Here is a 72,089-nt window from a genome sequence, read left to right as displayed (position 1 = left end):
GGACTGCTTTTGTTTTGCTAGTCCCGCTTTGTTAGCCTGTTTTTCTGGGACATCTCTTTGAAGTCCTCTGGGATCTCACATAATGGCTCTCTTGTGTCAGATCCCCTATGCCATAGGTTCTGTGTTTCCCATGTCTTGTTATACTCCTTGAGGGTCTTTTGTTGTTTTGTTTTTGAGATAGGATCTTTCTCTGTTGCCAAGGCTAGAGTGCAGTGTCATCATCCTAACTCACTCCACCCTCAACCCCCTGGGCTCAAGCAATCTTCCTGTCTCAGCCTCCCAGGTAGCTGGGACTACAGGCATATGACACCACACCTGGCTAATTTTTTTTTTTTTTTGCAGAGATGGAGTCTTTCTGTGTTGATCAAGCTGGTCTCAAGCTTCTTTACTCAAGCAATTCTCCTACCTTGGCTTCTCAAAGTACAGGAATTAGAGGATTGAGCCACCTCACCTAGTCATAATCCCTAGTTTTACTGGAGCACATTCCCCCAGGAAAAGGCACATGGGCAGACATTCTTGGAGATCTAGCCTGTCTGAAAATCCCTCCCATTTGATAGAACATAAAATTCTAGCTTGAAATTAAATTTCATCATCTGAAGACATTTCTCTATTGTGTTCTCAATTTAGTGTTGTCCTTGAATCTGTTGCCATTGTGTGATACATTATATGTAACCAATTTGTCATCTTTACCCCTTTCCTTCTCTGAAAGAATTTTAGTGCATTCTCTATATCTGGGATTAATGCAATTTTGTAATATGGTTTGGGGGATTTTTTTCATTTTATTGGGTCCACTAAGTTTGCAGACCATCTCTTCTAGAGAGTTTTGTTTCCTTACTATTTTTTCTGTTCCTTCTTTTTTCTTATATCCTTATTCAAATGTTGGGCCTCTTTGACCAATATTTCTGCATTGATCTTTAATTATCCCTCCACTGCTTTCCAGTTTGTTTTTTTGTTCTACTTCCTGGGGATTCTTTGACTGTATACTCTAACACTTCTATTAAAAGTCTTTGCGCACTGCCTGGGGAATGGACACGCTTGAAGTTCTGACTGGGGGGGATGGGGTGGGAGGAGGGGATGGGTGCACACCTACATGATGAGTGTGATATGCACTGTCTAGGGAATGGACACAATTGAAGCTCAGACTCGGGGAGATGGGGAGGCATGGGCAATGTATATAGCCTGATCTTTTGTGCCCCCATAATGAGCTGAAAAACAAACAAAAAAATAAAAAATAAATTAATTAATTAAAAAAAAGTTTTGTTTTTTTGAGAGCATTTTAAGAAATTTTTTAAAGTTTTTATTTTCTACTGAATTTTTACCACTTCTATAAATTCCTTTTTCCTGTTGTTTTGATCTCTCTTGTTGGAGCCTTCTCTCAAATGTGTGGTGGTGGTCTCTATATTTTTCTAATTGGAAACACCATGCAGGAGCAGGACTTTTGTTACCTGATGGCTTTCACTGTGAGGATTTGAAGGACAAGCCGGCTTTTTTTTTTTTTCAGCTTATGATGGGGGTACAAAAGTTCAGGTTATATATATTGCCCATGTCCTGCCCATCCCCCCGAGTCAGAACATTCAAGCGTGTCCATTCCCGTCAGTGCGCAATGCACTCATCACGTAGGTATTAGCTGAGAGTCTTTTCTCTGGGACAGTTCAGTCTCTTCAGAGAAAGAGCTCTTCATTTTCTACCCGGGAAGTGCAAACTTGGCTACTTGTACATTTTTCAGTGAATGGACTTTTCCCATTTTCCAAATTTCAGCCCTAGTATCTCTGAGACTGGTACCTCTGAGCCCAGAAACACTCAGGTTTATAGCTCCAGGAATACACATCTAAATTCCATATAAGATGGGGGCACAGGTGGAGGAGGGGCTCTAAGCACAGATTTTGAACTGACTTTGTTGGCTTTTGTTTTGTTTCACCTACCTCCCACAGTGCCATGTGCCTTCTGAATTCTGAGACTGCCTTGAGTTCAATGAGGCTGTTCCAGTCACTCTCTGGGTGCATCATAGTTGTGCTTCCATACCAGTTACCACTCCTTTGTCATCTTTTTATCTTTCAATATGAAAAATAATCTGCTATCAATCCTTTTTCCTGGTCTTGTATACAACCTTTATTTGATGCCTTTAATTCTAATGAATTTCAGGAGGGAGAGGAAATAAATTCATGGTCTACCCATTAAACCCAAATTTAGAAGCTATACCTAAAGTATAAATCTATACTATCAGCAGGGTGTTAAAGTCTCCAGCTACTATAGTATTGTTATCTATCATTTGGTTCAGATCAAGTAGGGTTTGCTTTATGAATCTGGGTGCACCTAAATTGGGTGCATATATATTAAGTATAGTTATGTCTTCTTGCTGAATTGTACCCTTCACCAGTATATAGTAACTATCTTTGTTTTTCATTACTTTTTTTAATTTAAAAACTAAGTTATTGGAGATTAAAACCGCCACACCAGCTTTCTTTTGGCTTCCATTTGCTTGAAATATCGATTTTCACCCTTTTGTTTTCAGTCTAAATGCATCTTTGCATGTACATATACACTATATAATGCTGAAGGATATAGTTCAATAAGAAGACATAACTATACTTAATATGTATGCACCCAACTTAGGTGCACACAGATTCATAAAGCAAACCCTACTTGATCTAAACCAAATGATAAACAGCAACACCACAATAGCTGGAGACTTCAAAACCCAGCTGACAGTACAGGACAGACCCTCAAAACAGAAAATAAACAAAGAAATAATGGACTTAAATACAATACTAGAACAAATGGGTCTGACTGACATCTACAGGAAATTCTACTCAAAATCCACTGAATATATATTCTTCTCATCAGCTCATGGGACATTCTCTAAGATTGACCATATCCTAGGACATAAAGCATGTCTTAAAAAATTCTAAAAAATAGAAATTATACCATGAATCTTCCCAGATCACAGAGGAATAAAGGTAGACATTAACCCTAACAGAAATTCTCATTTCTACTCAAAGTCATGGAAGTTAAACAACCTTCTCCTGAATGATTATTTTATAAATGAAGAAATCAAAATGGAAATCAAAAGATTCTTTGAATTAAATGACAAAGGAGACACAACTTATCAAAATCAGTGGGACATAGCTAAACCAGTCCTGAGAGGAAAATTCATTTCCATAAATGCCTATATCAAAAAGACAGAAAACTTATAAATAGATAACCTAATGAATAGACTCAAAGAGCTGGAGAAAGAAGAACAGACCGGCCCCAAACCCAGCAGAAGGAGAGAAGTTATTAAGATCAAATCAGAACAAAATGAAAAGGACAACAAAAAAACCATAAGGGAGATTAATAAAACAAAAAGTTTGTTCTTTGAAAAGACAAACAAAATAGACACACCTCTGGCTAGACAACTCAAGAGCAACAACCCTATCAAAAAGTGGGCAAAGGACATAAATAGAAATTTTTCAAAAGAAGATATAAGAATGGCTAACACACATATGAAAAAATGCTCAGCCTCTCTAATCATCAGGGAAATGCAAATCAAAACCACAAGGAGATATCACTTAATCCAGTGAGAACAGCCTTTATCAAAAAGTCCCAAAACAATACATGTTGGCATGGATACAGAGAAACAGGAACACTCGTGCACTGCTGGTGGGACTGCAAACTAGTGCAACCCCTGTGGAAAACAATATGGAGATACCTTAAACAGATTCAAGTAGACCTACCATTCGATCCAGCAATCTGATTACTCGGCATCTACCCCAAAGAACAAAAGACATTCTATGACAAAGATACCTGCACCCGAAGGTTTATAGTAGCACAATTCACAATTGCAAAGATGTGGAAACAACCCAAATGCCCATCAATTCATGAGTGGATCAGTAAAATGTGGTACATGTATACCATGGAGTATTACTCAGCTATAAGAAATAACGGTGATATACAATGTGTTTTGTTCTCCTGCAGGGAGTTGGAACCCTTTTCTATTAAGTGAAGTATCCCAAGAATGGAAAAATAAGCACCACATGTACTCACCAGCAAATTGGTTTCCCTGATCATCACCTAAGTGCACATTTGGGAATAACACTAATTGAGTATCGGACAGAGGTGGTGGGTGGGGGGAGGGGATGGGTGTATACCTACTTGATGAGTGCGATGCGCACTGTCTGGGGAATGGACACACTTGAAGCTCTGACTCAGGGGGATGGGGAGCATGGGCAATATATATAACCTGAACTTTTGTACCCCCATAATAAGCTGAAATAAAAAAAAGAAAAAGAAAAAAAAAGAAAGTATAAATCTAAATTTAAATTCAATATAAGTAATAATATTAGTTCAGGCAATTTTTAGTTATTCCTATAATAATCATATTACACTTTTCTACTAAGCCCTCATTTAGTAATTGAATTTCAACTCTTCACCCTGCCATATGGTCCCATCACTGTGCAACATACATGGAGCTGTTTTCAAGAGTGCACAGTGTTAGATATCGTTAAGTGAATGAGAAGTCATCAAATCTTTAAAAAAAAAAATGCAAAGTCTGTCTTATAAATAAAGGAAGAGAAAAAGTTTAGTTCACTTTTATTTTTTTAATTGGTTTAAAGTCAGAGAGAGTAGGCACAATGGAAAAAGTCAGTGGGTGGGACAGGATTTCAGCAGGTACTCGATCTTTTATGGTAAGGTTTGGATTGTGACTACTAGGTATTATTTTCTAGTCTTTGCTATTCAACTTTTTAAATCCATTAAGCACCCTCTTTCCTTTCCTGTTAAAGACTATAAAATTCTATATTTTGGTATTTGTGCTGACTGAAGAAAAATGCAATTCTCTGTCCCTGTCTATTTTGTGACTACCTGAAACAATATCTATGAACACTGAATTGTTGGTAGAGTTTTTGCTGTTTAATTTTTTTAAGTCTTTTTTAATTCTTTTTTCAGCATATTGTGGGGGTACAAAAGTTTAGGTTATGTATATTGCCCTTGCACCCCCCACCCGGAATCAGAGCTTCAAACGTGTCCTTCCCCTCCCCGGACAGTGCGCACTGCACACATTATGTGTGCATACACCCATCCCCTCCCCCATCCACATCTGCCTAAATTTGTTTTTAGTATTTGCATTCTATATCCTTAAGTTTGTTAGTATAGATTGTTGCAATTGTAAGATGACAATGGTAAAGCTTTAGCCATAAAGGGCAATTGTCAAGTTTTAAAGCAGGATGAGGAGAATATTACCTGTTAGAAGCTATAATTGCTTTGCTCGGAAACTTAATTCTGCCACCCTCTAATCTCAAGAGACAAAGAGATGCTCTTGATATTGAAACGTTTGAGTAGCTGAAACTACACACACTTGCTGTATGTCTCTTGCTGTGTACTTGTTAGCAGAGAGTTTTTACATGTATCTTTTTCTGATCATCTTGAAATTTGGGAATGGCCTGGTTGTGGGAAAAAAATCAAGCAAGTAGAAATGGCCATTTTCCTGGAATGAATAATTCCTCTGTCTTCAAGCCAGAGTTTAGAGTAAGGCTGGACTGATGGGGAAGTGTTTAATATTTCTTTGGCTGGATCTAGCCAATAGAATATAAGTTGCTGATTCACTAAAAGCCACATCTAATTCAAAGTTTTAAAGGTTTTAGCATTAATATTTTCAGGGACAAACCATGTACACTCATGACAGAAAATCTTAAGGGAAAAATATTGGAGAAATCATCATGTCAAGTTCTACAATCTAGTCTGCATTTTGGTCCAATTTCTCTCTGTTCTGTTTATTCTCATGTATATGTTTTTCATAACAACTAACTTTTGTTATGGTGTAGGGTATGCCATATAGCACCTAAGAGTAGTGACCTTAAAAGATACTTTCTACCACTTGGAATGAAAGTATTTGAATGAGTTAGTATTCATTTTTCATGTTGAATTTGTTTCTTGAGATTATAAAAGTATACATATTAACACAGAGAGTTAATGTGTACATAGTAACTGAATAGGTTAAGAAACACAAAAGAGTTAGATAGAATTAAAACATTTCTATCTTAAAGGAGAATTCGGCCCTCCAAATAGTAATACTTCTCAAAAATATAAGTCTGGGACTTTTTATTAATAAGGAATAAGTGATTTTGCAGTAGAAACAACTGAAACAAACGAAAGGGTGTTAGATGGTGTGGATATTTCTTATTGTCGGTTACTGGCAAGTTTTAAATGCTGTGTACTTTTAAATGCAACAAGTAGATCTTCTCCCTGCCCTGTCTCTCATGTATTTGTGGGGGCTACTGATAGGAGAATGTGACAACATGTTAAAAACTATCATATTAATAGGAGGAAAGAAGGCTCATCTGAATTAGTTTTTTTAAATGCATTAAAATCATTGGTACTGTGTGGTTTTAAAGAATGCTGCTGTTTCTTCCAACTATTCAGTCACTGATATTGTTTTGCTAATTTCATTTTTTAAGGAAGAGAGCTGTCTTAACATTGTTTAGGATATTTCATTATTTGACTGTTGCATTCTGTGCAACTAAGTGGATACTTATAAAGTGTTTTAAATATAGTTTATTTTCTACAGGGCTCAAAAAGTTTATTCTAACCTCTGATATCATTACAGATAAATTCTCACTAATTTGTGTCTGTAGCAAGATTTATCTTCCAAATTGTAACTGATTTAAATAATAATTTGTCAAACACTTGTTCGCACTAATTTGTCCCAAATTCTGTGCTCAGCAGCTGGAGGTAGAAGGAGTAAGAGTCCCACTTACCATGCAGAAGCTTGGTTTTTTATGAGGGAGCTGTCCTGCAAGCAACTGTTACCATGTAACAAGTGGTGAAATAAACAAAGGGAAGAGTTTTGTGGTGTGGAGGCTGGCAAAGGTATCCTGGAAGGTAGGTGGGTCCAGTTTGCTGGGAAAGGAGGAAGGAAAAGGCATTCCAGCCAGAGAGCAGCAAGAGTGAGGCAGGAAAGTGCCATGACGTATGTCAAATAGCTCATAGAATAAAATTAATAAAATTTTGAAATGAGTGGAAGCTCTTCTCTAAAGTTCTAATTTGAGTAATATAATGGCAATCTTATTTAAACATGAAGTGAAAGTTAAACTAAAAAAGTTGTTTTTGTCCTTCATTCTTTGGCTATGAGAGTCTTAAAGTAATAATTTTATCTTCCATTAAGATAACAGCCCCAGGGAGACCTACAGTCCCCTCATTTGTTGGTGATTGAGCAACCCTGGCACAAAGGGCCTGTGTCTCTAAAACATTTCTTTCATCACACTGTCTCCTGAACTAATACATTTAGTGTGAGCAAATTAGTAAACTTTATGTTAGGCTTTAATTTACTGCAATAAATTTCTCTTATCCCAATATCATTGAAGGCATTACATTTTAGTGTAATAAATAAATACTAAAAATCTCAGTTTTTTATTGCTTAAGAAAAAAACACTGAAATCTTTTTTTTTTATTTCAGCATATTATGGGGGTACAAAAGTTTACGCTATGTATATTGCCCATGCCCCCCCCCCACCCCTGAGTCAGGGCTTCAAGTGTGTCCATTCCCCTGGACAGTGCGCATCGCACTCATTATGTAGGTATACACCCATCCCCTCCCCTAACCCCATATCTGCCTGACACCCAATTGGTGTTATTCCCAAATGTGCACTTAGGTGATTATCAGGGAAAACAATTTTCTGGTGAGTACATGTGGTGCTTATTTTTCCATTCTTGGGATACTTCACTTAGTAGAATGGGTTCCAACTCTATCCAGGAGAACATAAGAGATTTTATATCACCGTTATTTCTTATAGCTGAGTAATACTCCATGGTATACATGTACCACATTTTACTAATCCACTCATGTAGTGATGGGCATTTGGGTTGTGCCCACATCTATGCGATTGTGAATTGTGCTGCTATAAACATTTGGGTGAAGGTGTCTTTTTTATAGAATGTCTTTTGTTCTTTTGAGTACATGCCCAATAATGCGATTGCTGGATCAAATAGTAGATCTACTTGAATCTGTTTAAGGTATCTCCATATTGCTTTCCACAGAGATTGCACTAGTTTTCAGTCCCACCAGCAGTGTATGAGTGTTCCTGTCTTTCCGCATTCACGCCAACATTTATTGTTTGGGGACTTTTTGATAAAGGCCATTCTCACTGGAGTTAAGTGATATCTCATTGTGGTTTTGATTTGCATTTCCCTGATGATTAGAGATGTTAAGCATTTTTTCATATGTTTGTTGGCCATTCTTCAATCTTCTTTTGAAAAAATTGTGTTCATGTCCTTTGCCCACTTTTTGATAGGGCTGTTTGATTTTTTTTTTGCTGATTTTCCTGAGTTCTGAATAGATGCTAGTTATCAGTCCTTTGTCGGATGTGTAGCATGCGAATATTTTTTTCCCATTCTGTAGATTGTCTGTTTGCTCTCGTGACTGTCTCTTTGGCTGTGCAGAAGCTTTTTAATTTAATCAGGTCCCATTTATTTTTGTTGTTGCTTTGATTGCCTTTTGGGTCTTCCTCATAAATTCCTTGCCTAGGCCAATATCTATAAGAGTATTTCCCACATTTTCTTCTAGAATTCCAATAGTTTCACTCCTAAGGTTTAAGTCTGTTATCCACCGTGATTTGATTTTTGTGAGAGGTGAAAGCTATGGGTCCTGTTTCAGTCTTCTACATATGGCTATCCAGTTTTCCCAGCACCATTTATTGAATAAGGATTCTTTTCCACAAGTATGTTTTTGTCTGCTTTGTCAAAGCTTAGATGGCTACATGAGGATGGTTTTATATCTGGATTTTCTGTTCTGTTCCACTGGTCTGTGTCCCTGCACTTATGCCTGAACTTTTATGTTAAACTTTTAAAATTATTTATAAATGTAACTCAAAATAGATTCTTGCTGGATTTGACTATAGGTATTATATCAAAGGTAGCATTTTATCACCCATTCTTCAAACATTGTCTGTGGAAGTTAAGAGCGTTCAATGGGTTTCCTATAGAGCCACACATAGATACCACACAGGTAGTTTATAAAGTATAAGAAATGTCTTTTTTTTTTTTTTTTAGACAGAGTCTCACTCTGTTGTCCGGGCTAGCGTGAGTGCCGTGGCATCAGTCTAGCTCACAGCAACCTCAAACTCCTGGGCTTAAGTGATCCTACTGCCTCAGCCTCCCGAGTAGCTGGGACTACAGGCATGCGCCACCATGCCCGGCTAATTTTTTGTATATATATATTTTAGTTGTCCATATAATTTCTTTCTATTTTTAGTAGAGACAGGGTCTCACTCTTGCTCAGGCTGGTCTTGAACTCCTGACCTCGAGCGATCCACCCGCCTCGGCCTCCCAGAGTGCTAGCATTACAGGCGTGAGCCACCGCGCCCGGCCAAGAAATGTCTTAATGCTTCATCACTTGACATTTTCTTTACTTTTTTATTGATACATAATAATTGTACATATTCATGGAGTACATGTTATATTTTGATACAAGCATATAACATATAATGATCAAATCAGGGTAATTGGGACATGATTCACCTGAAACATTTATCATTGCTTTCTGTTGCGAACATTTGAAGACTTGTAGCTATTTTGAAATATAATAAATTATTGTTAACTATAGTTGCCCTATTGCACTATTGAACACTAGAACTTTTTCCTTATATTTAACAGTATTATCCATTAACCAACACCTCTTCATTACTCCTTCCCACCACCCTTACCAAGACCATTCTATTCACTACACCATTCTATTCACTACCTCCATGAGATCAATTATTTTTAGGTCCCATATAGGAGTGTAAAAATGAAATATTTGTCTTTCTGTGCCTGGCTTATTTCACTTAAAATAATGTCCTCCAGATACATCCATGTTTCTGCAAATGACAAAATTTCCTTCTTTTCATGGCTAAATAACACTCCATTGTGTACATACACATCTTTCATAGCCATTCATCCCTTGATAAACACTTAAGCTGATTCCACATTTTAGCCATTGTGAATACTGCTGCAATAAACACCGAAGTGCAAATATCTCTGGTTACATTTTATGTCTTTGCCTCACCCAAGCGAGGTTTAGAGGCATGCCCTTCTGCTCTACAATACTCACCATGTTCATGCCCATTAGTTGTGAGTTTACCTCCCCTAACCCCCTACTCCCTGGAGAATATTACTACCATTATCACTTGACATTTTAACCAAAGAAAAAACCACACTTTTATAGGTTTAACTTACTGTGACATTTTCTTCTGTTTTTTTTTTTTTTTTCCCTTCAGGTATCTCCAGGGCAGCTTATTAGAAAGGGTAATCTGAACTTTTGTACCCCCATAATAAGCTGAAATTAAAAAAAAAAATAAATAAATAAATAAAAAATAAAAGTAAATTAAAAAAATAAAAAAAAAAGAAAGGACAGCTCATGCTCAATGGTGTTTCCAGAAAACAATGCAGTCAACCAGCCTAACCATAGAACAGTAAAATAGTGAGTACAACTAGGTTGCCAAGGGCAGATGACAGACCCCCTTATACTAAAAGCACCCCAGCCATCCTCAGTCATTTCAGCCATTTGGCTGTCCTTTTTCAGGGGTCAGTTTGAGAAATTGATATCAATTATATATTAATTTCAAGGGCCTAAGTATGAATTTTCAATTTCTGTTTTAATCTTAGACTGCGTAGAGGAAGGGAAAGCCAGTTACCAAATAAGCAATTCCAGAAAATGTGTAGCTCTTTATGTGATGCATTTACCTTACGATAATGTTGAGCATAATGAAAAGGAGAGGTGGTATTTATTGGAAGTTTCTGAAGAAAAAATATTTCTTTATGAGTTATCAGCCTGAAGTAATGCATACTACTTTGGAAACTATTCTTGGAAGAAGGAACAGCTTGTCTTACATTGGCAGCCAAATGTATCTGCATTGAAATATACCTAATCAAGCATGAGCACCTTTGAGGTACACAATCACAGATATACTTTGAAAATACCCTAAGATGAACCATTCAAGTTTATTGAAAAGGCATTAACAACAAAAATAAGCCCCATTGGGTTGTCCTTTGAACATTATTAACACGTTGGATTACAAGTGTTGATTTTCAGAACACAGTTTGGAAAATGCTACTTTAGAATATCAATGTCCTTATCCCCATTTTTACAGTTAAAAATATAACTAGCTTATAAACTTAATTTTGTTTCTAATGTACTAGTTTTTTGCTAATTAAATTTTGTGTAACTGCTACATTTAATTAAAAATTGCAAGTTTACACTCATAATAATGTCACTTTCCTCTTTCACTTATAACAATAGTCATGATCAAATTGTGTTTCAGATAAACCGGATCCTGACTCTGCCCAAAGTCGTGGGTTTTGGTACCTTATTAAGCAATCACTAAATGCTTCTGTTCAGACAAGGCCCTAAATCTATGAGTAAAACACCACTGTACTTTGGCTAGAGTCCCAGCGTTTTTTGAATTCAGATGATTCTGATGTTTCCATATGTAATACAAAAGTAGTTTCAAAGATTAACCTTGCTCACACAAGTACATTTTATGCTTTTTTCCTCCCTAACTTAGTCTAATTTTTAGAAGTCTCCCTTTGGAAGTACAGTAAGTTTTAATTTGCTGTCATTAAGTTTTAGAAATGATCATATGACATATTCACTGTTGGTGAAAGAAAGGTTTCTTGAGAAAATTAATAGGGAACATTGGCTTTTAGATTTTGAAAAACGTGTGAGGGGGTAGTATTGCTTGTTCTCAGTGGGAGAGGTGAGCCATTAGAATCACTTATGCAACATTTTTCAAAATACGTATCTGCAAATATGCATCTTCTCACCTCCACCTTCCCTCCATGTCTAGGCACTCACAAGCCCTTTAGGAAAATGGGAAAGAATGTGAGGCAGAATTACATGAACAAAAGCATCCCAGGTGATTCTGATCTCAACCCTAAAGCAATCATTCCCAAGCTTTTCTGTACATTGGCATCACCTGGGAACATTAAAATAATTCTGATGCCCAAGTCATATCCGATGCCAACTAAGTTACAATGCCTCGAGTTGAAAGTCAGGCTGTTTTTAAAGTTCTTCAGATAATTTCTGTGTGCAGTAAAGGAGGGACAATGCTGCTTACTTTGCATGTAGGAGGATGCACTGTTTCTATCGGTGGGACTTCGGGCAGGTCAGATTTAAGCCTTGGTTTCCTTACCTGTAAAATGAGTTGAGTTAAATGTCATGGGAGGTTGGGTGGTCCTTTCGATCTTATAACTTCAAATTCTGTGATTTTGAAATCAATTTGGAGACAAAACTGTTGGAAGCATTATATTAACAAAAGTGTCCATCTTATATGCTAATAATGTTACAGGCTTTTTAAAAAGTGCTAATAGTATATAGACCTACTTTTAAACATCTGATTTGCCTTCCCTCAATTATTCTGAGCCTCATTTTAGACATTGGAGACAAATGGAAACATATAACTTACCAAAGAGAACCCTTTGTTTTCTAACACACAACATCTGTGGATAACAGAAATACAGTAACAGAGTGAGTTGTCTCTGTTCATCAATATTTCATTTAAAATATTTGGGAAATAGCTACCCTTAATATTATCCTGTGCAGTATTATGCTGCACTGTTAACACTGCTTGTTTCGGGATAGCTATATCTGTCATTGATTTTGCACTTATATTTTCACACTTATATTTACTAACAAATTTTTCAATAATTATTGCAAAAGCGACATTAAATGATTTTATTTGGTATAAAGCTCTTTCATTATTTACTTTTAGAGCTAAAATGGAAAACAGGAAGGTAAGTGATAGTGAACTAAATCAACTGAAATTCAAGGCCTAACAAATTAAAGAAACAAAATTGCTATGTGACTTAATTTAAGCATGTGTACAAATAGATATAACTTTCACAGGATGAAAGATTCTATGGGTAGAAGAGCAAATGACAGGGAAAATAAGTAATAATTAATATATTACAATAATCAACAGAAACCTGTCTTCTAACAGCATATTGCCTAGCATGTTGGCTCTCCTATTTTTGCTAAAAGCCAAAGAATTAAAACAAACGGGAAAATGCCCACACAGTACTGTTCTAAAGTAGAGAATTGTAGAGCCCCTGGGAATGTCCCCCTACCACCTTTTAAAAATTGTCTTCAGACATAACAAATGATAAAATCTGTTGTTAAAAATATTGTTTTTCCTCCACAGTGTGACTTTAGTAATATATTACCACATAAATAACAGGTGAACTTTTTTAACCTGTCTTGTTTTTCCAGCTAATTACTTTGCATGATATCAAGTTTAGTAGTAGGTCATAACTATAGACATAGGCTGTAGTGTTCTTACTAGAGTACTGAAGCAAACCATTTGCAGCTTTTTTGGTCCTTAAGATTCTTTTAGCACTTAAATTATTGAGGATCACAAAGAGTATTTTTTCATGTCAATTATATTGGTATTTACTGTATTAGAAATTAAAATTGAGAATTAAAAAAATGTGCTTAGTTTAGTTTTCTCAACCTTGGGATCCTTGATATTTTGAGCTAGATAATTTGTTGTGGAATGTGTCCTGTATATTGTAGAATGTTTAGAAGCACCACTAGGGGCCAGCAGTAACTTCCCCCAGGTTGTGACAACACAAAATGTCCCCTGGGGGACAAAATCACCCATGACTGACAACCACATTGTTAACATAAATAATATTTTTCACAAAAATAACTTTTCTTCTGCAACAAAAAAATTGGTTAAAAGTGTGTTTTATTTACATTTTTGCAAATCTCTAGTGTCTGGCTTACTAGAAGACAGCTGGATTCTCATTCCTGTCTTTGCAATTTGTTTTGAAGAGACAATAAGATGATGACATAGCCTCATGCAAATATATAGTTGGGAAAAAGGTGTATTTTTAAAGCTTTCAGATAATTGTGGGTTTTTTTCTTAATAGTATAACAGAACTCCACATGTCTTAGTTCCTTAGTTACAATGGAGTTTTACATATCAATGCATTTGTGACATTAATACTCATTAATCTATATTGCATAATAAATGAATATTTTCCTCTCAGTTGGAGGAAAGATTTGCTTTTGTTATTATCGGCACCAATCTTATAAAAACATTAAGTATTGAAAAGCAGTCAGGTTCACAGTAGAAGGTATAAGTTTTCCTTCTACTGTAATCTTAGTACTATTTTTTTGCTTAGAAGTTTGAGTTTTATTATTGGCAACAAATGCTTATTATTTTCCTTGAAGCGTAAGTCTCACCTTGTTCATTTCAGAGAATAAAAGTCACTTGTACTTTCAAACAAAATGGTGTTCTCTGAAAAAAGTGGCTTGTTCAGCTCAGAATTTAATCACAAGCACTTTTGCTTAACACAGCCATGCTGCAGCATGCAGGAGTGCTTTAAGTGAACATTTCACTTATTCCGAATATTAAAAAGGTCAAGATTTAATAACATCATTAACTTTTACTAATTCATAAAGGACATTCTTAAATAAAACAGGCTTTTTTTTTTTCTGCAAGGCGGAGTGAAGAATAGAATGACTAGTGTAACTCGGTACCACTGCCTTGATTCATGCTGAGAAACCAACAGCTTTACCCATGTATACTTTTATACAGTCATTGCAAATGTCAGTGAATAAGCAGGCAATGTCTTGTCATTCTTATAAGAACAGTTTTGACCTTATGGGCCTCCTGGAAAAGGGTTTAGGGGATCTCCAGAAGTTGGCACACCACAATCGGAGAATCACTGGTTTAAGTGAGTGCTTTAAAATAATGCTCATATGTTAGTTTTATGAACTTTTAAAGTTCATCAAAGATGGTTCTCTTAAAATAAAAGAAGCATTTGAGTTTTTAACGCAGACTACTTAAAAGAAGTAAGAAATCCATGATAAGAAGATAATAGAACTAAAGTGAGGAAAAACCTGGGCTATCTGAATCTCATAATCAGATTCAATAAAGTTCTAAAGACTTTATTGCCCAACACCACTGCTTTGTAAAATGCTCTTGGTGTTCCAGTGCAAGGTTAGAGATGTGAAAATATATTTGGTTTATTACCATTACCTGTCAGGGAGGGTCAATACTTAAGGGCAACTCTGGCAGGTCACTGTAGAAGACTCCAGAGAGCAGGACTTGATGTGCTGAGTAAAAAGAGGTCAGGAACCCTCTGGAGGCCAGAAGCCAGGAGGAGAATTTGCAAAGCTGTTTGCTTTGTTGAAGGTTAGGCATCTCCCTCCACTCCCCCTCACTCCCAGCAGATATTTTACTAAGATAGTAACAATTCCTGGATTAACTTGTAAGTGAACATTTTTATTTTATAGAGATGCAAATAGATATTTTTCATGAGAAGTCACAGCCACTCACAGTATTACTTTTTTGAGGCTATATGTTTCTCTCCTAGAGTTGTGTGTTTATACCATACTAAAATCAAAATCATCAATCTTTAAGTCTTCTTCCCCGACTCATGCGGTATATAATCATCTTATAAAAGGAGTGCTGTAAAAAGGATATGCTAGAGTAAGAACTGACTTGTAGGTTCCTTTAATTATGGAGCCAAGTGAGTAAATGTACCATCCAAATTCAATAAAATGTATCTTTTTAAAAGATAATTTTCAATATCATTAAACAATATAAATATTTATCACTAGTCCTGACATGAATTACATCTATAAAAAGAATTAGAAAATAATTTATCTATTAAAATGAAGAAAACTAAAAATTCACTTTCTCAGGCACATAGTGGCCACTTTTGTGTGCTCAGTAGACACATGTGCCTAGTGACAATTGTACTGGACACTGCAGGCTTAGAGCCTGGTGTTTACAGGAAACTAAAAATGTTTTCTTGAAATTTTATTGCAGATAAGCATGACATATGATCAATATAAGACTTTGAGCCTAAAAATACCTTAAATTTCCATAGGTTCTGTCAGGAGGAAGTAGAAAGGAACATAAAAATTTTCTGAGCATGCTCAGTACCAATTTCTTGGGCATGTCTAATGCCAGTTTCCAATGAATGGTGATGAGCATTGAATCATTATAGTATTTAAGTTCTCAGTGTTTATATTTAAAAGCCTAAAAGACATGTCACCCAACCAAAATCATTCTACAGGATACAAGGGCAGAAATGTGAAAACTGATGTATTAAGAGTACTTAAATTTTTTTCTTCAATAGATTCTTATATTGCATCTTTTCTTCTTTCTGTGAGGAAATGTTCTGGAGGAATACTTCAAGCATGATCCTGAACACAAACTTATTTACACATATGTTCGTATTTTTTCAGTGACACAAAGCTAACAGCTCCAGGATCATCGATAGCTTTTGTAAGATATTTCTTATTTATAAAGCATCTTTAGAAATAAAAGTAGATTCCTGAAATTAACATCTGAATTTTAAGAAAAAAATCTACCAAAGGAAAGGAAATACATGCATACGAGTTTAATAATCATTATGGTTTAAGATGTTGCCATTGTTTTTCTCATCACAAAACAATTGCTAGTAAGTACAGCAAGATAAATACCACGGAGTATTACTCAGCTATAAGAAATAATGGTGATATAGAATCCATTTTGTTCTCCTGGAGAGAGTTGGAACCCATTCTATGTAGTGAAGTATCCCAAGAATGGAAAAATAATCACCACATGCACTCACCAGCAAATTGGTTTCCCTGATCATCACCTAAGTGCACATTTGGGAATAACACCAATTGGGTATCGGACAGAGGTGGGGGGTGGGGAGAGGGGATGGGTGTATGCCTACATGATGAGAGCAATGTGCACTGTCTGGGGAATGGACACACTTGAAGCTCTGACTCAGGGGGATGGGGGGGCAAGGGCAATATATATAACCTTAGCTTTTGTACCCCATAATAAGCTGAAATAAAAAAAATAAAAAGTACAGCAAGAGAGATTTCTGGATTCTCCCCCAACAACCTATTGCCCAAATGAACCTGCAGTGCACACACACACACACACACGCACACACAGCATGCTGCGGGGATGGCGAGCAGTAATAAAACCATCTGCTCCATAGGCAGAGACCGAGTAGAGTGTAGGTCTAAGCTGAGTCACAGACTATATTCCCCAGGCTATTCAGATGTGTGTTGTGACTGAGAACTCCTTCCTTAAAGTCTTTGTTCCTTGGATCATGGGTGTTAATCTTTTCCTGATGACTTCTTGTGCCTGCTCAGGAAGTTGCCCAGGAATATGGTACAAGTAGAACTTGGACAAAGACTTTGCTAGTTAGCTTGCTAAACTATAGCTGTGTCCTGACAGTTGCATCATTTATGCAGAATTCCTGTGTTAAGTCTTCATCATTTGGAATGACAAATCCTATTCAAGTACTTGGGATTGTTTTTCTCCTCCCCACAGCAAACCTGTAAAGAGAAGTCAAACTGCATGACCCAGAGGGACAGAATACTTAGGTCAGTGCCTAATCCTGTAGCATCCAGCAAGGGTTTAGGAGAGGAGGCTTCTGTTGTGCACTTGAATAGAAACCCCTCAGTGGGCACTGGATCAGACACAGGCCTTTCCATGAAGCTGGGTTGAGAGACGGGGAAGTTCATTGCAAACAGGGGAAGCTTGATGTGCCTATGAGATAGCAGAGGGGCCCTGTGTAGTCATCATTTAGATATATGAGGCTGGAGCAGGAATCTGAGCTAGCAGTAAGGAATGAAGTGTAAGAGTAGCTGTTTACATGTAGAGAAAGTCTATATAATAAAAGTGGACAGAGTATAGATTTCTAAGAACTATCATAATTTAAGGGACAAGTCCCCAGAGGGGCAGCTAGAGTGGGAGGAGGAAAACTAGGAAAGAATGACAAAAGGAGACAAGATAAGAGAGGCTATGGTCATAATGCTAATGCTGCCAAGAAGTTGCTAAGTGATGAGGTAGAGGAGAGCACAGGTGGAACAAAGTTCTTGCCTTTATGAGCTGATGATCTAGTGAGGAAGACATTAAGTATTTTTTCAGGTATACAAATATCCCAGGTGGTGGGAAATACCAAGAAGACAAAGCAGGGAACATGATACAGTGATTGGAGGTGCTCATTATCTTAGGTAGAATCATCAGAAAGAGCCTCTCTTGAGAGGCCACATTTGAACAGTGACCTGACCAAAGCGAGGAAGGTAAGGAGCTCCAGCATTACACTCAGTGGAAAAAGTGCCAAGAGTCTGAGACAAGAATGTGTTCCATGTGTGTTCAAGGAACAAACAGCAAGGTGGCCAGTGGGGTCTGAGTGAGGAATCAGGGAAAGAAGGAGGAGAGGAGGTCACATGGGCAATGCTGTAGCTCAGTGGTCCCCAAACGTTTTGGCACCAGGGACCATTTTCATGGAAGACCATTTTCCCATGGACTGTGGGGGTGGGGGCATGATGGTATTGGGATGATTCAAATGCATTACATTTATTGTGTACTTTATTTCTATTATTATTACATTGTAATATATAATGAAATAATTATACAATTCACTATAGGTTGGGAACTCCTGCCGTAGCTCACAGGGCCTTGTGGCTTTCAGGGCATGGGAAGAAGTTCGGTTTTTATTCCAGTTTGATGGGTAAATTTTGGTAGATCTTGAGCAGGGGAGTGCAGTGCCTTAATTTAAGAGGTTATGCTGACTGCTCAGGGGAGAGTAGACCATAGTTGGGAGTCAGAATGTAGGCAGAGAAGAGGGTTAGGAAGAAAGTCTGGTGATAAAACTGAGCAGTGACAAATGGTGGCTCAGAATGAAAAGCGGACAGACTCCTGATGGAGGAATTGCTCACAGGTTGGAGCAGGGTAACTCATGTAGGTATTTGCCCCAGCAACTAGTCAATGGCAATGCCCTTTCCATTATTAGGGAAGACTTGGAAAGTTGTGTGTTTGGAAAAAGCTCTGCTTTAGAAGTGTGAAGACACGAGGGACCTTGGCAAGAGGAGTCTCAGGAGAGTGACAGTGACAGGGGGCAGATGGAGTGGGTTAAGAAGAGACAGGAGATGAGAAGCTGGCACCAGAGCATGATTCTGTGAGCAAATGAGTGGAACATCTCGGGAGTTGTGGGGAATGGGATGGGGACAAAGGGTACATATTCATCTTGGGGAAAATCTCTGGCAGAGAGGGGGAAAGTCTTCAAAGAGAGGTAATTGTTGGAACAGTGATCTGCAGAAGTGGGATGGGATTGACTGCATTGATAGGAGAGTTAGCTTCAGTGAAAAAAAATACATCTCTGGGCTGTTTTCAACATGATCATGATGAATGACTGTTTTTGTGAGTTGAATTCAGTTTGCTAATATTTTGTTGTGAATTTTGGCACCTATGTTTATCAGGGACATTGGCCTGTCATTGTACTTGTTTTGTCTATGTCTAATTTTGGTATAAGGTAATACTAGCCTCATAGGATGAGTTGGAATGTATTCCTCTTCCTTGATTTTTTGAAATAGTTACAATAGGATAGTATTAATTTTTAAAAATCTTTTGTAGAATTCAGCAGTGAAGCCATCATGTTCTGGGCTTTTCTTTGATGGAAAATTTTTTATCACTGCTTCTACAAGTATATTAAATACTTGTTAAATAGACATTAAAATATATTTAATATATTATCATAAATACATGTATATTTTAATATATTAAATACATTTATTTAATCAATATAAAACATAAATATACCATTTGACCCAGCAATCCCATTACTGGGCATATATCCAAAGGAAAAAAGGTCATTCTGTAACAAAGACACATGTACCCGAATGTTTATAGCAGCACAATTCACAATAGCAAAGATGTGGAAACAACCCAAATGCCCATCAATACATGATTGGATTAGTAAGCTGTGGTATATGTATACCATGGAATATTACTCAGCTATAAGGAATAATGAAGATACGACATCTCTATGGTTCTCCTGGAAAGAGTTGGAACCCATTCTATTAAGTGAAGTATCCCAAGAATGGAAAAACAAGCATCACATGTACTCACCAGAAAATTGGTTTCCCTGAACATCACCTAAATACACATCTTGGAACGATACCAATCGGATATCAGACTGAGGTGGGGGGTAGGGGAGGGGATGGGTGTATGCCTACACAATGAGTGCATTGCGCACCGTTTGGGGAATGGTAACACTTGAAGGTGCTGACACGGGAAGGGGGGCTGGGGGGGAGGGACATATACCTACCTACATGATGGGTACAATGCGCACTACCTGGGGAACGGACACGCCTGGAGCTCTGACTTGGGGGGAAAGGTGGTACATGGGCAACGTATGTAACCTGCAATTCTGTATCCCCCATAACAAGAAGATGAAATAAAAAAAAAAAAAAAAGAAAAGAAAGGCAGGACACCCTTCAAGTTTCCCCCTCATCACAAGTGTCAGCTTCCCCTTTGATCCTCTCTCTACTATGCTGTGATGCAGCATGACAGCCCTCACCAGAAGCCAGGGCCATGCCTTTATACTTCTCAGCCTGTGGAACTGTGAGCTCAATAAACCTCTTTTATTCATAAAAAAAAAACAACATAAATATATATTTTTATTGCACCCTTGAACAATCCAATCTTTTTGAATGTACATGGAAATTTTACCAAAATTGAGCATATGATGAATGGCAGAGTAAGCCTTAAAAAATTCCAAATGATTTAAATTGATTAGAGTGTACTTTCTTTACCTTAATATAATTTACCACGAAAATCAGTAACAAAAATACTAGAAATGCCAAATTTCTTTGAACTTAAGCTAATTCTTTTAAAGCTGTTAATATATTACAGACAATATCATAATTTAAATAAGAAAATATGTGCATCAAGTAGTTCAAGAAACTCCAAGAGAATAAACACATATTCATACCAACGCACATGATCATCAAATTGTTGAAAGTCAGAATTTTGAAAGCAGCTAGACAGAAGATAATCATCCTATACAAATTATTCTCAATAAAATTAACAGCATATTTCTCATCAGAAACAAGGTCAGAAGGGATTGAATATCATTTGTAAAGTGCTGAAAGAAAAAAATATATATCAATATAGAATTTTATATCCAACAAAGCTATCCTTTTTCATAAATGAAAAAAAAGCTATTGAGATATTCAAAGATGGATAAAACTTAGGATGCTCTTTGCTAGTAGACCTGCCCTACAAGGAATGCTGAAGGGAGTCCTCTGACCAGAAATGAAAGGACACTAGACAGAAACTCAAAGTAATATGACGAACAGAGAAATAAACTGCAAGGTAAATATAATAGCTTATACTATTGAATTTTGGCTTATAACTAGTCTTTTTTTTTCATTTCCTATATTATTTAAAAGACAAACATGAATATTTATAAATTCATGTTAATAGGCACACCGTGAATGACAATGTCACTTGTGCGACAATAACCTAAGGTGGATGTGTAAGAAGCAGAGCTTTTGCATGCTACCAATGCTAAGTTGGTATCTAACCAACCTAGATTTTTTAAATCACATTTTGTCTTTATGTAACTAATAAACATTCCTAAAATTGCCTGAATTTACCATTATGAGCCATTTCATTCCACCAGGAATTTACAGGTATTTTTTTCCTCTCTTAAAAAAGTTAAATACCAAAATTACTACATTTAAATAAATAACATTATGATAATGACACTAAAAATTCAAAATACGGCTAACATCCTCTTTCTATTTGCACTGCTGCTCTGTCCTAACCCCTAGAACACTCTGGAAAGGTCTGGAAAGGAGAATGTTTTTTTCCTAAGGAGTCTGGGCTGAGGCTACGGGTGGGGGGAGGTTGGAACTTCTCATTATCTCACTTGTTTCCTTTCCTCTCCTTTTCAATTTTGGTAGGAGATGAGTCAGCCTTAGTTCTGAATTCAGTTCTGAAAGGTCAGGGAAGTCTCTTACTGCAAACCAGAAAACAACCTAAATGTTTCCAGTGCTTAATCACAGGGTGCTTGCTTAGACCCTAGAATTAACATTCAGCTCCCGCTCCATTGGCATGGCTGCTCCCGCCTGCAGTGGGGACAAGTGCAATATAACTGAGAAGACAGCTGGTCAGATGATGCCTTGAGCTGGCGACTAAACCTGCAATAACACACTATGGAGAAATCTGTGATCTTTGTTTGAAAATGCTTGTGATAAGAGACTGAGTTTCCCCCAAAATGTAGTGGTAATGGCTCTGTTGTTTTAAATACACAATACTTAGGAGACTGGCTTTACTTAGAATGGAAAATTTTGCCAGGGACAAAGTTAACACAAAGAAACAAACAACAAAAAACAGCAAGAAAGAGAACAGTTAAGTGCAGCTCGGATGAGACCGGGCAGTTCTTTCCCAGCACCAGCTTGTCCCTGAATTCTCACGGTCACATGCAGCCTCAGCATTAGTCTTCTGTCCTATGCACTGAAATGGAGGTGGATTAAATTCATCAAGCAACTGCTCTAACGTGGAAAATCTGCAAGTGTCATAAACTAGCTCCATCTGAACAAGATAAAGAAATCATTCCATAGGCTGAAAACAACAAAAACACAAAACTACTTTGTTTCTTTTCCCCAAATGAAATCCACAGGAAAGGTCCTGTATGATTTACAAAATTTCCAGAGTAGAAATGCAGTGATGTGAAATGTCACAGACCTCATTATTGTGTAAAGAAAGTGCAATTCGAAATATTCTAATTGCACATGTGAAAAACAAAATACTGTCTTGCCTGCCAGTACCAGCGGTGAGTACTGCGAGGGCCGTGGTGGGGGGCGGATGGGAGGGTGGTCCTGCCTGGTCTATGCAGGCGGCCGAGTCCCTGGAGGTCCGCTGGCACCTGCCCCTGACCCCTGAGCACGCTGCAATATCCTCACAGGGAGATGCCTGGTCCTCCAGGAAGGGCCATGGTTTTTCACTGGTAGTTAAAAGCTTCGCTCAAAGGCAGCAGCCCAGGGAGCGCTCAGCAGGAGAGACACTGTCTCAAGTACCAGGTTTTGTTGTGTGTGGTTTTTGTTCAAGTGTGACTTCTGTCTGTAAATTAAGGAGTTTTCAGGCCACCTGGGTTTTGTATTTTCAGTACTGAGAGGTGAAGTCCAAACGCAGGGCCTTTACCCACTGAGAGAGAGCACACTCCTAGTATTGGTGAGAGGCAATGTCCCCTTTTGGCACCACAACACTGATATTTTAAAGTAAGAAAAACTTTCCCAGTCGCTAGTTTTAGACACCCTTTTCCTCACAGCTGCCCATGACGTGTCCACACTCAGGGTGATGACAATGCTCTGGCCATCTTCTGTTTTGATTCGCTTCAGCCCTGGCTGCCCAGGCTGATGGCTGTCCTGGCAGATGCTGATGCGGGGGTCTCCAGCACGTGTAAAGGACTCCTCGTGGCATTGTTCACCTGGCAGTGGACCGCAGTGGGGATTGGTACCACAAGAGTCCCGTTTTGCGTTACAGTTTTTACTGGTAGCTGGTGTTGACCTAGAGGTGTCTGTTGTACTGATAATGAAGATCCTCATCAATCTAACACTAACCTATTACCTGGCTTCTGTAATCATGCTCACCTGTTGCATCAGTCACCTGAGACCCCACCCCTCGGACCACCCCAACCTAATAAAAGTGGAAAACACCCAGTATACAGATTCAGAACTTGGTGATAACTCCCATCTGAGCCCGCCATTAAATAAACCTTCATTCTCTGTGTGCAGCTTGGTTTGTCCTTGGAACCACACACTGTAACAGTTGCTATAACACTACTACAGTGACCATCTGGACAGAGGTGGTCTGTGACATCTGAATGATCTGGCTGGCAGCACCTAATGTGCCATGGCTAATTGCAGCAACAGGTTCTACTTTTACTTCCCTGTGATTTCTATTCTCTTGCAGCTGGGCACTAGCAAAGGCCAACACAGCTGTCTGAGTGACTATGGCTTGTCCTGAGACAGTGTAGGTGTTCGCTGGGGCCAGTCAAGCCACGCTGGTGACTGACACTGCTGGTATCTAGTGGAAGACGTGAACTGTCTGCACGAAGGGTGGCTGGAAGGTCACTAGGTCACCACCTTGCTGTGGTACTAGGGTGGCAGCAGTGTAGGCAGCAGTCTTAGCCACCTGTAGTAGCTGCCACTGAATGGTGATCAAGACCAGCTGGCTGGACAGAGGTGACTCTGGTGAGCTTTGGGCAACCCAGGCTTCTTGGATGATGGCAGGTCTGGGGTGTGAGTTGCCAGGCTCAGGCTCCCGATGGGCTGGCAAGGCTTCCCTCCACAGGCTCTCAGGGCTCTGGGGCCACTGCAGTGAGCAGACACTACTCCAGCAAGACTGGGAGAGGCTCCTAGAAGAGAGTGGTCACAGAGAGGTTCTAAAGCAAGGTACACTCCTAGGCTGCCTTTTCCTAAAAGCCTGCTCTGTTAATTTGCTTTCAGAGGCAGGATCTCTACCTTCCAGAATGAGCCTTTGCCTGGTTCTTCCTGGGAATGTGGTACTTGGATGAAATAACAATTCAGACAGAGATTGTCGGGAACTGAATTCTGCCACTCCTTGTCAGTCTTGTAGTATGGATAATTTTTAGTGATGTGCATATAAATTCCATTTAGGATGTGTTGTTTACCAGGAGCCATTTTAATTGCTTGTACTATTGTGCATAGGAATAAGGTGGCTTTGAATCATTCTTTGGGCTTCCTCCACCAGAAGCTTCCTTTTCATTTTCTGGGTGCGAGTTTTCAGCCACTAAATTGAGGTCAGAGGGCATCAATGGGCCCATTTTGAAACCTGAAGACTCCACTTCCTGGGGGCTGGATGGGCAGGAGTTGGCAGCACTGATAGTTCCCACTGTGGAGGGAAGAGGGATGATGAGGTGGGCCATGGTGTTTGGAATGTTGATGGTCAGAGGTGAGAGGTGCAGCTGCACAGCCTTCGCTGGGGACTCAGGCGCCTCTTGCTTCTTCCTCTTCTGGCCAGATAGGGAAGGGAAAGTTGGTTTGAAGTCTGTGCTTGAAAACCTGGTGCATGAAGCTTGGAAGCTGCAACAGCGGCACCCGGTGCCTCTGGAACACCTGTCCACAAACACGCTGTTCTGGCCAAGGCAATGCAACTAGAAATCACCACTTTAGGCCTGGGCTGTGCAGGCGGTGGGTCCCAGGCTGTCCAGTCATGGCCAGCACTGCCGCTTGGGGTTGTCAAGATCTGGAGGTGGCACTGGGAGATGAAGCTCGAGTGGCCCATGCTCACATCCACTGAGCCTTGTGATGAGATGCACTTGATGGTCGCCGAGTGCTTGGTAATTAGGTACTCAAACTGGCAGCCCTCCAGCTGCACCACTTCCCCACATCCTGGCCAGGACCACCACCCCTGGCCCCGCCGCCCATGACGGGGTGCTGCTGAAGCCACTGCCATCGGCCTGAGTGAGAGCCCACCGCCACTCACTGGGAGCTAGGAGCCAGAGCAGAGGCCTCTGGTTTGCCATGGGGAAAGCCAATTAGCAGTGGCTAGTGGCCTCAATCTCGATTTTGTAAATTTATAATGTTAAATTCAAGCACATATATACTACTAAGAAATTTCAACAGAATACAAATAAAGCCAATGAGAAGGAAATCAAAATAGTACCCTACAAAACTTTATTGAATGCAAAGAAGAAATTGATGGAGGGAATAAAGAAAAAAAAGGTAAGAGGTACACAGGAAACAAATAGTAAAATAGCATAGATAAGTTTCTCCTTATCAGTAATTAATTAAGTGTAAACATATGAAAGTCTACAATGAAAAGGAAGAAACTGAAGGAATATATTTTAAACAACAAACAACAAAATGATCCAAGTATGTGTTATCTACAAAAGCTATATTTTATATTCAAAGATATATATATATGTATATATGTTGAAAGTGAAAGGATAGAAAAACATATTCCATGCAACATTAGGTGTCTATGTTATTATCAGACAAAATAAACTCTAAGTCAAAACCTTTTATAAAAGATACAGGCCATTATTTATTGAAAAAACAATTGATTCATCAAAAAGATACAATTACAAACATTTATGCACCAGGCAACAGAACGCCAAAATATATGAGACAAGTATTGACAAAATGGAGAGGAGAAATCATTCTACAATACAGGTTGGAAACTTTAATACCCCATTTTCTTTAATGGATAGATGATCTGGACAGAAGATCAGTAAGGAAAGGAAGATTTGAAAAGTGCTATAAACCAGCCAAATAGAGGAGACATAAAGAAATTCCTCCACCGACCATAATGCACATTTCTATCAAGCGCAGATGGAAAATTCTCCAGGTTAGACCACATATTAGAGCAGAAAATAAGTGATAAGAAATGTAAAAAGATGGAAGTTATAACAAGTATCTTCTCTGATCACAATAGAATGAAGCCAGTCATCAAAAACAAAAGGAAAAATGCAAACTTTGTAAGTAGGAAATTAAACAGCACAGTCATAAGCAATCAATGAAACAAAGAAGATAATATAGAAGAAATTGGAAAATACTGAGAGGGAAATAAAAATGAAAACACAATATAACAGAACATAGATTCAGTGAATGCAGTGCTTAGAGGGATGGTTAAAGCAGTGAATGCCTATATGAAACAAGAACAAATGTCTTAAATAAACCTATATTACAATAGAAGGACTTAGAAAAATAAAGGCAAATGACACCCAAGCCTAATAGAACAAAGGACTAATAAATATTACAGAGAAGACAAATAAAATTGAGAGGAGAAAAACATTAGAGAAAATGAACAAAACTAAAAGTTAGTTCTCCGATAGGATTAACAAAATTGATAAATATGTAGGTACACTGACCAAGAATATAGAAGAGAGGATATGAATATTTACAATCATAAATGAAAGTGGAGACACTAATAAATACCTTACAGAAATAAAATGGATTATAGAAGAATGTTATCAGCAGTTGCACAAAGAGATAACCTGAATGAAATGAACAAACTTCTATAAACACATACATTACTGAAAGTGACTGATGATGAAACAGAAAATAGGAACAAACCTATAAAATATAAAGAGGCTGAATCAGAAAAAGAAATCAATCAAATATATTAAAGCAACTCCCAACAAAGAAAAACAGTACCAGATGGCTTTCCTGGTTAAGTCTACCAAATATTTCAGAATTTTTAAAAATACTCCTCAGACTCTTACAAAAAATAGAAGAGGTAAGGTCACTTCCAAATATATTCTGTGGAGCCAGAATTGCCCTGATCTGAAATACAGATAAAGACACCAAAAGAAAATTAGAGATCAATATTCCTTATGGTCATAGATGCAAAAGAGCCTGAACAAAATACTAGCTAATTGAATCAAACAGTATATTTAAAGGATAATACACAAAAAGCAAGTGGAATTATTTCAGGAATGCAAGATTAATTCAATATAAGAAAATAAATTAATTTAATCACACAATAATAGAATTGAGTAGGAAAACACACACAGCAAATCAGCAAATGCAGAAAAAACATTTAAATAACAACAAAATCTCTTAGCCAGTATGGTTGCACATACCTGTAGTCCCTGCTACTCAGGTGGCTGAGGCAGGAGGATTACTTGGGTCTAGGGGAGTTGAAGGCTGCAGTGCTCTCTACGTTGTGCCTGTGAAGCCACTGCACTCCAGCCAGGGCAACATAGTGAGAACTTCTCTCTAAAAATTAAAAAAAAAAAAAAAAACACTTTTTCTTTTTTTTTATTGACACCTGGCAAATCTACTTTGAATCCATTCTGTTATATGAAGAGGTGTGTGTATGTATATGTGTGTGTATATATACACATTTTTTATTATTATTATTATTATTTCAGCATATTGTGGGGGTAGAAAAGTTTAGGTTATGTATGTTGCCCTTGCCTCTCCCCCTCCCCGAGTCAGAGCTTCAAACGTGTCCATCCCCTAGACAGTGCACATCGCACTTATTATGTTTGTATACATCCATCCCCTCCCCCACCCACATCTGCCCGACACCGGATCGATGTTATTCCTGAATGTGTGCTTAGGTAATGATCAGTGAAACCAATTTGATGGTGAGTACATGTGGTGCTTATTTCTCCATTCTTGGAATACTTCACTTAGTAGAATGGGTTCCAACTCTATCCAGGAAAATACAAGAAGTGCTATATCACCATTGTTTCTTATCGCTGAGTAGTACTCCATGGTAGACAAAAAAAAACCGTTTTTGATCAAAGCAGTCAACAAACTAGAAATTGGAAAAAGAGCATTTATTAAAAAAATTAACAAGTCAGTGGGTAAAGGCTAAAATTTCTCCACACCAGCTAAGATTGGGAACAAGAGAAGGATGCTCACTTTTCTCCACTTTATTCAACATTGCACTAGAAGACATAATCAGGTAAATTAGGCAGGAAAAATAATAAAACCCATTCAAATTGAGAAAGAAAAAGTAAAATTCTTGCTATTTACATATGGCATGATACTGCCTTTAGAAAAACTCAAATAATCCATAAAAATTTATCAGAGCTAATGCACAATTCAGTAGAATTGGAGGACACAAAATTAGCACACAAAGATCCATGATGTTTCTGTATACCAGCAATAATCAACCTGAAGCAAAAATTAAGAAAACAATTCCACAGAATAAAAAGTACTCTCTAACTATGGAATAATTTTAATCAAAGAGGTGAAATAATTGAATACTGAAAAGTACAAAATATTTCTAAGAGTTAAAGAACAGCCTAACAAATGAAAATGCACCCAGTGTTCATGGATTAAAAAATTCAATTTTTAAGATGGCAACACTCCACAAAGTGATCTATATAGTCAATATACTCTCTATTTTAAAAACTGCCTGCCTGATCCTCTAAACAGAAAATAAACAAAGACATAATGGACCTCAATAGAAAGCTAGAACAAATGGGCATGGCTGACATCTATAGGACATTCTACCCAAAGTCCACAGAATATACATTCTTCTCATCAGCTCACGGGACATTCTCTAAGATTGACCATGTCCTAGGACATAAATCATGTCTTCAAAAATTCAAAAAAATAGAAATTATACCATGCATCTTCTCAGATCACAGCGGAATAAAAGTAACAATGATCACAAACAGAAACCCTCACTCTTACTCAAAGTCATGGAAGCTAAATAACTTTCTCCTGAATAATTATTCTATAAAAGAAGAAATCAAGATGGAAATCAAAAATTTCTTTGAATTAAATGACAATGGAGATACAACTTATCAAAATCTATGGGATGCAGCTAAAGCAGTCCTGAGAGGAAAATTCATATCCATAAATGCCTATATCAAAAAGACAGAAAACATGCAAATAGACAACCTAACGAATAGACTCAAAGAACTGGAGAAAGAAGAACAGAACGATCCCAAACCCAGCAGAAGGCGAGAAATTACTAAGATCAAATCAGAACTAAATGAAAAGGACAACAAAGAAACTATAAGGGAAATTAATAAAACAAAAAGTTGGTTCTTTGAAAAGATAAACAAAATAGACACACCTCTGGCTAGACTAACCAAGAGCACAAAAGTAAAATCTCTAATAACCTCCATTAGGAACATGAAAGGAGAAATCACAACCGATGCTACAGAGATACAAGATATCATCTATGAATTCTACAAAAATCTTTATGCACACAAACTGGAGAACGTGGAGGAAATGGACAAATTTTTAGAAACACATAGTCTTCCCAGGCTCAACCAGGAAGAAATAGAGTACCTGAACAGACCAATATCAAGAACTGAAATCGAAACAGCAATAAAAAACCTTCCCAAAAAGAAAAGCCCTGGTCCAGATGGGTTCACACCTGAATTTTACCATACATACAAAGAAGAACTGGTGCCCATCCTACATAAACTATTCTCCAATATTGAGAAGGATGGAGTTCTCCCTAACACGTTCTACCAAGCCAATATAACATTAATACCAAAACCTGGAAAGGACACAACAAAAATAGAGAACTACAGACCAATTTCCCTCATGAATATAGATGCAAAAATTCTCAATAAAATACTAGCAAATCGAATCCAAGTACTTATCAAAAAAGTAATCCACCACGACCAAGTGGGCTTCATCCCCGAGATGCAGGGGTGGTTCAACATACGTAAATCTATAAATGTAATTCACCACATAAATAGAAGCAAAAACAAAAACCATATGATACCCTCATTAGATGCAGAAAAAGCATTTGACAAAATTCAACACCCTTTTATGATAAAAACGCTTAACAAAATAGGCATTGATGGAACCTACCTAAAAATGATACAAGCCATATATGACAAACCCACAGCCAACATCATACTGAATGGGGAAAAACTGAAAGCACTCCCACTTAGAACTGGAACCAGACAGGGCTGCCTATTGTCTCCATTACTTTTCAACATAGTATTGGAAGTCCTTGCGAGAGCTATCAGGCAAGAGAGCAGAATCAAGGGAGTCCAAATAGGGAAGGAAGAGATCAAACTCTCACTTTTTGCTGATGATATGATGTTATATCTGGAAAACCCCCAGGATTCAACCAAGAGACTCCTGGAATTGATTAACGAATACAGCAAAGTCTCAGGCTACAAAATTAATATACACAAATCAGAAGCATTTATATATGCCAATAACAGTCAATCGGAAAACCAAATTAAAGACTCAATACCCTTCAAAATAGCAACAAAGAAAATAAAATATCTAGGTATATATCTAACTAAAGAGGTAAAGGACCTCTATAAGGAAAACTATGAAACACTGAGAAAAGAAATAGCAGAACTTGCAAATAGATGGAAAAATATACCATGCTCGTGGATCGGAAGAATCAACATTGTTAAAATGTCTATACTACCCAAAGTGATCTACAGATTCAATGCAATCCCTATTAAATTACCAACATCATTCTTTACAGACATAGAGAAAATAATTATACACTTTGTATGGAATCAAAGAAGACCCCGTATAGCAAAAGCAATTTTAAGCAACAAAAACAAAATGGGAGGTATTAATTTGCCAGACCTCAAACTATACTACAAGGCCGTGGTTCTTAAAACAGCCTGGTATTGGCACAAGTGTAGGGACACAGACCAGTGGAACACAACAGAAAATCCAAATATAGAACCATCCTCATATAGTCACCTAATTTTCGACAAAGCGGGAAAGAATATACTCTGGGGACAAGAATCCCTATTCAACAAATGGTGCTGGGAGAATTGGTTAGCCACTTGTAGAAGACTGAAACAGGACCCACAGCTTTCACCTCTCACAAAAATCAAATCACGGTGGATAACAGACTTAAACCTTAGGCGTGATACAATCAGAATTCTAGAAGAAAATGTAGGAAAGACTCTTACAGACATTGGCCTAGGCAAAGAATTTATGAAGAAGACCCCCAAGGCAATCACAGCAGCAACAAAAATAAATGAATGGGACATGATTAAATTAAAAAGCTTCTGCACAGCCAAAGAAACAGTCCAGAGAATAAACAGACCACCTACAGAATGGGAAAAAATTTTTGCATACTACACATCAGATAAAGGACTGATAACAAGAATCTATTTAGAACTCAGGAAAATCAGCAAGAAAAAATCAAGCAACCCTATCAAAAAGTGGGCAAAGGACATGAATAGAAATTTTTCAAAAGAAGATATAAAAATGGCTAACAAACATATGAAAAAGTGTTCAACATCTCTAATCATCAGGGAAATGCAAATCAAAACCACAATGAGATATCACTTAACCCCAGTGAGAATGGCCTTTATCAAAAAAACCCAAAACAACACATGTTGGCGTGGGTGTGGAGAGACAGGAACACTAATACACTGCTGGTGGGACTGCAAACTAGTGCAACCTCTGTGGAAAGCATTATGGAGGTATCTTAAACAGATTCAAGTAGACCTGCCATTTGACCCAGCAATCCCATTACTGGGCATATACCCAAAGGAAAAAAGGTCATTCTGTAACAAAGGCACGTGTACCCAAATGTTTATAGCAGCACAATTCACAATAGCAAAGATGTGGAAACAACCCAAATGCCCATCAATACATGATTGGATTAGTAAACTGTGGTATATGTATACCATGGAATATTACTCAGCTATAAGGATTGATGAAGATACAACATCTCTATGGTTCTCCTGGAGAGAGTTGGAACCCATTATATTAAGTGAAGTATCCCAAGAATGGAAAAACAAGCATCACATGTACTCACCAGAAAATTGGTTTCCTTGATCATCACCTAAATACAAATCTGGAAACGACACCAATCGGACATCAGACTGAGGTGGGGGGTGGGGGAGGGGATGGGGGTATGCCTACACAATGAGTGCATTGCACACCGTTTGGGGAGTGGTAACACTTGAAGGTGCTGACTCGGGAAAGGGGGGGTGGGGAAAAAAATATGAAACTATTGTTTTTAACTTGCACTGTTCACTTAATAATTTATCATGAACATTTCCCATATTATTTCATATCATTGTACAAGAAATAATGTATACATTATGAGGACATACTGTATCTAACAAGATATACTGTTAGACTCTTTGATTCTGTAAAATTAAATAAAAAAAAAAAGGAAAAAAAAAAAAAACTGCCTGTCTTTTCAGAAGTGGGAAAGCATATTCTCAAATTCATATGGAATTGTCCACCTAGTAGCCAAAAAAAAAAAAAAATACTGAAAAATAGAAGGAGAACTCACACTTTCCAGTTTTAAAATATATTACAAAACTGCAGAATCAAAACTGTGGTAATGGCAAATGAGTAGAAAAATAAATATATGGAATACAACTGAGAGTCCACAAATAAACCCATATAATTCTTGTCAATTGATTTTTTTATAGTCACACTTGCATTTGATTAAAGAAAATACAAAAATACTCACACATGGTTCCTGTATGAATTCTAATTAAGAAACATTACTTTCAGAATATTAATACTCGGTGATAATTTTCAGAAGACTCTAAGAGCTTCTTTACCATTTAAGGGGTACATAGGGTGCAGGTGTTTCCGTGAATGTATTCTTAAATAAGAGACTACACCACTCTAATTTGCCTAGCTGTAGCTCTGTTCCAGGTTACTGACTGCTAGTTCATGTTCCAGAGTTTCTTTGCCAACAGGTTACTTACAAAAGAGGCACCTCCAAAGTCTTAGAGTGAATTGGGAAAGGGCTGGTTAAATGAGGAAATAGGCTATCATTCCCCTGTAAAAGTTCATCATTTCCTTTCCCAATGCATCTTTTTATAGAGAACTTCTATTTTTTATCCTGTGTGCCTCCTCTGCCATCTCACACTCTGGCTCTACCTGCTGTATTTTGGCCACCTGCACCTCATTCATTTGTATCAGTTGTAAGATGGAAATTGGTTGATGGGGTTCTTCCTCATGTGTCTTTTTAAAGGCACCTTCCTGGGAGATTTTGCTCGTGTAGTTTTTATTGGAAGTTATTCTGACAGCTGAATAACAGGTGGAGCAGTCCCCTCACATACTGGGAAGCAAGGAACTCTTTCTCGTCATTGAACAGTTCTCTATAAGCAGCAGCAAATGATTGTGGGCTGCAGAGTGGGGCGGTATTCGGCCTCTTCTTCCCCTCATCCCTGACTCTGCAGGAAGTAGAGCTGCTCAAGGGCATCCTGTTGGCAATCTTCTTCTTCCCCAGGATGTGGGTACTCAGAAGTGGGCTGACACTGCGCTTCACTTTCTGTTTCCTTTCACAACCTGTAATTGATTTGGTGCCAGGCTTGATGTTCTCCAGCACTTCAGCTGTGTGGAAAACCGCCATGGCACGCTCCTTGCATTCAGCTAAGAGTTGCATGCGTGGCAAGCGCTGCCCAGGTGCGTCGCTTGAGGGCAGTATTTCCTATATCGCATCACTTTACTTACGTTCCAGCACATATTCGGAATTTTTTACTAAAGCAAGCAAGAGGCTCTTTTCCAATTCGGAGAGGTATTTGGCAGGTTTTATAATTTTGTCCTTTTGGATTTTTCACTATATTCCATCTGGACACTAGCTATGTGAGTCCCACTGCGGCGCAAAGAGGCAGCAGCAACATCCTGCCACCAGAGCAAGGGTCACAGCGGGTCCCCTAGGGAGCTTGAGCTAACAATTGATTGGAACAAGGGTGTAGATGCATTTCAGTGGGAGAGGGGAAGAGTTGTCAACAAATAGTGCTAGAAAAACTGGATATCAACCATGCAGAAAAAATGAAGCTGGATTCCTAGCACAAACCTGTACAAAATTGACTCAAAATGAATCATTTACGCTCATGCAAAGGTAAATGTATTTCTGTGTGTTCAACCCCACTTGTGTTTTAATTGGGTCCCCTATCACCTGTACTCTGACAAACATTTTTCTGTCTCAAGTGATCCTTGGGCATATTCCTGTCACTGGATGTTCAAGGCTTTGTTCCCAGAGGCTTTGCAGGTGATGGCATGGACATGCCATGTTTTATATAAAGCACAACATAATTGATCTTTTAAGACATCATAAGAATGGTACGTTTTTCATCTGAAGACATTCTTAAAAATGGCCATGTAGAAAATTTGTTTAAACCAGACCTTGACTTGGAGAAGCTGTGAAGAGAAACTTTGTTCTCTTCCCCAGGTTAAGAACATACATTACTCACCAGTAAATACTTTGTGGTTAGAGTCTCAATGCAATGTCACAGACTTATTTTATTCTGTGAAACAATTAACAACAATTAAAAAATTTCCTTAAGGGAGTAGGTCAAGCTAGTAAGGAAATAGTTAATTCTTTCAAGCAAATAGCAAGTAGGCAGAATTCTTATATTTTTATTTTTATATAAAAATAAATCATGGCTGACGATTGTTTTATGCTGCCTCTACTGATTAACAATTCTTATTTTTTAAAGAAAACTTTACTTAACATCAACTTGAAAAACACACAGAACTATGTATGTAGAAGTTCCAGAAAGACAAGAACACCAATATTAAAGCAAAAAAAAAATTGAAAAACAGTTTGTAGGTAGATACAGATATAATAAATAAAAATATTTTTATATTTTATAAAAATTTATTGAAATGTAATGAATCAATTTCACTTTTTAGTTTTGATCACTATCCTTTTGTCTTTTCAAATCATTTTAATATTTTTATACTAAAAGTTTATATTGTGGTTGTGTGGGCATGAAAGTGTGTACAATTTATAAATATTTGAAAACAATAGTGTACAACTTTTTCACACACATTTTGAATGTGAGTATGTAATGAAGTATACCTAAATATTTCTCAAAGGTTTATGGATAACAATGGTTAATATTTTTAATGTGGCAAATCTAATTTAGAAAATTGTTACAATCTTTAATCTCACAACTAAAATAATCCTTTTTAATTTTTCTAAAGAATATTGAATATTTTCTTATTTACAAATACCAATAACAACAACAGGAAAAGTGTAAACCTTCCACTCTTACCAGTTACAGAGGAAAACATTTTAAAAAATACCTTCGGATATTTGTGGCATTCAGGAATATGCTATCCTCTCCTTATTGCTATCTTTCTTTCATTTCTATTTAATCTTTGTTTTATTTTTAACTTCTCCTTACTGCTTGTACTAGGAAATTTTCAATAAATATCTTCAGGCAGCCTGAAGAATAGACTGAAGACAATCACTGTGCCTTACACGTAACAGGGTTTAAGTTCCATAAGTCTCTCTAAAATTATCATGGTCAAAATTTTAAGAATTTTCAAAAGTCAGTATATTTTTATTAAAAAATATACATGTTCATAAAGTAGTTATATTTTTATTTGTCAAAATTATTGGAGGTTCTATGTAAGAATTGGATGGTAATTTGCAAATTGGTTTTTACATATGACTTCAGTCTGTTGCTTTGTAAGCTAGAGTTTCCCTGTAAGAATGATACATGGAAAACAAAGTCAAATACATAAAAAAAGCAATTCCAAGTTGTAACTTGCTCATATAAGCAAAAAAATACATCAAGTATGTTTAATTAATTCAAACTAGCTAGTGGACAATTTACTAAGTTCTATTAGTGAAACAAAAAAGTGGTAGGTAGTACAGTGTAAAAAAAGGAAATGTCTCCACAGCTTTATGCTACCATCCAGGTTTTAAAGACATATCTGACCTTTCCATGTAATATTTTTGATAGAGTGAAAAGTCTTGCAGGTTCTTAAACATATTTGCTTTTCGTGTCACCCATTACTAACCAAAATTTTCACATTTATTTGTGTTCTTATGTATTGTAGTATTTTCCCCCTCAAAAAAACAAGCAATTAAAAACAGTAATAATTTCCTTCTTCCACTAAAACCTCACTGTCAGAACAGCTTTTAGATGGTTGTGTGTAATCAGTAAATATCTTTTGAAAAACTAAGACTTTAGCCTGTACTTCTCACAAGGGATATGAGTTTTATTATTTCAAACCTACATTCAATGTATTGATTTATGGAGATTGGGAAAGAACATACCTTATTTTGGACCTAGTCATTTGTAAATAATTAGGATAAGGAAGAATTTTAGTGGCCAATCAGTTACATTAAAATGCATTTCTTTATTAACTGTCACATGTATAGATATGTACTTGGTACTAAAAGTTAAAAAAATACAGTAAAAAATTCAAAAAATTTACACAAATGTGTGGGTGACAAACACATACAAAATTCCTATAATTCAATATAAAATTTAAATTTTAAACAAAATGTAGGTAGAAGAATAAATCTGAATTTATTAGGAAGGTTCAAAGCAAAAGCGGTATTTGAGTTGGATTTAAAGACTAGATAGATGGTAAGGGAAGAGCATGATATTACAGGCAAAGAAGGAAAGTGGCACAGTCAGAGACCAGTTTAGGTTTATTCTGAGAATGAGGAGTGTACTCAGATGAGGACTTCAGGTTTGTATAGAGAAGAATGAGAATTAGGGACAGAAAAATATATTGCATATAGATTTTGCAAGACAAAAAATATTCCAGTCTCGTGAAATGTAACTTATAAACAACTTGGGCTGTCTACTCACACATACAGCCTTGTGGAACACATGCACTTTCAGAGATGATCTGAAAGCTGATAAGAAAAGTGACTTTCCTGAGGGAGATGGTGGTTAATGTGAGAAGATGCTGAAGAGGAAAATGGTTGGATAAGGTGGGGGATATAACCATTTATGTCACTCATGGGATTTAACTGGTAAGAGCTCTTTCAAAAGTGGTATGATCAGTAGTGCCAAAAATCTATTATATTAATATTATTATGATATATAGATGATACCTTTAGGAAAAAGAAAATGTAATGAAAAGAATGGTCATGACTAAGAAAAACCATTTTACAGACAGAGGAATCTTAAACTTTATGCAGGTAAAAGCATGAAGTAAGAAACATTATGACAAGCAGAGCTTTAGGAAAACAAAATAGAACAAAAAAATAGAATCAGAATAAATCCATGCTAGAGGCTTTTAAGAATTTTGTAATAATCTGCTGGAAACAGCAAATAAATAAGTAAATGGAGTCTGGGCACGTGGCTAACACCTGTAATCCTAGCACTCTGGGAGGCCAAGGTGGGAGGATTCCTTGAGGTCAGGAGTTCGAGGCCAGCCTGAGCAAGAGCAAGACCCTGTCTCTACTAAAATTAGAAAAAAATAGCCAGGCAACTAAAAATAGAAACAAAAAATTAGCCAAGTGTGGTGCCCTTCGCCTGTAGTCCCTGCTCCTGGGGAGGCTGAGGCAGGAGGATTGCTTGAGCCCAGGAATTTGAGGTTGCTGTGAGCTAGGCTGATGCCACAGCACTGATTCTAGCCCGGGCAATAAAGCAAGACTCTGTCTCAAAAAAATTAAAAAAAAAGTAAGTGGAGATGACCTGGGCAGTGATGGACAGGGCAAGGGTCATGAAATATTAGTATTGAGAAGGATTCCAGTGGAATCATGGGAGGCAAATATGGAATTATGGAAAATGTTTTAAGCTATAAATAAGTCAGATTCAAGTTGAGGCACCAAAAACTGCAATGCCTGCAGCCAGCACTGGCCAACAGAAAGGGCCCGATTCTTCTCCATGACAACACCTGACCACACATCGCACAACTAACACTTCAAAAAGTTTGAATTAAGTGGGCTACAAAGTTTTTCTCATCTGCCATATTCACCTAACTTCTTGCCAATCGACTACCACCTCTTCAAGCCTCTCAACAACTTTTTGCAGGGAAAATGCTTCCACAACCAGCGGGATGCAGAAAATACTTTCCAAGAGTTTGTGGAATCCCAAAGCATGGCTTTTTACACTACAGGAAAAAACAAACTTATTCCTCACTGACAAAAACGTGTTGATTGTAATGGTTACTATTTTGATCAATAAATGTGTTATAATGATTAAAAATTCATGGTCCAAAACCACAATTATTTTTGCACCAAATCTAAGAAAAAGACTCCATCTAGTATATCAAAGGGCATGATGTCAGCAGGGACCAGATGTTCAGAGACTACACCCAACCAGATAAGAATGTAACCCTTTACTACCAGTCCTCCCCAGAGGACTGAAGAGTGATAAAAAGAGCAGGGCTTCACCAGCTAGGTGAGGTCATCTCTATAGACACCATCTTGCTGTCACTTGTGGTCAGCACCTGGCATTTTCTTTTGAAAGATGTTGATGATCATGCAGATCAGCCCAAGATACTCTTCTTGTCCATGTTGCTCTCCTTGGACTGGTTCATTAACTCCTTTTCATGTCCTCTTTCTTTTGATGTTAAATGTTACTTTGTTGGATATGAAAATTTTAATCTATAACATGTATATATTAAGTATACTACTATGTATGGTTTGCAATATTGACAGACTTGTGGATTCGCTTGCACCTGTGTACCAATGGCTCTGACTACTGAGAGAGCCAGTTGTACTAAAGTGAATTTTCTTTTTGGAAACTCCATGAAGCTCACAGCTTTTATGATTAAAATAGCATCAGTAAAAGTCTGGACTTGTGGAAAGACACAAACATACATGGAGCTGGTTCTGTCTGAACCTGTGCCACTCAAGACAATATGCTTTACCGATCTCATGCTTGCATGGTATGACATTGTCAAGTGTCATAAAGGTGTGGAAACTATTGATCTCAATATCTGCACATGTCTGAAGAAGATAAATGTTAAGGCATGACTGTTGCTGATAACAACAGACCACCCAATGAAGGCAACTGTTAGATCTCTGCTACATATCAATATCCAGGCTGAATGTGTTGTCCAACTCCTAATAAAATTTAACTGTTACTGAAATTTACTCCCTTACAGGCATTTTACACATATCAAGTAATTCAATCTTCATTAAAACAATAAATATCATAGGCTGAATATGATATAAGTCAGTGAATTACACTTCTGTAGGTCTTGCTCAGATAACTACTTGAAATACTTTATCCTTAGCAGTTTGATATATTATCAACTCAGGTGTGGTTATGCAAATCAAAAGACCAATAGTAGACCTATACACAAAAACCACTTGTGTAAGACAGAAATAAAAACTTTCAAGAAAAATATATGAAGTGGATTTTATCATTTTATGTTTCCTACTTTTTGTCTTTCTGCCTTCCCAGTCAACCAGAATTTCTAGTAAATGGTCAATTCCACCATGATTTCTCAGTTCCTCTTCGTGGGTTTTGCTAAAGGCTGGAAACTAAGGTACTTGCACTCCATGCTATTCCTATGAAGTACTTGGCAATCTGTTTGGGAATCTTTTCATCATCATTGTCACCCGTGTCAACCAGAACCTTCACAGGCCCTTGTATTCCTGAGGAATTTGTGCATTATGAATATGTGCTATATTTCTATCACTGCCTCCAATGCCTATGTTAACTCTGTCACTGAAAACAGGGCCTTCTCAGTGGATGGGTGTGCAACTCAGATCTTCTTGGACATTTGTTATGTGTATGTAGTTTCTTTTCCTCACCATTATGGCCCACAACCACTGTGTGGCCATCTGGCAGACCCTCCATTCCTCAGTCCTCATATGCCACCACTTTTGCCTCTGAATAACACTGGCTTCCATACTCTGTGGTCTCTTCTATGCAGGCATGCACACTGTCAACACCTTCCACTGGTCCTTCTGTGGTTCATCAATTCTCCTGTGATGTGCCCCCTCTGTTGAGGCTCTCTTGCTGTGACCCCTCCAGCAATGTGCTCTAACTTCTTGCCTCTGCCATAGGAGTTTGTGGTGGCTGCTCTACCTTAATGCCCATGTTATATATTTGCACATTTTCTAATGTGCTCAAATTTCTAACCAGACAGTGAAGAAAGGTCTTTTCTCACCCATGCCTCTTATATACAAACAGTGTCTGTCTTCCTCAGTTCTCTCATGTGTATGTATCTACAGGCTTGGGTAACTTCTGAAACAATTCAGGATATAATTCTTTCTGTATTTTATACTATATAGCTTCCATTCTTGAATCCTATAATAGTTGTATGAGAAGAAGAATAGAAAGGCTGACACCACATCTAAATTTTTCTGTACTCACCTTTTTAGTACTCACCTTTTCTGGTATTATAAGGATTAAGTCATGCAATGTAAAGGCTTCTTCCCAGTGCAGCATACCATACTTATGAGCACACAGTACATGCTCAGTAGACATTGCATTATGCTGGTCTTCACTTTGGAAAGTAAGTATCTGTGTTGTGATGACTGTTGGGCATAAGACACTCTGTATGCTGTGCTTGCTGTCTCTAGCTGAGTGCTACTAATAATGGATCTAGGTTGAGCAACATCAGCACTAAAACCAGACTTGACAAAGAAGCCAATTAATGTCCCCCTTCCACACCAGCAGATCACATTTCTTAGATTGAGGCCCACAATATGACATGATTTCTATTCACATTGATAGTTCAGAGACAATTTTTAAGTAATTGCCTCTCAGCCTAGGCTTTCAATTAGGATTACCTGGCTAGCTTGAAAGAAACACCATCACCTGTCTATTGGGCTGGGTGGGAACATCCATGTGGTTTTAATTGTGCCCCAAATAATTCTAATTTGATACCAGGCTTAAGAATTATAACTCCCAAATACATTCATGAGACTGAGTTTAGACTTTGTTCCAGAGAGAAGTCACAGGGCCTGCTGCTTTGGGTTTTGTAGGGGCAGATCAGTGTGGTCCAGGTTCCCACTGCTGTAGCAGAAAGTCCTGGCACATGTGGCAGGGGGAGGTCACCAAGGGAAAGACAGGAGAACCTCACATTTTAATCTCCATCAGGAGACATCATACCTGACTGTATCCTGTGACTAAGAACCAGTGAGTGTAGCCTTTTCTGCATTTTGTGGTCCTCCTGTTTGTGGATGCTGTGTAAACAGGTGAAGAGATTATGCTGACTCCTTTCAGGGCATAGTCTCAAGATGCAATTCTAATTGTTCTACACAGTCTCACCTGAAAAGAAAGTTCAGAGTAGGAGCAGGAGAAGGAGAAATGGCTGGTTTTCAGGTAAGTGTGTCCCAGGTTAGGGGCTGTGTCCACTATTCCTCCTGGAATGTCATGCAGAACTTCAATTTTTAGAACGTGTAAGCCTTTACTTCTTTACTTCTGATGTTTATGCCTAATGAGTTTTCTTCCACTACGTTTTTTTTTCATTTCTTCTTAGGATAGTCAAGCAGCCCTGGAAAATCGTTCCTCCCTATATAATAAAACCTGTTCTGCATTCTCTTCACCCAAGCTTCTTAATAAAATAATCAAGTTCCATAATAAATGTGTGATATGTAATATTGAAAATGTTCCCATTGGGACAGGTCAACTTATAATAGTGTGGATATTGATATTCCTACTGGGGATGAGATAGGGTCTTTGTATTTGAGTGAAGAAGGGGAACATGTACTCTCAAGGTTTCATCTGGATGTTTTCATCAGCTCTATGTGAAATAATATTTGGAAAATGCAGAAAGAGGATGGCATTGATTGCCTAGGATAACAAGAAAATTATGGAAAAATAAAAAATTGAAGACTTGCTCTGTATAATGCAAAAGTATTTACATACAGTATTAAAGATTACAAAAGATGGGAAATATCTATAACTTGAACTTTGCATAAAACTGATGATTCTTCATGGTTACATATTGTTGGGCACTACCATCCCAGCAGTGATTTTTTTATCCTCTGTGCAATGGTGTCTAATACCAATTTGTCCCACTACAGTTGATGTTAATTTCATTCACTTGGTTAAGGTGCTCTCTGACAGATTCATCCAATGTAAAGTTGATTGTTTTTCTCTTTATTATTAAGTGTTTTTTGGAGGTTTACTGACAGATGCGCATGAACCATCACATTTACACTGGAAGCTCCCCTTTCTTTTTATAGCTTGCTTGGAAAATCAAGACTCTTATCTTTGTCTTCTGGTCAGATGAACTGAGATAAATTGAAAGTCTACCAGTTACTGGATGTTGACAAAATACTGTCCTTAGGTTAGAAGCACTGGCTTCACTGGTTATATTATGTGAAAAGCAGAGACTCAGACCCCACCCCAGATCTCCTGAATGAGAATCTGTATTTTAACAAGATCTCCAGTTCATTACTGTACACGTGAAAATTGGGTGATACCTTCTAACTCACTGTTTCTCTGTGTGAGAAATATGCACAACTTATTTCATATGATGTAAATATAGCACACATAAATTTATATTGCTGTGTTAAGGCCCTTTATTTTATTTTATTTATTTATGTATTTTTTATTTTTTTGGAGACAGAGTCTCACTCTGTTGTCCAGGCTAGGGTGTTGTGGCGTCAGCCTAGCTCACAGCAACCTCAAACTCCTGGGCTCAAGTGATACTTCTGTCTCAGCTTCCTGAGTAGCTGGGACTACAGACATATGCCACCATGCCCAGCTAATTTTTCTCTATATATTTTTAGCTGTCCATATAATTTCTTCCTATTTTTAGTAGAGACAGGGTATCGGTCTTGTCAGGCTGGTCTCAATCTCCTGAGCTCAAAAAATCTGCCTGCCTCGGTCTCCCAGAGTGCTAGGATTACAGGCATGAGCCACCGTGCACAGCCAAGGCCGTTAATTTTATATTAAATACTTTATCATGCAAAGCAGTATCATATGCACACTAGTTTCATACATGTTATATGATCTTCATTCCTGAAAATTAGAGAATATGTTCAAGAATATCACTGTGCTAAAAAATAGCTTTTTGGATAATTCCGGTCACCCATATGTCAGAAACAGTTCTCATAACTTTCATTTTCCTTGTAGTCAAATTAAGAACTCTCTCCTTGGCAACTTGGGAAATATGTGTCTTTTTTCAGGAACTGGTGACATTCAGGGATGTGGCTATAGAATTCTCTCCAGAGGAGTGGGCATGCCTTGACAATGCGCAGCAAAATTTGTATAGGGATGTGATGTTAGAGAACTACGGAAACCTAGTCTCCCTTGGTGAGGATCACTTCAATACACAATTCCTATTCCACACTAAGGGCATTATTTTATTTTTGTAGATTATTTCTTGGAAGTTTCTACTTTACATGAATGAGTTTTATATCCCTGCTTTTAAAGAAAATTTGAAGGATTTTGGTGTAGAAAATAAAATCACTAGATGTCTCATCTTATGAACCTTTTCCTTTCTTGAGCTGATCTGTATACTTCACTCTAGATTAGTGGTTCCTCTAGAAATCAGGGTATATAATTGTTGCCTGTACCTTAGAATACAATTTCCACCACTTATTTTTAATTTGGTGCTAGTGGGAATTGGTACTCTGGGGCCATAAATTTGGAATAATTTCTTATCATTCTACATTGTCTGTAAGAAAACAATATTTTGGAAAACAGTTTTCTAGAATCGTCCATAGTATTCTGTCCATAAGTATAGTACTTATAAGATGAGTAACTAGAGAGTCTTCAGCAAGAGTCATGTGAATTCTTTCTAATAAAACAGGTCTTGCTGTCTCAAAGCCAGAGCTGATCACATGTCTGGAGCAAAGGATAGAGACCTGGATTATGAAGACAGAGGGAACAGCTAAATATCCTGGTAGGTAAGATTCAGTAAAGCAGATAACAAGTGTTACAGAGCCAAAGCTCAAGGAGAAAGGCAGATATAAAAACGTGGTTTGGAATGCTCCGCTCTATTGGAAATGTTTTTTGAGAAGCCTGTGTATGTTTCTCTTTCTCTTACAGAAGGACATCTTCTGTCCCATGCTCTTAAACTCTCTAAGAACTGTACATCTGTAGTGACCTTCCTTAGAATTCAGTGAGAGCTAAAGTTCTTGTCATGGCTTATAAGAGACTACATTATCTGTAAACACTTCTATTGTTCGGGGAGATATGGGAATATCTGTACATATTTTCAAGACCTCTACATTAAAGCACCTTTTGACAGCATTTTGCTTTGCTTCCCCATGTGGAGTACAGGGGTTGATCATACCTCTCTGCAAACTGAAACTTCTGGGCTCCATGGATCCTACTACCTCAATCTTACAAGTACCTAGGACTATGGGCATGAGCCACCATGGCCAGCTGATTTATTCCTGTTATTATTATTTTTGTTAAAATGGAGTCTCATTATGTGGCTGGGGCTGGTTTCAAGATCCTGACCTCAACTGATCCTCCTTTCTTGGCTTCCCAAAGTGCTGGGATTATAGTTGTGATCCACCATGCCCAGCTCCATTTTTGAAGTTCCTTTTGTTGCCTCATTTTTGAAATGTGTAAAAGGGAATAGTGGAGAAATTGTGATTTGCTTCAGTAATGCTAGAAACACTAGGGACAGATGTTTCATATTTTCTGCATCATGATTCACAATTCTAAGGTTTCAGAGGCGATCCTACAGAAATTCAGACTCATTAATTTTATACAAATGCATGGCCTCTTCCTAAACCTAAGAACATCTAATGGTATTTCACTTCGAAATATCCTTTTTTCTTTTTTTATGTATATTCTTTTTTCTAGTATAAAATAAGAGTAAAATTTCAACTTTATTGTACCCAGATTCCCAAACTGTAATATAGTTTATTTTCCCTACTCACCTCATAGAATTCTTAAATCTACTACCTCCTAGGCCGGGCGCGGTGGCTCACGCCTGTAATCCTAGCACTCTGGGAGGCCGAGGCGGGTGGATCGCTTGAGGTCAGGAGTTTGAGACCAGCCTGAGCAAGAGCGAGACCCCGTCTCTACTAAAAATAGAAAGAGATTATATGAACAACTAAAAATCTATATAGAGAAAATTAGCCGGGCATAGTGGCGCATGCCTGTAGTCCCAGCTACTCGGGAGGCTGAGGCAGTAGGATCGCTTAAGCCGAGGAGTCTGAGGTTGCTGTGAGCTAAGCTGACGCCACGGCACTCACTCTAGCCTGGGCAACAAAGTGAGACTCTGTCTCAACAACAACAAAATAATCTACTACCTCCTTGAGTGCTTCAAATTGCTGAATATATTCATACTCCCAATTGACACATTATATTTTGATACTTATATTCCATAATTTCCCCCTATTTAGTACTATCAGGAAATTGTCATTCATATATACGTGTGTATGTGTGTATATGTATTTGTGTGTTTGTGTTTAACTGGTAAATTTTTCCACAAATAAGAATTGCATAACTGTATATATTTATTGTATACATTGTAAGTATTGCTGCAGTATACATGGGAGTGAAGAATTTTCTTGAGATACTCATTTTACACCTTTGGTTATACTCATAAGTAGAATTGATGAATGATAAGGCAGTTCTATTATTTACATTTTTAAACAAATCTCTGATGATATTACCGGTTTACAATCAATAACTGTACAGGGATTGCTTTTCTGCACACTTTGCCCACACTTGTTATGTCTCTTTTTTTGGACATTAGCCGTTTTAACAGTTGTGAGGTGATAGCTTATGATAATTTTGATTTGTGTTTGCATGACGTTTTGGTGATGCTGAGTTACTCTTCATGTTACTTTCATTAAAGAATTTTATGTCTCCCATTTAAATCTTTATTACATCTGGAGTTAGGTTTTGAATATCATGTAAGAAAAAATAGCCTATTTTTATTCATTTGTTTGTGGGTATCCAGTTTTCCAGCAACAAGCATTGAAGAGACCATACTTTATGCATCGCGCATTGCTAGTGCCTTAGGTAAAGGTTGGTCGACTTTATATACTTCGGTTTATTTCTGAGCTCTCCATTCTGTTCCATTGTTTTTTGTGTTGGTTTTATGTGCATATTTTGTTTTTATTACTATCACCTTGAAATATAGTTTGAAACCAGAAAGTGTGATGCCAGAACCTTTTTTCTTCTTTCTCAATATTGTTCTGGCTCATCAAAGTTACATGAGATATCATCCAAATGTTAGGATTTGTTTGTTAATACTGTGAGTAATGCCCCTGGAATTTTGATAGGGAGTGCATTGAATCTATACATGGTTTTGGATAATACCTTTCTATTTACTCATGTCATCTTCAAATTCTTTTATTAATATCTTATAATACTCAGTGTAAAGTTGTTTTTTGTTTTTTAATACTTTGGTTAAATTTATTTCTTAGCAAACTATTCTCTTGATGTTATTGTAACTGAGAGTGTTTTCCTTTTTTATTGGATAGTTTATTAGTGTGTAGAAAAACAACTGATGTTTGAATGTAAATTTTATATCCTGTGACTTAACTGAGTGGTTTTTTACTTTATAAGGGTTTTTTTCCTGTCTTTTTATGGTTTTTGATATATAAGATAATGCCATCTGCAAACAGTGTTATTTTTACTTTCTCCTGTCTAATTTGAGTGGATTCTTGTCATGTTCTTGCCTAGTTTTTCTGCTTAGGTCTTGTAGTAATATCATAAGATAGAAGCATTAGGAGTGGTTGCACATTATGCTTATATTGGTATCTGTGCATGTGAAGGATTAAATACCTTTTCCAGTTTTTATATGCTTGTTTTGGAAGGTAAAGATGTTTCCTTTTGGGTACTTGGGCTAAAGGTATGTCCACTGGGTTTTCAATGAAGAGTTGCTGTAGCTAGGTCACAAGGCTGCCCCTTGCTCTGCAGTGGAGTCTGCATTTGGTGGGTCAGTTCTGAAGGGCTTGGGTGGTTTTCAATCCTCTCTTGTTTCTGAGTAAGCTGGTTGCCTTCAGGATTTTAATCTCTATGACACATACTAGGGTTTGTTTGTGCAGTTGAGTCTGCATATGGTGGGGCTGATACCAGCTGTGTGGATGGGTGCGGCTCCCAATGAGTACCTTGGAAGTTTCCCTTCAGGTCTCTGTGTGGATCTATGCACTGAAAGAACTGGCCATGGACTGTAGTTGAGACAGCTGTAGCAGAGTCACAGGTCTGCTTTTCAGATTACAGTAAGACCAAATTATTCAGGTCTGCCTCCATGACTGCAGATAGGTGTGTTTCTCCCAAAGGCTCTGGATGAGCAGCACCACTGCAACTTTGTCGCAGGGAACAGTTAGAGACTGTGTGTATCCAGGTTGGTTGATCCATGATGTAGTCTGTAGTCATGACAATGGGTCCTTAATTTTGGCACCTGAATGAGAGCCTGAATATTCAAAATGACCCTACAGGATCTATGGTTCCACTAGGGTTTAATGACCTTCTATTTAAGTCCCCAAATTCAGATAAATGTAATTTTCCATGGATGGCCACCAAAGTTTTGTTGTTGTTTGGAAAAATACAAGTGGATCCTTTGCCTCCCACCATATTGCTGAGTTTAGTCTCCTTATATATTTTTAATTTCTGATCTGTTCTGTTTCAATTTTTTATAATTTTAGAATCAAAGGTTCAGAATAACATGACAGCATTTCAATTTCTCTACATTCTCACCATATGTATGTATGTATGTATGTATTTATATATATATTTATTTATTTAAAAGCTCTCAATGTAATGAATGTGAGTTGATATCTCATTGTGATTTTGCTTTGCATTTCTGTAAAGATTAACAATTTTCAGAATCCTTTCAAATTTTGTTTGTCCATTTGTATTTCTTCTTTGCAGAAATGCCAGATCAATCCATTGTCCATTTTTCAGTCAAGCTATACACTTTTTGTTGTTGAATTTTAGTCATTGTTTATATCTTCATGATGTTAACCCCTATCAAATATGTGATTTGCATCTATTTTTACCCATCTTGTAGGAGGCATTTTTACTCTACTTAGTCTTTTCTTTGTGCAGAAATTTTGAAGTTTGATGAAATCCCATTTTTCTTTTCTTCATTCTTATTGCTTATGCATTTGATATTACACTACTAAAACAGTGCCAGGACCAATATCATGATCTTTCCCTTTTATTTTCTTCTAAGAGTTTTATACATGTATTTCTCTTTTTTTATTTTAGCTTATTATGGGGGTACAAAAGTTTAGGTTATGTATATTGCCCATGCCCCCCAACACCCCCTGAGTCAGAGCTTCAAGCGTGCCATTCCCCAGACAGTGTGCATTGCACTCATTATGTATGTATACACCCATCCCCTCCCCCACCCACATCTGCCCGACACCCAATCAATGTTATTCCTGAATGTGCTCTTAGGTGATGATCAGTGAAACCAATTTGATAGTGAGTACATGTGGTGCTTATTTTTCCATTCTTGGGATACTTTACTTAGGAGAATGGGTTCCAACTCAATTGCCCATCAATACATGAGTGGATTAATAAAATGTGGTATATGTTTACCATGGAGTACTACTCAGCTTAGGAAACAATGGTGATATAGCATGTTGTTTTTATTCCTGAAGATTTGTTTTCAAATCACGAAGTGCAATGTCTCTTTGTTTTTATTTTCTAAAACAATCTGACTATTTATCGTTCTAATACATTTTAGAATTTTTTTTTTTTTTATTTCAGCTTACTATGTGGGTACAAAATTTAGGTTATGTATATTGCCCATCCCCCCACCCCCCCGTCAGAGCTTCAAGCATGTCCATTACCCAGACAGTGTGCATCACACTCATTATTTAGGTATACACCCATCCCCTCCTGCCACCCCCCTCATCTGCCCGACACCCAATTGGTGTTATTCCCAAATGTGCACTTAGGTGATGATCAGGGAAACCAATTTGCTGGTGAGTACATGTGGTGCTTATTTTTCCATTCTTGGGATACTTCACTTAGTAGAATGGGTTCCAACTCCTTTATATATCTCCAGATCAAGTATGATTGGAACGTTATAGACCTTGCATTATATTTGTATATTACTGTGGATACTATTGACATCTGCACTATTTTAAATCATCTGACCATTGAGCATGAATACATTTAAGAGTGTGTTTAATTTTGACATATTTTTGTATTAGCCAGTTTATCTTTTGCTTTTGATTTCTAGGTCCACTTCATTTTTGCCAAAAAATATATGTTGTATGTTTTTAGCCTTCTTCAAGTTGATAAGACTTAAGTGTCCTAACAGCATTTGACGTGTCTGATTGAAACTATTATGTATTGTGCTATCTTTGACTGAAGAGCTCTGCAAATATCTTTCACATCTAACTGGTCTATAATGTTTTTCCCATTATCTGTTTCTTATTGATCGTCTATCAAATTTTTGTATTCATCATTGAAAGTGAGGTCTCGCAGTCTCCTATAATTTGTGTGTTGCTAGGTGTTTCTTGCAACACTTCTGTCCACACTTTTGTTCATATTTGCTTAATATATTTAAAAGTCATGATGTATATAATATATATTTTAAAATATCTATGATAAAATATGTGCATTGCATATATATCTTCTATGTGTATTGTGTGCTATAGATTTCTGCTAAATGACCCATTTTATCATTATATTATAACAGTCTTTGTCTCTTCTGATGGTTTTTGACTTAATGAGTATTTCCTTTAATTATGGCCAAAATATCCTCCTCTAATTATTTACATCCTTTTTTTTTTCAATAACTTTCAACCAGTTTGACTTTTCAGAGCTAAAGGAAGGCTTTCATAGGTGGCATATTGTAGGGCACTGTTTGTTTTTAATCGATAAAGTCATCTTATTTTTCATTAGAGAATTTAAACCACTTATATTTAAAGTAACATCTAAAGGATATGAAGTTACCATTGAAATTTGTTAATTCCTTCTCATGTGCCCTGTAGATACATGGTTCCTCATTGCCTGTCTTATTCTTTTATTTTTGTTTCCTTGATTTTGAAGTGACATGCTTTGATTGCTTTCCCATTTGCTTTTGCATACCTTCTACAGGCATTCTGTTTGTGACCACGTTAGGAAATGGAGACTACCTAAAAAATCTCTATGTTATAACAATATATCTTAAACTCGTAACAGCTTCACTTCAAGTGAATAAAAAACCTATATGTCTTAAAGTGCCACATGTTCTTATTAACGTCACAAATTATACCTTTTATATTGTATATATTAGAACAGCTTTTTGCACATTTATGCCTTCAGTTTTTTTTTAATTCTATAGAATTATTATGAGGGTTTATGAACCATCATGATCATATAGAATTCTATATCTGTTTGTAGATTTATCTTTAACACAGAGCTTTATGTTTTTAAGTGTTTATAATGCTACCCAATATCATTTTATTTTTCATCACAATGGACTTCCTTTACCTTTCTTCTGGCCTATTCCAGTGGTGATGAACACCATTGACTTTTGCTTAACTTGGAAAATCTTTAATTTTTCTCTTGTTTTTGAAAAAATATTTCCCAGAGAAAGCCTTCTTAGTTGGTAGTATTTTTTTTATCACTCTGGAATTTAGAAAATTCTCAGCTGCTTTATTCTCCAAATAATCTTTCTGCCATTTTCCCACTATATTCTTCTTCTAGGAATCTTTCTTTGATATATTGGTCTACCTGATTGTGTCCAAGAGTCCCATACTCCACCTTCAGTTGTCTCCCTTTTAAAATTTTGCTTCCATGACTCAATATTTTTAAATGAAATGTCTTCAACTTCCTGATTCTTCTGCTTCATTCTAATTTTTCTGCTTCTGATTCTTCTGCTCTAGAGAAGCTTCTGTGCTTCTCTAGAGAATTTTTCAACTCAGTTATTTTATTTTTCAGATCCACAATTTGTGTTGGGTTTTTGCTATAGTTTTTATGTCTGCTAATATCTCAGTTTCTTCAGGCATCATTTTGCAGATTTTGTTGTCTGTGTTTTCTTTTGTTTGTAGGGGATGTGTCAGATGATTATTTTTAATGTTTTTCAGATACTGCAAATATCTCCATTTCTTAAGCATTGATTCCTGGAGATTTATGTTTTTTGTTGCTGTGGAACAGGTTTTGTGAATCCTCTGCATTCCCTGAAATCTTGTGATAAGTTCAGTTAATTTTATCTTTGCTTTTACCTATGCATTGTAATTTTGTGTGACAATATTCAACTCTGCTCACTTTAACACAGTATGAGTTACTATTTAAATTGGAATTACCAATTTAGCCATTGCTAAAATAATTCTGTATGTGTTTGTTTGCCTGTATGAGTAAAAATTTTCTAGTGTGTTTCAAACTTACTTGTTTTCTTGGTTTGTGGTCTATAATTCTTTTATCTTGACTAGGTGAGTAGTCATGAAAATTGTAATTTCAGCAGCTCTTTATTGGTGAATGTGTATTATGTTTGTGTGAGAGAAATAATCATGTAAGGAGACTTCAAGATGGCTGACGAGAACCAAGGCTTGTCGGACCTTTCAGGTAGAACAGTTGAGAATTCAACAGATGGGAGTGGAGGATGATTCCTGGTGAGCAGTGGACCATAGAGTCTGAAATAAGTGGATTCCAGGACACTAAGAGCAGGTAATGAGCAGCTGAGAGGAGAGGAGGATAGAAGGTAGGAACTGGCACAAACAAAATCATAGAACTTCTGGAGCCCAGGGAAAAAGTAAGGGATTTTGACCTCCCCCACCCAGGTGCCTCAGGCCTGCAATACGATGCATGTCTCTCATGCCATGCGAATATGCTATGAGCAACAAGAGAGGCAGCATCACTACACCTGGACACCCCACATTCTGCACCTGATGCACTCCCGGCATCCCAGGAAGTAATTTTGGCTTAAGGTTCTCATAGCTGTGTGACCACACTCACCCCATAGCAACTGCCAAAGCACCTTGCACTGAGTGACTAAGCCTGCTTTGGGTAATGGGTAGCACACTTCCAGCAAAAGCTGCACTGGGTGACTGAGCACGCCTTCGGCAATGGGGTGCGAACTACCAGCCGAGCTTGCCTTGGAAAGTGTAGCTGGTGCTGCAACTCAGAGAGGAGGAGGTTGGCCTGGCACTCAAGCTTCCTGAGAGTGTTACAGGAAGACCATGGCCCGTTCTCGCCACCATAGCTGATGCTGGAATTCTCTGTGCTGAGATGGCCAGCTTTCAGTGCCACAGGTGCATTTTCACCTAGCTCCAGCAGTGTGGCCTCAGCTTGTGATCTTCCCATTGACAGGTACTTGGTGCATCTGCCTGCTAATAGCACAGTCAACAGGATGAGAAGCATTGGGGAAGGGTCCCAGTTTCAAAATTAGGCAGTGAATGAAAGGCTGTGTCCATTGGGAGGGTGTGGAGGAGAAAAGGAAAACACTGGTCTATCAATGTTCCCCCTCCAAACCTACCCTCGAGAACTGCCATATTGGATTTTGCTGAACCAAGGAGAATCAATTTGCATAAATACTGGTTACCACGGTAACTATATACATCTGGTGCCTCCGTCTGATGTATGGAATCTGCCCACAACACCACTCACTTTAATAGAGAGTTCAGCTTGGTCCAAAAGTTCCTTGAGCTGCCATGGTTCCCCAAGGGGAAGTGTCCCCCTGGCAGAGTTTCCTGAGGGTAGAGAGAAGACAAAAGAGTTGAATGTGGTCACTTCAGCCCCTTCTGGACCCAGAAGCATGGAATGAACCTTTAACCTATACATACCTGTGAACTGCATTTGTGGAACTGGAGGACAGCATGATCCAACCTAAACTCACCCAGCCTAATTCCCCACCTGCCTCTTCTGTGGTAGTAAATAAATGACTTACATGGAGGTTTCATGGTCCGCACCCACCGCCTGGGGTATTGGAGGGCTTCTCCTGAGGAACTAGAGCTGGTCATAGGATCCCAAAACAATAGTTTACCTTCTTCCTTCCTGCAAACACCATCTACTGACAGGGAGATTAACTCACATGCCTGTTACACATTTACTCAATCATAGAGGGTGTAGTTGATTCTCACTCACAAGCACCAACTAACTCAGAAAATAAACCGTGCATATCATTATCTAAACAAAAGAAAATCCAAAATAAAGAAGCAAAGTCTGCTCCAGATGAGAAGGAACCAGTGAATGGACTCTGGATGTATGAAGAATCAGAGTGAAACATCACCCCCAAATGGGAACACCAGCCCCCTAGCAATGGATACCAACCAAAAACAGAATACAGAAAGGACCTATGAAGTATTTCAAACATCGATAGAAAGGAAACTCCATGAAATTCAAGATAAAATGGAAACCCAACACAAAGAAACCACAAAAACTATGCAAAAACAGAATGAAAAATTTACAAAAGATATTGAATTAAAGAAAAATCAAACAGAGTTTCTGGAAAGGAAAAATTCATTCAATGAACTACAAATCACAGTGGAATGCCTTAAGAACAGGTTACATCAGGCAGAAGAAAGAAACTCAGAGCTTGAAAACAACACCTTTCAATTAAACAAGTCAATCACAGAGATAGAGCAGAGAAATAAGAGGAATGAGCAAAGCCTACAAGATACATTGGATCATGTAAAGAGGCCTAAGATAAGAATCTTAGTGACTCCTGAGGGTGAAGGAGAAAATAAACAAGGGTTGTATAATTTTTGGGGTAAAATTAAGGAAAATTTTCATGTCCCTGCTACAACTCTACATATCCAGGTTCAAGAAGCTCACAGGACCCTTGGGAGATTCATCAAGAGACAAAAATATCACAACACATTGTCATCAGACTGGCCAAAATAAACATGAAAGAGATACTCCTAGGAGCCATAACGTGAAAGGAGCAGGTAACGTACAAAGGAAACCCTGTTAGACTAACTGCAGACCTCTCAACTGGGACCTATAAGTCAAAAGGGATTGGGGCCCTATTGGGACTTCTCAAACAGAATAATACCCAGACTAGATGTTTGTGTTTTCCAAAATTAAGTTTCACTTGAGGTGAAAATAAAGTCTTTCTCAGACATGCGAACACTGAGGGAATTCATCAAGACAAGACCTTCCCTGCAGGGAGTACTCAGAACTTCGTTATTCATAGATTAGCATGATAAACACTTAACAACATGAAATCACCCAAGAGCTAAGGTAGAAGTCCAGTGGCTTAAGAGATAAAACAAACCAACAACATTCAACTCAACAAGATGAACAGAAATCCACCACATTAATCAAATATTTCAATAAATGTGAATGGTTTTAACTACCTAGTGAAGAGACATACGCTGGCTGAATACATAAATATACACAGGCAAGTATCTGCTATCTTCAGGAAACACATTTAACCCACAAGGACTCATCGAGATTGAAGGTCAAACGACAACATTGTATGCTAATTGAAACCCAAAGAAAGCTGGAGTAACAGTTCTCATATCAGATAACTTCGACTTCAAATCAACAAAAGTAATGAAAGAGAAAGATAGCTATTATATAATGATAAATGGAACAATTCTCCAAGAAGGTATAATAATCTAAAATATTTATTATGCACCAAATACAGGAGCACACAGATTCATACCGCTAAAACTGCTTGACCTAAACAAAATCATAGATAATACAACCATAATGCCAGGGACTTCAACACCCTGCTGACAGAACTATACAGCTCCTCCAAGCAGAAAATAAACAAAAAGACAAGGGACTTAAATAAAACTCCAGAATATATGGGCCTACTAGACAGTTACAGAACATTCTATCCAAAAACACCAAAAAATACTTTTGGCTCATCAGCTCAGAGGACATTCTCTAAGATTGATCATGTCCTAAGCCATAAAAAATGTCCCCCAAAATTAAAAAAAAAAGAAATTATACCATGCATTTTCTCAGACCACACTAGAATAAAATTAGAAATCAACAACAGAAGCACTCATCTCTACATAAAGTCATAAAGACTAAACAACCTACTGCTGAATGATTGGCAGATCAAGGAGGAAATTAAGATGCAAATGAAAACATTCTCTCAACTAAATGATATGGGACATAAGTTATCGAAATCTTTGAAAACAGCTAAAGCACCCTGAGAAGAAAATTCATAGTCATAAATCCCTACATCCAAAAGACAGAAAGGTAACAAATCGACAATGTAATGAATCAACTGAAAGAACTGAAAAAAGATGAGCAAACCAATCCCAAACTCAGCAGAAGAAAGAACATAGCCAAGATCACAATAGAACTAAATGAAATTGATAATCAAGGAACTATACAGAAGATTAATGAAGCAGAAAGTTGGTTTTTGAATAGATAAACAAAATTGACCTGCCTTTTATGAGGTTAACCAGAAACAGAAAAGATAGGACTCTAATAAGCTCAATTTGGAATGAAAAAGGAGAAATTACAACTGATTCCACAGAAATACAAAATATCATCTTTGAATATTCTAAAAATCTCTATACACATAAACATGAAAACGTGGAGAAAATGGACAAGTTCTTAGAAAAACGAGTCTCCCTAGGCTCATTCATGATGATATACAATTCTTGAACAGACCAATATCAGGACTGGTATTGAAGTAGTAATAAATAACTTTCCTTAAGAATAAAGTCATAAACCACATTGATTCACTCCTGAATTCTACCATATGTAAAAATAAGTACTGGAGCCTATCCTGCAGAAATTATTGTACAACATTGAAAAGGAAGAAATCCTCCTCAACATATTTTACAAAGCCAACATTGCCTTGATACCAAAGCCAGAAAAGGACAGAACAAAAAGAAAAATACAGAGAAATATTCCTTATGAATATGGATAAAAAATTCTCAATAAATTCCTAGAAAATGGAATTCAGCTGGTCTTCAAAGAAATAACCCATTATGATCAAGCGGGCTTCTTTCTAGAGATGCAGACATGGTTGAACATATGCAAATCTATTAATCTAATTACATATATGAAAGGGAAATAAAAGATTCTGACAAGAAACTACTGGAGTTGATAAATCAGTTCAGGAAAGTCTCAGGTTACAAAATAAGTGTACACAAATCAGTAGCCTTCACACGAGCCAACAGCTGTGAAACTGAGAACCAAATCAAAGACTCATACCTTTCATAATAGCAACAAAGTAAATGAAATACTTAGGAATATATCTAACTAAGGAGGTGAAGGACTTCTACAGGGAGAATTACAAAACACTGAGGAAGGAAATAGAAGAGGATACAAACATATGGAAAAGCATACCATCCTCATAGACAGGCAGAATCAACATGACTAAAATGTCTATACTACTAAAAATAATCTATAGATTCAATACAATCCCTGTTAAAATATTAACTTGATTGTTTACCAATTGAGAAAAAGTAATTCTATGCTTCATATGGAACAAGAGAAGACCCTGTATAACAAAACCAACCTTAAGGAAAATGAACAAATTGGGAGGCATCCATTTACCAGACTTTAAGCTATAGTGCAAGGGTATAGTAACGAAAACAGCATGGTACTGTCACAAGAACAGGACATAGACCAATCGAAGAGATCTGACAACCCAGACGTAAAACCATCCTCATATAGCCATGTGATAGCAGACAAGAACATACACTGGGGAAAGGAATCCCTTTGCAATAAATGATCCAGTGAAAATTAGGTAGCCACATGTAGAAGACTAAAACAGGATCCGAACCTCTCATCTGTCACAAAAAACAACTCACAATGGATAAAAGACTTAAACCTATGTCGTGAAACCATAAGAATCCTAGAAGAAAATGTTGAAAATACTCTTACAGACTTCAGCCTAGGCAAAGAGTTTATGATTAAGATCCCAAAAACTATCACAGAAACAACAAAAATAAGTAAATGGGACCTGATCAGACTTGAAAGCTTCTGCACAGCCAATAAAAGTATAACTAGAGCAAATAGACAAGCTAGAGAATGGGAGAAAATATTTGCATGCTATATAACCAATAAATTGCTAATAACTAGAATTTATATATAACATAGGAAAATCAATAAGAAAAACAATAAAGCAACCCCATTAAAGGTGAAAAGGACATGAACAGAAAGTTTTTTAAAGAAGATGTACTAATGGGCAAGAAACATATGAAAAAAATGTGCACATCTCTAATCATCAGAGAAGTGCAAATGAAAACCACAGTGAGATATCACTTTACTCCAGTGAGAATGGCTTTTATCAATTAGTTCAAAACAAGTGTAGGTGTGGATGTAGAGAGATAGGAACACTTATATATACTACTGGTGGGACTACAAACTGGCATAATCTTTATGAAAAGTTATATGAAAACACATCAAAGTACTAAATGTAGAACTACCATGTGATCTGGCAATCCCACTACTTGGTATCTACCCAATGAAAAAATGTCATGCTCTAATAAAGACATCTGCACTTGAATGTTTATAACATAACAATTTACAATTGCAAAGATGTTGAAACAACTTTGGTAATTATAAATACATGCATATAAATATATGTATAAATACATATAAATATGTGATGTTTGTATACCATAGAGTAGTACTAAGCCTCAAAAATCAGTGGTTAAATAACATACCTTGTATTATCCTGGATTGTATTGGAGCCCATTCTTTGAAGTAAAGTATCACAAGAATGCAAAAATGTGCACCACACATGCTCACTATCAAATTGTTATCAATTGATCCACACATATGTGACCAAATGGAAGTAAAAATCAGCAGGTATTGTACCATTGGAAGGGTGTGTAGGGGTTGGGAAAATTCACACCTAATGAGTGTGGTGCACACAATGTGTGTGGATGCACACACTTGTAGGTTTGATCACTTGGTGCAAAAGCAATATATATAATCTGAATGATTTACTGCCATAATACTTTGAAATTAAAAAAAAAGAAACAGTTTTATAATATGTAGGATAGTTTTGAAGAGCCTCATAACTGTGTATCTCTTTTAGATATTATTTTTATTTTAATTATTGTAAAATCACAAAAATTACAATCTTGATTACTTTTAATTATTCACATCAGTCATGTTAACTATATTTACATCATTATGCAATATATGTCTAGAATGTATGTATTTCCTAAAACTAAAATTCAGTACACATGAGAAAACTACCCATTTTCCCCGTTGCCTAACTGCTGACAAACACCATCATGTTTTCTGTTTCTAGGAGTGGAACTGGTTTAGAAATATTGTACAAGTATAATCATAAAATATCTGTCTTATTCTGCTTGACATTTCCTTAAGCATGATGTCTTCAAGCTTTATCTCTACTGTGGATATTATTAGATTATTAGTTTTTTTAAAGCTGAGAAATAATCCATTATTTCTAAATTTCAAATTGTATGTATCCTTTCATTTTGTAAGGGCAGTTTGGGTTTCTTTCATCTACTGGCCTTTGTGAATAATGATGAAATAAATGTGAGTGTGAAGATACCTTTTTATTTTACAATATATGCAGGAATTTATATTTGTGTTTCTTTCTGATTCATTGGTCCAGTTTTCTGTCTTTCTGCCAGTAGAAAACTTCATTGACTACTGTAGCTTTTTTAATCTTTTAAAACGGGGAAGTGTGGTCCCAATAGCATTGTTTCTCTTTTTGATGATTGTTCAGATCTTTGTGGTCTCTTGAGATTCCATATTATTTCTGGGTTTGCTGTTTCTATTTTTGAAAAAAATTAAATGGAGAATTTGAAAGGAATTGCATTGAATCTGTAGACTGCTACCGATGTCTTCAGAGCATTAAGTCTTCCCTTGAACAAGAACGTGTTCAAAAGTGTGTTATTTTCATATATTTGTGAATTTTTCTGTGTTTCTTCTGGGATTTATTCACAGTTTCATTCCATTCTGGTCAGAAATTAAAGTGTGTAAAATTTCAGTTTTCTAAAATTGGTTAAGACTTGTTTTGTGGCCAAATAGGTAGTTTTTTAGGAAGAATGTTTTATGAGCTATCAAGAAGATTGTATGTTCTATTAGTATTATGTAGAGTATTTTCTATATATCTATTAGATCTAATTGCTCTATGGTGTTTTCAAATCTTCTGTTTTCTTATTATTAATTTGACTTGCTTTATTATTATGGGAAGTGGAATATCAAAGTATCCTATTATTTTGCTGTCCCTTTCTTGCCTCAGTTCTATTTTTTTTATATATATTTGCGAACCTTGATGTGAGATAAAGATAGATATATATATGTATTACTATCATGGGTTCTCAGTGAATGACATCTTTTTATATTAAATGTCCTTGTTTGTCTCTTGTGACAGTTTTTGCTTAAAGTGTATTTTATAAACTATAACATTTTTCACTTCAAATGTAATGTGCCTAATATAACTTTGAACTCCACTGCTCTTATATCCTTAAGGTTTTCATGGTATATCTTGTTATATCCTGCCAGTTTTAGTCTATTGTTTTTACAAGCTATGAAGTACAGTCTCTTTAGAGAGAATATAGTTGGATTTTGTAATCCATTTGTTTAACTGTGTCTTCTGACTGGAAATAGTAGTACATAAATATTTACATAACTTTCTCAAAGGGAAGGACTTATAATTTCCCTAATATTAATTGTTTTATATAACTTGTGTCACTATTTTTTGTTTCTTTCCTCTCCTTTTCTCCTGCGTTGTGTGCCACTGATATTTAGGGACATATTTTGTTTCTTTGTCCACCTTCCTTTGTGTATCTCTATAAACACTTTCCTGATGTTCACTGTGAGAATTACCTAAAATCCTTTGAAGTTGCAACATACGTTGAACTGAGAACTACTTAACTTCAGTTGCATACAAAAATTCTTAATCTTTACACCTGCCCCCAACCTTATGATATTGATGTCAATAATTATGTCTTTTTACATTGTATATCAATAAACATATGGCAATGCTTTTTTTTTATTTTGTCTTTTAAATTTTATAGCATAATTAAATGTTTTTGTACCGTCATTATAGTACTGCAGAATTTTATTTTTGTTATGTGCATATGTTTCCCAGAGAGTTATATAGTTGTCATAGAAGACAGAAACCAGCTTATGGAAAGGCCATAAAAAAACAAATGTATGGACATATGTGCCAATGGTTTCATTCTCTTTTGAAAGGGAGTCCAGGAGATGGGATTTTACTACTAATGTGATTCCTCTATATCAGCGCAGAGGAAGGGCTTTGGTAGGTAAATGTAACAAACTTTCCTTCCAGTTTCATTTGGTTCTTGGTATCATTCTCATCTGGGGTGCTATAAACTATTAGCAGTTATGAATTCTCAAATAAGTCATGTTTGTAAGTATACTTTCAAGGTCATACGTCTGTGATGGAAGTAAGACCATGGTATTCTATTGTGATTTCTTGCTAATGTGCTTGGTATAGTTTTATATATTCAAATTGTGAAGTATATTCACCTGAGTCCAGTTAGTGAGATACTTTGTTATTTTCATTTCTTTCAGAACTGTCTTCCCATTGCACCCGAGACCTGGTGCCAGAGCAGGGCATAAAAGACTCATTCCAGAAATCAATAATGAGACTATATGGAATCTGTGGCCTTAAAAATGTACACTTAAGAGAAGACTGGGAGTGTGTGGGTGACACTAAGAGGCAGAAAGTATATTATGATGGTCTTACTCAATGTTTGTCAACTACCCATAGGACAATCTGCAAACATAATAAATGTATAAAAGTCTTTACCAAATCTTCAAACCTAAATACACATAAAAAAAGACATACAGGAGAGGGAAGTTTTAAACATAATAAATGTGGAAAAACTTTTAACCACAGCTCAAAACTTTCTGGACATAGGAAAATTCATACAGGAGAGAAACCCTACAAGTGTGAAGAATGTGGAAAAGCCTTTAACTGGCACTCAAAACTTACTACACATAAGAGAATTCATAGTGGAGAGAAACCATACAAATGTGAAGAATGTGGCAAAGCATTTACCCAGTGCTCAAACCTTAATGTACATAAAAATGTTCATACAGGAGAGAAATTGTACAAATGTGAAGAATGTGGCAAAGCCTTTACCCGGTACTCAAGTCTTACTGAACATAAAAGAATTCATACAGGAGAGAAACCATACAAATGTGAAGAATGTGGCAAAGCATTTACCCAGTGCTCAAACCTTAAGGTACATAAAAAAATTCATACCAGAGAGAAATTGTACAAATGTGAAGAATGTGGCAAAGCCTTTAGACGGTGCACAGACCTCACTCTACATAAAAGAATTCATACAGGAGAGAAACCATACAAATGTGAAGAATGTGGCAAAGCCTTTAGCCGGTACTCACATCTTACTGAACATAAAGGAATTCATACAGGAGAGAAACCATACAAATGTGAAGAATGTGGCAAAGCCTTTAGCTGGTGCTTAAGACTTACTGAACATAAAAGAATTCATACAGGAGAGAAACCATACAAATGTGAAGAATGTGGTAAAGCCTTTAGCCGGTGCACAGAACTCACTCAACATAAAAGAATTCATACAGGAGAGAAACCCTACAAGTGTGAAGAATGTGGCAAAGCCTTTACCCAGTGCTCAAACCTTAAGGTACATAAACAAATTCATACCAGAGAGAAATCGTACAAATGTGAAGAATGTGGCAAAGCCTTTAGATGGTGCACAGACCTCACTCAAAAGAATTCATAGTGGAGAGAAACCATACAAATGTGAAGAACATGGCAAAGCCTTTACCCAGTGCTCACATCTTAAGGTACATTAAAAAAAAAGTGATGCTGGAGATAAATCCTACAGATGTGAAGAATGTGGCAAAACCTTTACCCAGGACACATACCTTACTCTGCATAAAAGAATTCATACTGGAGAGAAACCCTACAAATGTGAAGAATGTGGCAAAGTCTTTACCCAGTGCTCACACCTTAATCTACATAAAGGAATTCATACCAGAGAAAAATTCTACAAATGTGAAAAATGTGGCAAAGTCTTTAATAACTGCTCACATCTTACTCAACATCAAAGAAATCATACTAGATAAAAGTGAGATAAATGTAATGACTATGGAAGTGCTTTCCCAATGCATTAGCCTTAAATGCACAACAGTACTTATGCTGAAAGTAAACATTAATAATGTAGAGCACTGAACATACCTTTATTCTATCACAGATCTTATTGGACATGAGAGAACTTACACTGAAAAGAAACCCTCCAATGTTTTCTCAAGCACTGCTCAACATCAGAAAATTTTTAATAGATAGAAACCTTACAAATTTAATGAATGTGAAAAAAGATTTATGCAAAAGGTATGCCTTAGAGAACAACAGAGAATTGATACTTAAAACTACTTTGCAGACGTAATAACTTTCAGAACATATTTAATCAAAAATCAAGTCTAAATAGATATCAGAGGATTCACAGTACAATGCACTAAGGCACTAATGCATTCAACCATTTCTTTAAACCAGGTTGCTGACTATACAGAATAATCCAGTTAAAATAGTTAGACAATTTATTGTATGTCAGTTTTAAAAAAGAGAGAGATTTTCTGAGAGTTATAATTATGTGTAAAATATACTTTCTGGTCAGGGTGGGGTGAAAATGTAACAAAGTATAATTTTTTGCATTTTTTGATAAGCAAATATTGATGTGATTCAACTTTCAAAGCAGTAGGTGCTATGCTTTCATTCCTAGTGTGCATGTGAATGTGTGTGGTTAATGGTAGCTACATCACAGTTATTAGAAGTCTTTCTCTATTAAGTAGGCATCATTCATGTACTTTTCCATGGAAAATTGAAAACACTGAAATGTAACATGTATGAAACGGAGAGGTGCTTTGTGGTTGACTTTTAACAAACAGTATTTCAAGTGATGTGTAATGTAGGTATACAGACTAATATTCTTGTCATTATAATCAGAATGAAACAATTACAATATTAGAAATAAATTGTTTTACTAATAGCAAATTAGGATGATGAAATAGAGTGAATTTTGAAATATTTTTAGATTACATGTAAACTTAATTTGTTTTATTAAACTGAAAAAGGTTTTTAATGTGTCAAACATGTTGTAGATTGAATGAAGTGTTATTTTGCCAGTAACATTAACCTATCCGATGTTATTCAAAGTTGGAGATAATGGATTGTAAAAATGTATAATTGGGTTACCCACTAAAATGGCATCATTTGTGATCCCTTTTATCAGTGACTTTAAATTTCTAATACTTTGACGAATAATGTTACCAAAAGTTTTATTTTTTATTAATTTTGCAATTACATTGTTACTGTAATGCTTATAATAAAGAGTGTCCATTTAATGAAAAGCCATCCATTTCTGAACACTGAATGACAACTTCTTCCATTTTATCCTACATTTTTCTTTCAGCATGCAACTGCTCTAGCCAGTGAAGCACAAATAAACACATTTTTTATTTACATGGAATCAAACATACAAATACATCATGGTAAGATGAACTTTAGTTGTAATAGATTTACAGAGTAAGTAATTATGTTTATGTGAATGTGGCTGTATACCTATTTTGAAATGAAAAGAAGAAATATTGGAAAAAATAGGTAATTTCAAAAGTGTTGAGAATTTACTAGCAAACTAGAAACTTCAAAGATTCTGAAAGCAATTTTTTTTTTGCTTTATGTTGAATTAATTTGTTTAAAACCCTAAAGCTTCTGGTTCAGAACCTGCCCACACCAATCCTCTGTTCTCACATGCTTATTACTCATGCTAGGCCTAATGTATAATTTTATTATTTCAAAGTTCATTAAGTATTCTTTATATGACATGCTCTTCAATTATAAGAATGATTTTTATAAAATTTAATGGTGCTCATGAAATAATCTGAAGGTATGAGTAATTCCACAGTGTATTAATTTCATTTTATTTACTTAGTACATTCTATATTTTCCTTCTATTTTGGGGAGCGTATTGAAAGCACTTTTGGTTACTGTTTCTTTTAATTTTGGTCATTGACCTAATTGATTTATTGACTGTGTCAGGCTAATTTGTTCAGGTAAACACTAAGAAGGATTTATAAATTATGAGGTTGTTTTGATATTTAAATAGAAGGAACAATTACAGGACAGTGTTATGTATGTAGTAAATGCTTTATAATTAGCTGTAAATATTTCTGTGGGAGTGAGTTTGTGGCTCCGAGTAAGAGATTGAAAATGTCCAGGGTGAAAAAATGGCACTGATTTTGCATATGGAGAGAGGAGACCTACAGAACAACCAACACTTGGAATTTATAAGTGGAAACTCTGCTTCTTTGATTTCCTAATTATCTCCAGCGTTTTTTGCTTTTTATCTTCATTCCCTTCTACAAATGTATCTAAGCCATTCTTCTTTCTGCCTGTACTTGGGCTACAACTTTCTCACTGTTGTGCTCACCCCCTGCCAGTTCACACAGTACTTTCAAAGTTCTGATGAGAAGTCCAGAATTTTTTAATTTGGTGAAAAAATAATTTAGAGAGTTTGAGGCCATTTATAGGTTATACATGCAGCAATCTGATTACTTAAGATTAGAGAGATTCAGTGCCCTAAGCTAAAAGTAAGAGCCTTAAAGTACAAAGAAATATAAACAATTCTGAATGCCAGAGGATTAAATCAAGAACTCAGTATTGTTTGCTTTTTAAAGGCAAAATGTTATTAGATCTTAACATATAATGTCATAAATATGAAAATAATTAAAATAAGGAAAGCATTAATAAGTGTGTGATGTATATGGTAAGCACTATATAAAGAAACATCAGAACTTGGCCATCATTTAATAGAGAGTTTAGGTAAATGAAGAAGTTTGAATTTAATTTTCTATCAATTACTTATAGTACAACATATGTATCCATCTAGAATCTACTTATGAGTGTGTATTTTCAGTGTATTTTTATAATTTAATAGAATCAAGGGAGTCCAAATAGGGAAGGAAGAGATCAAACTCTCACTTTTTGCTGATGGTATGATGTTATATCTGGAAAACCCCCAGGATTCAACCATGAGACTCCTGGAATTCATTAATGAATATAGCAAAGTCTCTGGCTACAAAATTAATATACACAAATCAGAGGCATTTATATATGCCAATAACAGTCAATCAGAAAACCAAATTAAAGACTCAATACCCTTCAAAATAGCAACAAAGAAAATAAAATATCTAGGTATATACCTAACTAAAGAGGTAAAGGACCTCTATCAGGAAAACTATGAAACACTGAGAAAAGAAATAGCAGAACTTGCAAATAGATGGAAAAATATACCATGCTCGAGGATCGGAAGAATCAACATTGTTAAAATGTCTATACTACCCAAAGTGATCTACAGATTCAATGCAATCCCTATTAAATTACCAACATCGTTCTTCACAGATGTAGAGAAAATAATTATACATTTTGTATGGAACCAGAGAAGACCCCGTATAGCAAAAGCAATTTTAAGCAACAAAAACAAAATGGGAGATATTAATTTGCCAGACCTCAAACTATACTACAAGGCTGTGGTTCTTAAAACAGCCTGGTACTGGCACAAGTACAGGGACACAGACCAGTGGAACACAACAGAAAATCCAAATATAGAGCCATCCTCATATAGTCACCTAATTTTTGACAAAGCAGGAAAGAATATACTCTGGGGACAAGAATCCCTATTCAATAAATGGTGCTGGGAGAATTGGTTAGCCACTTGTAGAAGACAGAAACAGGACCCACAGCTTTCACCTCTCACAAAAATCAAATCACGGTGGATAACAGACTTAAACCTTAGGCGTGATACAATCAGAATTCTAGAAGAAAATATAGGAAAGACTCTTACAGACATTGGCCTAGGCAAAGAATTTATGAAGAAGACCCCCAAGGCAATCACAGCAGCAACAAAAATAAATGAATGGGACATGATTAAATTAAAAAGCTTCTGCACAGCCAAAGAAACAGTCCAGAGAATAAACAGACCACCTACAGAATGGGAAAAAATATTTGCATACTACACATCAGATAAAGGACTGATAACAAGAATCTATTTAGAACTCAGGAAAATCAGCAAGAAAAAATCAAGCAACCCTATCAAAAAGTGGGCAAATGACATGAATAGAAACTTCTCAAAAGAAGATATAAAAATGGCTAACAAACATATGAAAAAAATGCTCAACATCCCTAATCATCAGAGAAATGCAAATCAAAACCACAATGAGATATCACTTAACCCCAGTCAGAATGGCCTTTATCAAAAAAAACCCAAAACAACACATGTTGGCGTGGGTGTGGAGAGACAGGAACACTCATACACTGCTGGTGGGACTGCAAACTAGTACAACCCCTGTGGAAAGCATTATGGAGGTATCTTAAACAGATTCAAGTAGACCTGCCATTTGACCCAGCAATCCCATTACTGGGCATATACCCAAAGGAAAAAAGGTCATTCTTTAACAAAGACACATGTACCCGAATGTTTATAGCAGCACAATTCACAATAGCAAAGATGTGGAAACAACCCAAATGCCCATCAATACATGATTGGATTAGTAAGCTGTGGTATATGTATACCATGGAATATTACTCAGCTGTAAGGAGTGATGAAGATACGACATCTCTATGGTTTTCCTGGAGAGAGTTAGAACCCATTATATTAAGTGAAGTATCCCAAGAATGGAAAAACAAGCATCACATGTACTCACCAGAAAATTGGTTTCCCTGATCATCACCTAAATACAAATCTGGGAACGACACCAATTGGATATCAGACTGAGGTGGGGGGTGGGGGAGGGGATGAGGGTATGCCTACACAATGAGTGCATTGCGCACCGTTTGGGGAGTGGTAACACTTGAAAGTGCTGACTCGGGAAGGGGTGGCTGGGGAAGGGAGGGATATATACCTACATGATGGGTGCAATGCGCACGACCTGGGGAACAGACACGCCTGGATCTCTGACTTGGGGGGAAAGGTGGTACAGGAGCAACGTATGTAACCTGCAATTCTGTATCCCCCATAACAAGATGAAATAAAAAAAAATGACAAAAACAGCACTAAAGCTTTATATTTTTGATACTGTTCAGTTAAGCTCATGACAAAGATCCAGGCTCAGCATTTAGAACAATGCTATACTTCAAAGATTTTTATTGATTTTTTTAATTGACTGATAACCTTATATGTATTTATCATGTAAAATGTGATGTTTTGAAATATATATACATACACACACACACACCCTTGTCTAATGCTTATTCTAGTTAATTAACAGATGCTTTAATTCTCATAGTCATCACCTTTGTCGTGAAGAACATTTATCATTGACTGTCTTAGCATATATGTTTTTTTAATTTTTATTTTTTTATTCTTATTTCAGCATATTGGGGTAAAAAAGTTAAGGTTACGTATATTGCCCTTACCTTCCCCCCCGAGTCAGAGCTTCAAACGTGTTCATCCCCTAGACAGTGAGCGTCACACTCATTATGTATGTATACACCCATCCCCTCCCCCACCCACATCTGCCCGACACCTGATTAATGTTATTCCTAAATGTGCTCTTAGGTGATGATCATTGAACCCAATTTGATGGTGAGTACAATTCTTGTGATACTTCACTTAGTAGAATGGGTTCCAACTCTTTCCAAGAAAATACAAGAGGTGCTATATCACCATTGTTTCTTATAGCTGAGTAGTACTTCATGGTATACATATACCACATTTTATTAATCCACTCATGTATTGATGGATGGGCACTTGGGTTTTTTCCACATCTTCGCAATTGTGAATTGTGCTGCTATAAACATTCGGGTGCAGATATCTTTGTTATAGAATGTCTTTTGTCCTTTTGGGTAAATGCCCAGTAATGGGATTCCTGGATCAAATGGTATGTCTACTTGTATCTGTTTAAGGTATCTCCATATTGCTTTCCACAGGGGTTGCACTAGTTTGCAGTCCCACCAGCAATGTATGAATGTTCCTATCTCTCTGCATCCACACCAACATTTACCTTTTTGGGACTTTTTGATAAAGGCCATTCTCACTGGAGTTAAGTGATATCTCAGTGTGGTTTTGATTTGCATTTCCCTGATGATTAGAGATGTTACGGATTTGTTTCATGTGTTTGTTGGCCATTCTTCTGTCTTTTTTTGAAAAATTTCTGTTCATGTCCTTTGCCCACTTTTTGATAGGTTGTTTGATTTTTTCTTGCTGATTTACCTGAGTTCTAAATAGATTCTAGTTATCAGTGCTTTGTCAGATGTGTAGCATGCAAAAACTTTTTTCCATTCTGTAGTTTGTCTATTTACGCTCGTGACAGTTTTTTTTGGCTGTGCAGAAGCTTTTCAATTTAATCAGGTCCCATTTATTTATTTTTGTTGTTGCTGTGATTGCCTTGGGGGTCTTCTTCATAAATTCATTGCCTAGGCCAATGTCTATAAGAGTCTTTCCCACATTTTCTTCTAGAATTCTAATCGTTTCACACCTAAGGTTTAAGTCTGTTATCCACCGAGATTTGATTGTTGTGAGAGGTAAAATGTGTGGATCCTGTTTAAGTCTTCTACATGTGGCTGTCCAGGTTTCCCAGCAGCATTTATTGAATAAGGATTCTTTTCCCCAGAGTATGTTATTGTCTGCTTTGTCAAAGATTAGATGGCTACATGAGGATGGTTTTATATCTGGATTCTTGATTCTGTTCCACTGGTCTGTGTCCCTGTACTTGTGCCAGTACCAAGCTGTTTTAATAACCACAGCTTTGTAGTATAGTTTGAAGTCTGGTAAATTAATACCTCCCATTTTGTTCTTATTGCTTAAAATTGCTTTTGCTAAATGGGGTCTTCTCTGGTTCCATACAAAGCATAAAATTATTTTTTCTATATCTGTGAAAAATGATGTTGGTAATTCAATAGGGATTGCATTGAATCTGTAGATCACTTTGGGTACTATGGACATTTTAACAGTTTTGATTCTTCCGATCCATGAGCATGGTATGGTTTTGCACCCATTTACATGTTCTGCAGTTTCCTTCCTCAGTGTTTGATAGTTCTCCCTGTAGAGGTCTTTTACTTCCTTAGTTAAATGTATTCCTATGTTTTTTACTTTCTTTGTTGCTATTGTAAAGGGTATTGAGTCTTTGATTTGGTTCTCTGTTGACTGTTATTGGCATATATGAATGCCTCTGATTTGTGTGTATTGATTTTGTATCCTGACACTCTACTGAATTCATTTATCAGTTCCACGAGTCTCTTGGTTGAATCCTTGGGGTTTTCTAGATATAATATCATATAATCTGCAAAGAGTTAGAGTTTGATCTCCTCTGTCCCCATTTGGACAGCCTTCATTCTGCTCTCTTGCCTGATTGCTCTCACAGGGACTTCCAGCACTATGCTGAATAGCAGTGGGGACAGTGGGCAACCCTGTCTGGTTCCAGTGCTGAGTCAGGAGGCTTTCAATTTTTCCCCATTCAGTATGATGTTGGCTGTGGGTTTTTCATATATGGCTTGTATTATTTTTAGGTAGGCTCTGTCTATGCCTATTTTGTTAAGCATTCTGATCATAAAAGGGTGTTGAATTTTTTCAAATGTTTTTTCTGCATCTATGGAGAGGATCATATGGTCTTTGTTTTTGCTTCTATTTATGTGGAGTATTACATTTATAAATTTGTGTATGTTGAACCCTCCCTGTGTCTCTGGGATGAAGTCCACTTGGTCGTGATGGATTATTTTGTTGATAAACACCTGGATTGGATTTGCTAGGATTTTATTGAGAATTTTTACATCTATATTAATGAGGTATATTGGTCAGTGGTTTTGTATTTTTGTTGCATCCTTTCCTGGTTTTGGTATTAGAGTTATGCTGGCTTCAGTTATACTGTGCATATTCTCAGATCACAATGGAAAAATAGAAATCAACCCTAACAGAAATTCTTGTTTCTACTCAAAGTCATGGAAGCTAAACAACCTCTCCTGAACGATCATTTCATAAATGAGGAAATCAAGATGGAAATCAAAAGATTCTTTGAACTAAATGACAAAGGAGACACAAGTTATCAAAATCTGTGGGACACAGCTAAAGCAGTCCTGAGAGGAAAGTTTATTTCCATAAATGCCTCTATCAAAAAGACAGAAAATTTACAAATAGACAACCTAATGAATAGACTCAAAGAGCTGGAGAAAGAAGAACAGACTGACCCCAAACTAAGCAGAAGGAGTGAAATTAATAAGATCAAATCGGAACTAAATGAGGGGATCGGAAGATGGCGGAGTGGTGGTGACTGCCTGGATCTGCACTCTGGTGAAGGAAGCTGTGGATCCGGACCTGCCACAACACTAGAGGACTGCTCCCACACAGGAACAGTGGTGTGAATCCACAGAAAATCAGCGTGGGACAAACAGAGCGAGTGAGGTCTGAGGTGAACGAAAATTAGGATTGCGGAACTCTGCGGAACGCGGAACAGACAGTAGCCAGCGGAGCGCGGGCCGGCTGCACCCACCCCAGGTGGGGTGGGGGCAGTCTTTTGGGAAAGCAGCTTGCTCTCCTCACTGACCTCCAACCCCAATTGCTTGGAGACCCCCCCGCACGCCAGAGCAGAATCACCGAGTGAGACGTGGGGCATTGCAGACACGAGGCTTTTTCGGGAGAATAGCTTGGAACCTGGGAAGTCTTGGCTGAGACAGCCCTTGGTAAGGAGGGACGGACCTGCGCCAAGTGGGAGGGGCACGAAGGATCCTCGATCAGAGAATTGCGTTGTGCCCCTGTGCTGCTTTTTTCAGCAGTTCTCCAGCCGGTGGCCCCCGGCGGCTTTTCTGGCCAGCCCCCCGGCAGTGGCGGTCTCTGACTGCTGGGGAGCTGGTCCCCCTCCGACCCCGGAGCGCTGCGGGCACCCTCTTGAAAGCAAAGGCGGAACCGCTCAGGAGCCACAAGGTCCCAAGCGGCTCTCTCTGCCCAGCGCCCTCCGCTGGTCTCTGGGACCACGCCATCTCTTCCGGGGCCGTGCTCGGCGTGAAGGTGCAGAGCTGCACTAAGACATAAAAAAAAAACAACATTGAATCGCCGCTCGGGATCCAACCGAGCGGGCGTGAAGGGGCGGAGCTGTGCTAAGGCGCAAAACCACAATCATTGAGTCGCCGAACGATATGCTTCAGATTTGTGTATCTCTTCATTTAGCGATGTGGTGTGGTGCTGTGTACTTTTGTTTTTGTTCTTTTGTGTTTGTGTATTTGGTGTTTTGGGTTAGGTTTTTTGTGTTGTTTGTTTGTTTGTTTGTTTGTTTTGTTTTGTTTTTCTCTTTTATCTTTTTTTCCCCTTCTCTTCTCTTTTTCTTTTCTCTTTCTTTTTCTTCTCCTTGTTTTCTTTCTTTTCTCTTCTTTTTCTTTTCTTTTTTTTTCTTTCTTTCTTCTCTCCTTTTGCCTTCTAACTGGGAAGCCACGGTGAGCTTCCAAACGGGCCAGGCCCCTGGCTCTGGTACATACCGGAACCTGAGTAGTCACCCCCAATGCCAGCGATCTGCGGGCACGCAATCGCCATCTTGGGGCCCAAAACCAAGTCACTGCGGAGCAATAGGGTGCCAAGAGGCTCTCTGGACGGCCCCCTCCCCTGGTCCACAGGCTTTATATAGGGGCCCCGCCCTTGTGTAAACACTGACTACTTCTCCAGAAGCGAGAGTGTGGAGCCTGGTCCCTGGGGACATTGGGCCAAGGCAGACTTTTACCCGTGGGAGCTGCAGGAACTGGGGCGCTGAGCGAGCGAGGGCACCATCCACTCCCCATAGCTAGTGTCTTTCCTGCGGATAGAGACAGAAACCACCCCTATAGAGGAAGAACCAAAGGGAAACAAACAAACAAACAAACAAAGAGAATTTCAGTCTACTACTAGTGTAGATGCTGCCTGTCTTCTGAAAGATCACAGCACAGTGTCCGAACTCGCCAAAGCGGTCTTGGATGACTCCAATCCTCTAGGATTGGACCCATCAGAAGCAGTCCCCCAACTGAAATAGAAAAATCTCTAAACAATTCACAACAGTCACCCCTCTTGCCAAAGGAAGCAACATACCTAGACTGTTTCACAACCTAAGAATAGAGCACAAAGAGTTCTGTTAACCAGACTAAATCTATAAGAAACGATCCAGCGATAAATCTAGATGGGAAGGGCCCAACGAAAAAACACAGGGAGCACAAAGAATCAAAAAGAAAGCTCACCCACAAAGAGAAATACCAGCTCTCAACCATTTGACAAAAACCAGACTCAAAACACCAACATGTCACAGGAAGAATTACAATTATGGATTATAAACAAGCTGAATAATATACAAGAATCAATGGATAATCAACACAAAGAAACCACAAAAAAAATACAGGATTTGGAGGAAAAATTCACTAAAGAAATTGAAATATTGAAGAAAAACCAAACTGAACTCCTAGAAAAGAAAAA

General features: G+C 37.2%; 1 protein-coding gene and 1 pseudogene across 1 annotated transcript; one reads left to right on the top strand and one right to left on the bottom strand.

The window, feature by feature from the left end:
• Positions 1-22,169: 22,169 nt before the first annotated feature.
• LOC138378423 (forkhead box protein K2-like) lies at positions 22,170-25,210 on the bottom strand (annotated as a pseudogene).
• Positions 25,211-33,576: 8,366 nt separating this feature from the next.
• On the top strand, positions 33,577-61,740 carry LOC138378418 (zinc finger protein 678-like). The gene is given in 3 exon segments (XM_069463761.1): positions 33,577-33,743; positions 60,527-61,378; positions 61,380-61,740. Coding segments are annotated over 3 exon segments (1,380 nt in total).
• The last annotated feature ends 10,349 nt before the right edge of the window (positions 61,741-72,089 follow it).

This window comes from Eulemur rufifrons, chromosome 30 (assembly GCF_041146395.1).
Source record: "Eulemur rufifrons isolate Redbay chromosome 30, OSU_ERuf_1, whole genome shotgun sequence".
Lineage (NCBI taxonomy): Eukaryota > Metazoa > Chordata > Mammalia > Primates > Lemuridae > Eulemur > Eulemur rufifrons.
The sequence above is the reverse complement of the archived record's forward strand: the minus strand, read 5'-3'. Positions and strand labels throughout refer to the sequence as shown.